This window comes from Hevea brasiliensis, chromosome 2 (assembly GCF_030052815.1).
Source record: "Hevea brasiliensis isolate MT/VB/25A 57/8 chromosome 2, ASM3005281v1, whole genome shotgun sequence".
Lineage (NCBI taxonomy): Eukaryota > Viridiplantae > Streptophyta > Magnoliopsida > Malpighiales > Euphorbiaceae > Hevea > Hevea brasiliensis.
The window spans coordinates 19,278,838-19,350,926 of record NC_079494.1 but is presented as its reverse complement, the minus strand read 5'-3'; the positions used below and the strand labels follow the sequence as shown (position 1 = coordinate 19,350,926).

At 34.2% G+C, this 72,089-nt stretch overlaps 1 protein-coding gene across 2 annotated transcripts; it reads left to right on the top strand.

Annotated features, from left to right (window-relative positions):
* Positions 1–25,284: 25,284 nt before the first annotated feature.
* Positions 25,285–40,900, top strand: LOC110664874 (autophagy-related protein 13a). Of its 2 annotated transcripts, XR_009143367.1 has the most exons (5): positions 25,285–25,798; positions 25,969–27,705; positions 27,815–27,996; positions 36,811–37,106; positions 40,349–40,493. XR_009143367.1 is itself a non-coding variant. In XM_058134885.1 (4 exons), the coding sequence occupies exons 2-4, from the start codon at positions 26,335–26,337 to the stop codon at positions 40,659–40,661; spliced, it is 1,866 nt and encodes a 621-aa protein (XP_057990868.1). In that variant the 5' UTR covers positions 25,288–25,798; positions 25,969–26,334; the 3' UTR covers positions 40,662–40,900. The 2 variants fall into 2 exon arrangements, 1 of the variants encoding a protein (XP_057990868.1); XM_058134885.1 differs by lacking the exon at positions 36,811–37,106 and having other exon boundaries at positions 25,288–25,798; positions 40,349–40,900.
* The last annotated feature ends 31,189 nt before the right edge of the window (positions 40,901–72,089 follow it).

Below are 72,089 nucleotides of genomic sequence, written 5' to 3'. Positions count from 1 at the left end.
AGGTCACTTGGACCTATTTTGAGTGAGTTATGGCCAAAAGACTGATTACTATTCATATGATCAAATTATAGGTTCACATTTTAGACAATCCGGATTTGGTCACTTTTTAGGTCATTTTCTAGGCAGAATTTAGGCATGACCTACACATGAAATTTGGTTCTTTATATGTCTAATTTTACCTCTAATTAGCCTCATACCAATTGGGATCACACAATTAGGGTTATAAGCTCAATTACATACTGCCCTTAAACACATTGGTCAAACACCAACCAAATGCACATTCACCTTGCTATAAGTTTATTTCTGGTACCCAATTCTAAATTGGTATTATACAATGACCATTCATCACATCACATTTTGATCACTTTGTGCAGAATATAACAATTCTCAATACACAAATTACAACTTTAATTCTCAAAGTTACATTCAACACAATATATATACATGAAATCACTTAATTATTACATATACTTCCCAACCATTACTTCACAGACACTGCCCTTAATTCATCAATACCATAATTCATCAAAGGAATTTGCGAAATCCAGCACTCTTCCATGGGATTCAATACTGTCAAAAATGGCAATTTGCCAGGGCTTCCAACATTTCTTTTCAAACCCCTAAATTCAATTGCTCAATTACACATACATGGAAATTAATTTGCTAGTACTTCAAATTAACTTAATCAACACTAATTTCCATCAATTAAACATAAGAAAAACTCAACATCTTTGACTCTCATAACTGTCAAAATTAAACAATTCAATAACTCAACAAATCCTTTAATTCTCTTCACCATTCAACTCACCTCAACCTAATAATCAAGTTTAATGGACATTGAAGTCAAAAGTCAACTCTAGGTGTCAAATGACCAAAATGCCCCTCTTCGAGTTGTATTTTCAATTTTTCGGTAACACTGATTTTTATCGATTTCTTGATTTTTTATTTTATTTATACTAATTCATTAATTTTTTTTTTGACATTTCTAATGTCAATTACATCTCTATAGGCCTTTAATTATGTCTCAAAAATTAATTATGAGGGTTTCTAGCGGCCCTGGGGTCAACAATTGCCTTCGCTGTAATTTTCCGGTGCGGTCACCCATCGCTACGGTGCCGGCTTGTTTAACCTAGTTTCATTTCCTCTCTTTTATTTTTCTGTACTTTTTCTTGTATTTTCTTTTGATTTATTTCATCATTTTATGCCTGTTTACTATCACTGAAATGCAGTTCTAGACATCCTGACTTGTCCGAACAGACATTAGGTCACCGGAGTAGCAGAATATATGGACTACGTAAAGTGAGGGTGTTACAAAATTTCTCTTCAAAACCCTAACTACATAATCTCAATTCCATGCAGCCACATGCAATTCAACTTATAATTTATATATACTCATCCAACAATATTAGTAGACAAGTTAAATCAAAAGAAATCATCAAAATCCCATCTTCCCTAAGGCTAGCCGAAATTCACTCTTCAATAGTCAAGCATAATTTCTTTAATTTCTCATATTATTTCTCTATATCTAAACTTAATTCAAGGAGTACATAGAAATTTCAAGCTAGTAAGAGGACTTACCTTAATAGAGATTTTAAATCTTCAAATTCCCTCAAAATTCCTTGTTCTTCTTACTTCTAATCTTCCACCCAAGGTCTAATTAGAGGCTTTTGTTGAAGTGGCTATAAAAATTATGGAGTAAAACTAGGGTTTAGGAGCTTTGAATTGGTCATCAATAGAGGAAGAAAGAAAATGGAAAGAGAGAGAGAGTGAGGAATTCGGCCACTAAGGAAGAAGAAACAAAAAAATTATTTTGATTTTTATGGAAATTTGTCCTCTTATGCTTAGAATTATCCATAACAAAAATTTATTTTAGTTTTAATTTTTAATTGTGTCATGGTAATGTCATTATGATGTCATAAATATAAATAAAATTTGAATTCTCATCTCTTTTCTTCTCCATACATCTTTCTTCATATTTTTAATTACTTTTCCATATTTTAATCTCTTACAATTTAATGGACATTTAAGTCAGGAGTAAATTGACCAAAATGCCCCTTATCGAGTTATAGTCCATCTTTTTCCATAATGCCCGATGAGTCCTAAGGTTCTGATTCACTTAATTGTGCTTGTTTTCTTTTTATTTCTTTGATTTTCCAATTCCCAGTAGTTTCGCAACTAACCCTTAACTAAGGATTTCATGGGGTCCCATACGAATTTAGGGTAGTCACTCATCATTGGGACCTTGGCTCATTTAACCTATTTGTACTTCATTACTCCTATTTTAATCCAACCCCATTTGATCTTTATCAGTTTTATTTATGACTCCTCTCTGTAATTTAATTATGGTTCTTGACATTCTAGCTGTCCGAACAGACCTTAGTCACCGGAATAGTAGAATGTACGGAATTATTCAAAGTGAGGGTGTTACATAGAGCATTAAGAAGGTAGATGCTAAAGGCAAGCTTTCAAAAGCGATACTTCTTAAAATGGAGCTGTAGACTTAGAGCTGTCAGAGCTGCCTCGAGTTCCTATCTTCTTGCTATAACTATTGGTCATCTGTTAGAGCAACTGTCCTTTTGATTTATGATTGTACTTTTATGGGATGTAGTAGAGTTTATTTCATGATAGTTATTTGACAGCTTTGCTGAACATTTGAGCAATGGATTAGCTTTTTATTTATATTAGTGGCCGACATGCCTAATTTTTACATAGCTATTTGTTAACTTTCTGTATGTGAATACATTGAAAATATTGCCATTTTTTCACTTTGTTTGTTTTAATGCTTGCAGGAATCTTTAAGAAAGTTGTGGGATCGGCTAGGTGAGGCCGCAGGTTTGGCCTCAGCTTTTTTTCTCTGATAGCTCCTACATTTCCCACTTAGTGGGAAAGTATTTCTTCAGGTACTTGCCATTGATTGCTTTTTTATGTGGGTCCCCTATAAGGCTAGCTAGCCAGTAAGTATTTTCCCTTAGTACCTGGTGCATTTGGAAAGGTCCTTCCTAGTTTAGAGACCACTTATCGAACCCTTTGTCCTTGGCATTAATAGGTAGTACAGTCTTTCAAACCAGGTTTACTCTTGAAAACTCTATCTTTAAATCTTTTTATTGTAAATCCTTGATACTTTCCTCTTTTGTGTGGCCATATAGTTGAAGGCTTGCATTTGAACTTCATCTAATTCTTTTGACTCCATAGCCATTATTTCTGTGTATTCACCTGGAGTTAAGTCATTTTGTCTTACAACCCAAAGTGAAGGAACCACTACCTCCATTGAAAGTATGGCATCATACCCATAATCTAGGGCAAAAGGGCTTAGCTTTGTTGAATCTTTCCTAGAGGTTCTATAAGCCCATAATGTCTCTGATAGTGTTAGGTGCCACTCCGTAGGGTTCTTATCTATCATCTTTTCCAAGATACTTGTTAAGGTTTCATTGGATGCTTCTACTTGTCCATTAGCTTGGGCATAATATGGAGTTAAAGTGAGTAGTTTTATACTATAGTCCTTTGCAAAGTCTCTCATATCTTGTCTAGTAAATATAGTTCTCTAGTCAATTATGATAATCTAAGGAATTCTGAACCTGTGGATGATATGTTCTTTGATGAAGTCAATCACATCCTTTTATTCTACTTTCTTTGCAGGTACTACTTCCACCCACTTAGTGAAGTAATCTATTATAATAATGATAAGTTGTGTCCCATTGAATATGCAGGGAAGATCACCCCAATGAGATCTATTGCCTAGCCTCTGAAAGCCAAGGTTTCAAGATGGCGTGCATTTCCTCTGGTGGTATTCTCTTGACCATACCATACTTCTGGCACTATTGGCATTCTTTAGCATAGATTATACAATCTTTTAGGATCTTCAGCCAATAATAGCCAAGTTTCCTAAGAAGCCATCTCATCTTCATACCTGCCTAGTGCGCCCTACAGATAGCTTCATGCACTTATTGCATCACTCTTAAAGCCTCAGGATAGCTAAGACACCTGAACAATAGGTCATCAAAGCCTTTTTGGAACAATTCTCCTTCAAGTAACAAGTAATTCAAAGCCTGTACTTTGATGCAGTGAAACACTTTAGCTAAAGAATTCTCTAAGTACTTTGTAAATAGGATCCTTTAGTCATTTATAACAACCAGGTTAGTATTAAATAAATTAACTGGTATACCTCTTTCCTCAATGGATGGATGTTTCCTTCTCCTGACCAAAAATCATCTTGTGGATGAGTTCCTAAGACATCTTTAAGCTAGAAGCTAATTAAGCCAATTCATTTGCTTTTCCAATTGACTTCTTTAGGCACATGTGTGAAAGATACTTCTCTAAAGCAATCTAGGAGCTATATTGTTGTTGCGAAATATAGAGTTAAGGAGAAACTACCACACTTATACTCCCCTGTTAGCTGCTTTATGACTAGTTATGAATCACCCATGATACGTACCTCCTTTGCTCCTAATTCTTTAAGAATCTCCAAGCTGATAATCAGTGCCTTATACTCAGCTTGGTTGTTAGTGCATTGGAATTCTAGATTAAAAAACACTTCCACCTTAGTTCATATAGGGGAAGTGATTACAATACTAGTGCCTACCGAAGCTTCTATACTGAAACCATTGAACCAGAAAGTCCATGGAACTTTCTCAGCACTGAAAATGTTTAAGTCCTACCTAGTTAGTTCCATTACCTCTAGGAAAGGATGATCTGCCAAAAAGTTTGCAAGCACTTGTTCTTTCACAACTACCTGAGGAAAGTAAATTAAAGTAAATTCTGATAGTGCCAGTAACCATTTCCTAATCTAACTAGTGATTAAGGGTTTAAATAGCACATATTTCATCCAGTCAGTTTGAGAAACAACGTACACTTTGGCTCCAATTAGGTAATGCCTCAATTTCATTCAAGAGAAATACAAGGTTAAATAAAGCTTCTTTATAGGAGAGCACTTGGTCTTTGTATTTATGGTACTTGGTTGAGATAATACACTACCTACTCATGCCCCATCTAGTTATCTTATGCTAGCAAATAGCCAATAGAGTCAGAAGTGACAGATAAATAGAGTTTCAGCTGATCACTTCCCTTGGGTGGAGCCAATATTGACAGCCTGGTAAGATAGTCCTTGATTTTATCAAAGGCCTACTAGTGCTTTTCCTCCCATCTAAACTCACTTTTCATGTCTAAGTTTCAAATGATAGGAAAACTCTTTTGTCTTTCTTGCAAGGTTAGAGATAAAACCTCCTCAAATAATTTCTATGTCCTAACAATCTCTGCAACTGTTTCTTAGATAGGGTGGTTTCGCTTCTTGAATCACCTTGGCTTTGTTTTGGTCGATCTCAATTCCTTTTTGATGCACCAAGAATCCAAGGAAGTTCTCAGCTTTAACCTCGAATGCACACTTGAGGGGATTAACTTTTAGTTGGTGTTGTCTTATCCTCTAGAAACTCTTCCTCAAGTGCTCTAAGTGGTCATCTGTTTTGACATTATTCAGGGTGCCTATCAGTGTGGCATGTAATTTGGCTTAATAGGCAATTTATGCTCAACCAAACTCCTCTGCAAGTCTAGCATCTCATAATAATTCCATGCAAAACAATCTTTATACTCATGTAAAAGTGAAATTATTTTCTGTTTTAAGTCACTCCTCAATAAAGAACTAATATAAGTGACCTGTGGCTCCTCTAGTGAGCTGAGATTGACCTCTTCTAAAGGATCCTGCACTCTAATTAGCACGTCATCCAATTTTGCAGGTGCAAGTTCCAAGTCCTAAAGCTGCATCTCCTTTGATCCATCTTCCTTTGGTTCCTCTTATAGATAACCTTAGCACCTTTGGCTTCCAAGATCTCCTTCACTTCTATCTTATCAAAAAGTTGCTTCATCTAAATTTTGCATATGGTAGCCGTAGCTACCACCATTTCTTTTTATGTATATTTGTTGTAACGCTCTCACTTTAAATAGTCCGTACATTCTACTGTTCCAGTGACTGACGTCAGACTAGATAGCCAGAATGTTTGGAACTATATTTAAACTAGAGTGAGGAGTCATAAATAACCCAAATAATGATAAGAAAAATTAAGAAAAATTTAAGAAATGAAATGCAAAGAAGTTAAATGAGCCGGAGTTACGGCGATGGGTAACCCTGACAGGAAGCGGCTGTGAAGACAGCTAGTGACCCAGACTAGTGGGAAAATCTTGTGAAATAATTTTTGGGACTCCAATGAAGAATTATTGAGGCTTAGATGACAATAGATACTAAGAAAAATACAAGAAAGATTAAATCAATCAATACATATAACTTTAGCTCAATAAGCAAAACAAAGAGCATTTTGGTCATTTCACCTTCAGAGATAATTTTTGATCAACTTGTCCATTTAAGTAAGTGAGTTATATGACATAAAATATGAATAACTATTGATGGAAATTTAACTAAAAATGATTAGAAAAGAAAGAAAAAAAAATGAAATTAAATCCTAATTATTACATAAGCCTTATGTTATGCAATAAAAATATCTTAGCCAATCAAAATTCAACAAGCATACTTGTAACATCCTCACTTTACATAGTCCGTATGTTTCACTGTTCCAATGGCTAATGTCTACCCTGGAAAGTCGAAATGTCTGGAACTACACTTAATTGACAGTGAGGAAGCATAAAATAATGAAATATGTGATGAGAAAAATTAAGGAAAAATAAAAGAGATAAAATGTGACTAAGTTAAACGAGCCGGACCCGTAGCGATGGGTGACCTCACCGGGAAGTTACGGCAATGACCGTTGACTAGCCTTGGACAGCGAAAAACTCAGGGAAATATTTTTGGGACCTAATTAAAGGTTTACTGAGGTATAATTGACATTGAAAATGTCAAAGAAAAGTTAGTAAGTTAGTATAAATGAAAATGAAAATTTAAGGAATCGGCGGTACAAGGAGTAAATCGGTAGTATCGAAAAATTCGAAATACAACTCGAAGAGAGCATTTTGGTCATTTGACACCTAAAGTTGACTTTTGACCTAAATGTTTATTAAAAATAAGTAGTATTAAATTTTTAAAATGCCATGGAAATAAGAAATTTTACAAGTAATGTAATTAGAGGACTTATGGGGGATTAATTGAAATGTTAATAAGATTTGATTATTATAATGTTAATTATACTTAGTGGACAATTAGTGGAACACTAAGTGGGACTATAAAATGCCAAAATTCTGTCCACTTCTACCTTCATCTTCCTCATCAGTTGATCTTGCTGAATCCATTTTCTCTCCATTGTCCTCCATGGCCGGCCACCCATGCAAAGCTCCAATCTTCACTTTCAAGCCATAATTTCTTGTAAGTCTCTTCATTAAAAGTGATCCTCACACCATGGGCAGTAGATAGGCAACAAAAAGAAAGGGATTTAATGAAGTTTTGTCAAGCTCAAGTTAAGGTTAGTGATAGTTTTTCATTCCTTGCTTCATTAAACTTTGTTTTAAGGTTGAGATGAGTTGAATGGTGAAGAAATTTGAAAAAATGGTTGAGTTATGGGGCTGTCCATTTTTGGCAGCTATGGAAGGTGAGTTTGCTTGAGTTTTTCCTACATGTAATTGATTGGAATTAGGATTGATTTGGTTAAATTGATGTATTAGCAACTTACTTCCCATGAATGTATATTGAGCACTTGAATTTAGGGGTTTGGAAAGTATATTTAAAAGCCTTAGCAAACTGCCATTTTTGATAGCCTTGAAGTGCATGGATTAGCACTTGATTTCAAGAATTAAATTGATGAATTATGATAATTATGATTTAAGGGCAGTGTATGTGAAGTGATAGTGGAATTGTATGTAAGAAATTAAGTGATTCATGTATATGTGTATGTAACACCCTCCCCGTAGCAACTCCGTACATTCTACTGTTCCGGTGACCGGTGTCGGTCCAGACAGCTAGAACGTCCGGAAAAATATTTAAACTAAAGTCGGGAATCATAATTAACTCAAATATTAATAAGAAAAATTTAGTAAAAATTTTTGAAATAAAATACAACCAAGTTAAACAAGCCGGTGCCCTAGCGATGGGTAATCAGAGGGAAGTTGCGGTTCTCGCAACGAGGAGCCCTAGACTCGGGGGAAAAATTATAAAATAATTTTTGGGACTCCAAAGAAGGGTTATTGAGGTTCCCATGGCATTAGAATGCCAAGAAAATACCTAGAAAAATTTTTCAATCGGTACAGACAATTTTGACCCGTTAAGCCAAACGGAGGGCATTTTGGTCATTTCGCCTTCAGAGGTGATTTTTGGCCGACTTGTCCAGTTGAGTAAATAATTAATATGACATAAAATATGAATAAACATTACTGGAAATTAAATTGAAACTTGATAGAAAAGAAAAGAAAGAAAAAGGAGCTAAATTGGGAATTATGATGTCATGCTTAGGTAATTAAAAGTGTATTGGCCAATCAAATTTAAGCAAGTCCATTAAAATGAAATAAAAATGGGTAATGAGGCAGAATTCTAGAAACCCAAAACCAGCTCCCTCTCTTCTTCTTCACGCCACCCACTCACCCTTACCCATTCCACCATTAACAACCTTTCATCCTTCATCTTTCTTAGCTTTCTTCCACTAAAAACCCTAATTACCAACACAAAAATTCATTCTATCATCTTGGTGATTATTGTGGGAGCAAAAAGAAAAGGAAACCAAGACTTTGAGGAAGGGAGAAAAGCTCCTAAGTGAGGTTAGTGCATATTAACTTCCTAATCTTGTTTACTTATTGAAATTTAGTTTGAATATGAATAAATAATTAAGAAATTGAAGAAACTCATGTGTGAAATTGAGAAGCAAATTTTGGCCAGCACTTATAGGATGAGGAATTGATGAGTTTTATTGGGCTAAAATCTAAATACAAGCTTAGATAATGACATATGAATGATTGATGACCTTAATTGGGATGTGTTGCATGATTCATGGATTGGAAGCTAGGGTTTTGGGGAGTGAAAATTGATTTGGCTTATGAAATTGTTAGAGGACATATTAATGGTCAATTAGTGACCATTTGAGGAGATTTGACCATAATATGGACTGAAAAATAGCATGGAAAAAGGGAATGACTATGCTGCCTATGGACAGCAGAAATGGACTGAAATTTCAGTCCAATTACACAGCCATAACTTTGGCTGTGTTAGTCCAATTGATGTTTGGCCAATTGGACATGAAACTAGGCTTATAATGGCACATTTTTGCTGAAGAAACTATGCCCAAAAGACCAAAGCAAGAGGACCAAAACTTGGCCCCAATCCGGACACACTGCAACAGCCCCTGCAGAATGACCAAATGAACAGTAACTGTTCATTTGGCCATAACTCACTATAGATTTGGTCAATTGACCTGAACGTTTTACAGCAACAAGTTAAGACATAGACAAACAACTTTCATGAAGAAACCTACCCCAAATTATGACCAGAACCTAACCCAAATGGCAGTCACGATCCATCGCTCAAACCTGCAACTCTGCAGATTTTGATTTGAGCAGTAATGTTTGGAGGACTATAACTCTCTCTAGAAAACTCGGATTTAGGCGATTCTTGAACCGATGGAAACCTAAGGCATAGTAGAACATTTCATATGAAGAAAGTTAGACCAAATTATGAACTTAACTTGGTCAAATTACTGACCAAAGTTGGACCAAAATCTGCCAAAACCCAAAAGTGCAGCATGAACAGTACATGTGAACAGTAAACTTATTTTGGCCATAACTTGAGCTACAAAACTCCAAATGGAGTGATTCAAAAAAAGAAATTCAACTAGACAAAATAAGGAACATTTTCTATGAAGGAAGTTTTGTCAAATTCCAACAGTAGATCGACCAATAGAACAGTGCAATTTCGGAGCACCAAAACCGAAAATTGGTAATTTTGCCAAAATGACCTAAGCTTTGAGAAAGTGACCAAAACCAACAAGTTTTAAATGCAAAATGTGGTACATTGGGAGTGTTAAAACCAATGCACCTATGATCTATGCAAAAGTCAACTTTTTGTTGACTATTGAAGTGAATAGTGACATAAAAACTTGAAATTCAAAAATTGAAGAATTCAAAAGTATCAAATGCCCTAGTAGGCCTAATGTGATTGGTTTGGATAGGTTGGCATGCCAATAGGGTTACGATAGCGATCTGCGTATGATGTATGGCTTCATTGCCATTCTGTGATGTGATAGTCTATGGCTATACTGATTATGATGTTTTACTTGGCTTTATGCCTTATTGCTTATATAGCTTATTAGCCATTCTGTTTGCACACCGGGAGACACATTGTGACCGATGGTGTGACGGCCCGAGGTACCTGGTACCCAGTGCTAGTTTACCCGTTTATCCAGTCCGGTCAACTTGTATAGGTTACTTGGGCATGGAAAAGTATAACTATAATTGAAATGATTGTTAAAGAAAATACGAAAATTAAATATCAGAAATGATTATGATAGAATACAAAGAAACTCAAGATCATGAAGAAAATAAATAAACAAAATGCATGAAGAAGTTAATATCATAAAACATAATTAGCCCTCGACTAAACATTAAGTTGGTAATTATTCAGTTCTTATGAACACAATGGCTAAGAAATTATGATTTTTATTTGCATATTATTTCTTTCTATTTTATTATTTGCACCACTAAGCTTTATGCTTAGCGTGTCGCTTTTGCAACGTGAGTGATCAAGATCTTGATCGAGAGCCGAGACCACGATTGGGTATGTACAACCTGCAGTTCTGCATAGTGTACGTGTAACCTCACAAACTCTGAAGCATTGGTAGGACACTAGGTGTCATTTTGGTATTTTGTAATTGATCTTATTTTCTCATGTGTAAATGAACTTATGAAATGTAATTTGATGCTCATGTAAATAATGAGAATTGTGTTTGTAAATGAAAAAGTGAATGTTTATCTGTGATATATATATGATTATCACATGAAATGAATGATTGAGAAATGAATGTGAACTGAAAAATATTGAGATTTTGATAAATGGAGTTGAGATGAATGAATAAGAATATAGGAAGTGTTTTTCACAGTTCAAGAAGCTATTTCTCCATTTTTAGCAGTACTCACGGATTTTCTTTAAAATTTTCGGAACCTTAAATAAATTATAATTTCGATAAATGGCTTAAATAAATTATATTTCACAAGTTATATTCAAAAGGAAGAATAAAAATGAATTAAGATAAAATAGAGTGCTCGGCACACTGAGTGGCATAACTTGCTCAGGCTACACTGTAGTCGGGTAAGGGGTGTCACAGTGTATGTTGAATTAAACTTTGAGAATTAAGGTTATAATATGTGCATGGAGCACTTGTGTATTCTACCCAAATTGACATAATTGAGTTATGATTAATGAGTATTAGAAGTGCCATGTATGCTTATTTGGAGTTTGGAAGAAGGAGGAGATGGAAATTGGGAATGCTTATTGCTTGCAGATTGAGTTTGTTGAAAATAGAATATAAATTAGGCCATAACTGACCTTGTGTGACCCCAATTGGTATGAAGCTAATTGGAGGTAAAATTAGACATATAATGAACTAACTTTCATGGAGAAGCCTTACTAAAAATCTATCTAAAAAGTGACTCAAAAAGTGACCTAATCCGGAATAGGTAACTTGGCAAATCCAGAATTTGACTATATGAACAATAGCTAGTATTTTGGCCATAACTCACTCAAAACAGGTCCAAATGACCTGAAATTTAGTTCATTGGAAAGCTTAGACATAGGGCTACAACTTTGGTAGAGACCACCAAGCCCAGAAATGCCATTAAGCAAGTCAAATTGATTGCCTAAGTTGGATTATAAAAACTGGCTGAATTAACTTTGACTTAAAAATGATCTAATAGTGCAATATAAGTACAACTTGACCAGCTATAGTAAAATGGCCATATCTTGGTCTACACAACTCCAAATGACCTGAAATTTATACCGATGGAAAGCTTAGACATAGGGCTACAACTTTGATGAAGATTATAGAACCCAAAAATGCCATTTACTAAGTCAAATAGCTTGCACAAGTTGAGGTATCAAAACTGTCTAGAACCATTGCAACCCAGAATTTGACTATATGAACAGTAGTCACTCATTTGATCATAACTCATTCAAAACAGGTCCAAATGACCTGAAATTTATATCAATAGAAAAATTAGACATAGTGCTACAACTCTTATGAAGACACCAAAGCCCAGAAATGACCAGAACTAAATCAAATTGATTGCCCAAGTTAGGATACCAAATCTGCCAGAATTGAACTTGACCTAAAAATGACCTAAAGTTGTATTGAAAATGCAATCTGTCCAGCTTTAGTAAATTGACCATATCTTGGTCTATACAACTCAGAATGACCTAAAATCTATGCCAAAAGTTCAATAAGACATAAAGCTATAAATTTTCTTTTTTGACCAGAAGTTAAAAACCAATGGAGACAGGGCATTTAGCTAGATCAATCTAGCATACTAAAACTGAAAAATTGACAATAATATGCAATGAAGCCTAGAAATAATTTGGCAATAAATGCCAACTTGTGAGAATTGTAAATTGCACTATACTGGCAGCATATTGAAATGCGAATTGTGACATGTTGATACTAGAATCAACCTATCCATGATGTATAAAAAGGTCAACATGTTCGTTGACTAATGAAAGGCATAAAGACGTATAAATCCTAAGAATAAAGAATTAAATATGTAACCTTGTAATATGCCCTAGTTTGCCTAGTTGACTAGTTTGGATAGGTTGGCATGCCAATAGGTTCTGACAGCTGTTCTGTAAATGGGTTTACGTCATATTGTGTTTTATGGCTTATTATGCCATACTATGATTTTAATAGCCTATGGCTATACGAATTGTGTTATTATACTCGGCTTAATGCCTGATTGATTATATGGCTTTTTAGCCCCATTGTTTGCATACCGAGAGATACTTTGTGACCGATGGTGTGACAGCCCGAGGTACTAGGTGCCCAGTGCTAGTTTATCCATTATTTACACACCGGGAGATACTTTGTGACCAATGGTATGACCGCCCTAGGTACTAGGTACCCAGAACTAGTATATCCGTTTATCCAGTCTGGTCAGTGTATGGGCTACACGGGCAGTCAATTAAAACATTATTTCATTCAGGCAGTTAAGTTAAGTACAAGGAAATTTCAGTCAATTAAATTAAGTATTGAATGAAATGAGTAAAAGAGATTAGCAATAGAAACATAACAAAAATATAATTTGCAGAACCATAAAGACTTAAAATATAATACAGCTAGAATAATTTGTATACTGGGTATTATTATGGAAAGGTTATAAACTTAGCACTTCCAAAGAGGATCAAACTAGTATATAAGATAGTTGATACTAAAAATACCATACCAAATTAAATTGATTCCTGAGTATCTGAATTACGATTTATTTCTTTCTTTATTTGTATATATATTATTTCATTGTTATATTATTGTAACACTAAGCAGAAATGCTTAGCGCGATAGAATTGTTTCATCGCGTAGGTATTGAAGGTAAAACCAGTAGACAATTGACTGAGATTTTTAGAGTCCAGATTTGCAGAAGTGTCAGAATTCAAAGTTGTCACCTCCTCAGCAATGCATCTAGATAGGGCTCACATTAAGCATACTATGTATTTTGTATATCTTAATTATTTCTTATGTTGTAATTAAAATTAAGAAATTGTATTGAATACGTATATGATGTAATCAATTTGCATAATATGTAGACTGTGATTTTATGTAATTAGTTGACAAATTATGTAAGATAATGAAATATAAGAATTCTGATATATGAGTTAAGTATCTGATCATGATGATTCTGATTGAGATTGAGTATGAGAAATTTTGAGACTGATTCTGAGTTGTGAATTTGAGTATATATATTGAAATTGTTTTTGGCAGGTTCAGAAGAACTGTTAGTCCAAATTACAGTCGGCACTCTTGTCACACTCGACCCTTCCGCAAAGCATAACATAATACCTAATGAATTATCAACTTCGTCTACTAATAACCCATTAAATACACTACAAGGGATTTTAAACCTTTTCTTACTTATTTTTATAGTGGTGAGCACTATTTACAGGTATTAAAAATTTTTTTAACTGAAGTGAAACCAAATAACACATTTGAAGAAATAATAATTTCTGTAAAAATTTTGCCAGAGTGCCATCTATATTTTGAATAAAATAGTTCTTCAAAAACCTGTAAAAAAGCACTTCCTATATTTTGTTCAATCCCCAAACTCCAATATTTAATCAACACAATAAGTTTCTCAACACTTGGCAACACAAATCCACAATAATTTTTTCAGTGTTTTCAAAACTGAGATAAAAGAAATATATTACAAATTTTACAAGCCAAAATAATTTACAAATTTAGTTTACAACTTTAATGTACAATTTTAATTTACAACTGCTCAAAACCAAGAACAATATATACATACAGTGAAAATACATTACAATACAAAATGTAAAATATGGTATACTCAATATACCCGATGATCTCTCAGTGTAGCACTAGCACCTTAATCACGCCTGTCGGTTGTCTACTGCGCGACAATGAAAAGCTATCGCTGAGCCAATGTCTCAGTGGTGCACAACATTAACCAAATACAACTTTAAATCACAAATCATAAGTCATATAAATAGTGGATACTTAAAACCATAGTTAAATTCAAAGACAGTGAATGTCATAAAGAATTTAAACTCCATTTCACAATATCACAATAAATATAAATAAATCACACACACACACACACAGCTTAATCATGTTGCTAAAGTTCAATTCATCCCAAAAGCCGATGGCTAGTGAGGAATTCAATTCATCCCAAAAGCCGATGGCTAGTGAGGAATAACATAGCTAGCTAGCAATAATATGAGTACTCATTCTATTCGTCCTCAACAGGCACACACCTCAACACTTCAGCTAGAGAGGGAATTCAAAGTCAATTCATCCCACTAGACAAGCTAGCCAAGAATTCAATCAATATATATGATAGTTGTGGTTTCAAACCATTTACAATGTTTTTCAAGCAATAAGTATCCATTAAATATCATTAAGACAATTTTTCACAATTTAAACAATAATAGACAATTTGTCATAATTCATTTCAATTGAAAATTCAAAAGAAGTAATTGTTGTACATAAACCTCTGATAAATGTCTCTTGGCTGTGACTCATTGTTTTCTTCCCTTTTCCTAAGTCTTTGCTAACTGAAACACACAATTTGAAGTGTTTCAGTACTCATTTAAACTGTCTCTAAGAATAAAGCTTAATAATTAACTTATTGAATTCTATTATTTCCTTAGTCAACCTAAGATGTTGACCCTCGATGCACTCTAGGTGAATTAGGTTTTAATGTTACCAATATGTCACATTTGTAGCCTTTTAGTATTGGTACATGTTACCAAATTTATTTCCAAGTATGTTGCATTTTATTGCAATTTGCCGGATTTCGGTATACTAATTTGACCTAACCAGATGACCTAGTTCCCTCAGTTTTTGGGTTTCGATCAAAACTACAAACTTGTAGATCTATGTCTTATTGCATGTGGGGCAAAATTTCAGGTCATTCTGACTTGTGTAGACCAAGATATGGTCAATTTACCAATGCTAGACAGAATGCACCAAAATGGTAACTTTAGGTCATTTTTAGGTCACTTTTGGTTTGACCAGTTTTTGTACCTGAATTGTGCAAGCTATTTGGCTTGGTTCTGGCCATTTCTGAGCTTTGGTGTCTTCATAAGAATTGTAGATATATGTCTCAACTATTCATGGTAAAAATTTCAGGACAATTGGACCTGTTTTGAGTGAGTTATGGCCAAAATACTAACTGCTGCCCAAATGGGCAATTTTCAGGTTTTCAAAGCACTAATCCGGATTTGGTTATTTTTCAAGTCACCTTCTAGGCAGAATTTTGGTAAGCTTCCTTCATGAAATTTGGCACATTTTGTGCCTAGTTTCACCTCCGATTGGTCTTATACCAATTGGAGCCACACACTTAAGGTTCTAAGCCAAAACATACACTGCCCTATTACAATTTGTTCATCATTTACCAATTACACATCCTATGCTTACCAAGTTCACTTTTTCATGCCAATTCTGGTTTGTACCATAACATTAACACATTTAGCAACACATTTTTGGTCATTTTGGCAGCTTGTAACCACTCTCAACATACACACTATAGTACATAATTTTTCAAGTCCAATTACAACAATTAACCACAAGACATACCTCATTTACATGTCCAAATTCAAACCAATATACACATATCCAAATTCAAACAATTATTCATATCCACATGCTGCCATCCATGACAACATAATTCAATAATATTTTATGAACTCAAACACTTCAATCTTCTTCATGAGGCTACCACAAATTTACACATATCCATCAATTGCCATTTTGACATTTTAAGCTTCCAAATCATACCTTGCACATGGAATTCAAGTACAACACAATCAAACATTTAAATCATCATTCAAACTACTATTTACATGCAAGAATAAGCTATTCTTATTGAGGTTCCATGGCTGCCAAAATCTACATTTCCACTAACTCATCAAACTTCAAAAATCCTTCCACAATTCAACTACCCACAACACTCATTCAAAGTTTAATGAAACAAGAATTAGAAATACATACTTACCACTTTTGAAATTCTTCAAAACCTCACCAAAACTTAACTTTCTTGCTGTCTATCTACTGCCCAAGTTGTATAGACAAACTTTAGTGAAGAAATCAAGTGGAAAAGGAGCTCACTTCATGCTTGCATGGAGGTTAAGAAGCTTTGGCCATGGTTGGCCGTCCATGGAGGTTTTGAGAAATTTTTCAATTCGGCAAGGTGAGTGAGGTTGAAGAAGATGAGTGAAGTGGCTGTCCATTTTATGTTTAATGGTCCACTTTAGTGGTGTTAGTGGAGCACTAATAGGATTAAAATAATTTTAATGTTAAACTTTCATAATTTAGTTTTTATCCCCCATTTCTTTAACTATTCTTATAATGTGTCACAATTTTATTTTTCATGACATTTTCCAAGTGTAATATCATTTATTTTTAATGGACATTTAGGTCAAAAGACAACTCGGGGTGTCAAATGACCACAATGCCCCTGCTCGGATTGCATTTTCGATTTTTCGATAACACCGAGTTTTGTCATTTTCTCAATTTCTCATTTTTCTTTGTACTAATTAATTAAATTTTCTTTGATATTTTTAATGATATTTATACTTCAATAAGTCTTTAATTATGTCTTAAAAATATTTTTCAGGGTTCCCCGCGGTCCAGGGCTAGTCAATGGTCCACGCCGCAACTTCCCGGTTCGGTCACCCATCGCTATGGTTCTTGGCTCGTTTAACTTGGTTACATTTCATTGCTATTATTTTTTCTTTGTTTTTATTGTATTTTCTTTTCTTGTATTTCATTATTTTATGTCTTTTCACCCATATCTAAGTGTAGTTATAGGCATCCTAGCTGTCCGGACAACATTGGTCACCAGAACAGTAGAACGCACTACTGAACATAGGGGTGTTACAACTCTACCGGATTGTCGTTAAAATTTTTGAAATTTTCAAATTAGTTAAATTTTAATAAAAGTAAAAATAGCCTAAAACTTAGATAAAGTTTTTGAATAAATAAATCAAGAATTGTAATGAAATCAGATAAGATCAGGTGCTCTGACACTCCGTGTAACACACCTTGCTCGGCTACACTCTAGATAGGTGAGGGGGTGTTACAATACTTAAAACACATTAAAAAGAATTTAAAAAGTCAAAAATTGGAAAAAGAAAATATGCTTTTCTTCTCCTTTTTCCTTGGCCTAACCCATTCTCTCTCCTCCTTCCATTGTTTCTTCTTCATTTAACCTTGCTAATCCTTGATTTCTCACCCCAAAATCCATAAATTTCTTCACTGGAACTTGTCTTCTACCCTTACTAAGGTGTTTGGCTACCAAGAAAAGCCAAGAAAGTGAAGGATTGGGAAGTTGGGAACCTTGCTTCAAGAGGTTAGTGCCACTTTTCTTTATCTCTCCTTATATTCTTTGTTAGGACATTAAATTAAGTTAGGAATTGTAAAATTTGAACCAAATTATGCATGTTAGAGCACTTTCAAATTTTTGGCAGCCATGATGTAAGTTAGCGTTAGGTGAAATTTCAATTAAATTCAAGTGATTAGTGATGAACTTGATAAGTATATCCAACTTAGCATCTCAAATTGTGTATGTGAGAGTGAATTGGAACTTTGGAAATTAAGGTTGAGGCAAAAATTAGGGTTTTGCAAATTTGACGGTGAATTGATGTTCTAATGGTCAATTAGTGACCATTTGGCATAGTTTGACCATAAAGTGAAGTTTGTTGTGGCATTAGATTATGAATTGGTGTGCTACCCTTTTGTGCTAAAAATTCTAGACTTGAGTCCAGTGGGTTTGGGTAGCCATAACTTGGCTTGTGTAGTTTCAATTGGTATAAAGCCAATTGGAGGTGAAACTAGGGACATAATGCCACATTTTTTATGAAGAGTCCCTACCTAGAAAACTAAATTAAGATGAACTAAAATTTGCCTAAATCTGGGCAACCAAAATTCTGGACTTGGAAAATGACCAAATAAACAGTATTTGTTCAATTGGCCATAGCTTTGTGTAGAGAAATCCAAATGATCTGATTTTTAAACCCATGAAAAGCTTAGATAATGTAGAACAACTTTTATGGTGAATAGAAACCCAAATTATGACCATAACCAATTCAAATTATTAGCCAAAGTTAGGACACCAAAACTGCCAGAACTAATTTTATCTAGAAAATCTGGGAATGGACCAATCCGGCCAGTTATGGTAAAAATACCATAACTTAAGCTACAAAGCTCCAAATGGAGTGATTCAAAAAGAGAAGTAAAGTAGACACATTAAGGAACAACTTTGATGAAGAAGGTTTAGCTAAATTCTCACTGTAGATTGGTCTAATGGAATAGTAAACCTAAGTAACCAAATCTGAAAATTTGAAATAACTTCCAATGAGTTTTGAATTAAAATTGGCAACCCATGCCAATGTATGTAAAACCCAAAATGTGATATTTTAGTGCAATTTGAATTTTCCTACCTATTAATTATGAAAAAGTCGATAATTTTGCATGAATAGTCAGGTAAATAGTAACTACCAAACCTCAAATGCAAAGAATTAAACAATTAAATTTGTAATATGCTCTAGTATGCCTAGTATGACTGGTTTGGATGCCAATAGGGTTCCGATAGCAGTACTGCATATGGCTTCATGCCATTTCGTGATTTATGGCATATAGTGTCATTTTGTGATATTATGGCTTTTAGCCATTTTGATATACTTGATATACTTGGCCTTGTGCCCAATGGTTATTATGACTTATTAGCCGTTCTGTTGGATACCTGGTAGATACTTTGTGACTGATGTTGTGATGGCTCGAGGTACTTATTACCCAGTGTCAGTTTACCTGTTTATCCAGTCCATTCAATTGCTATCACATGGTGTTACATGTCACCCTGTGAAATGACCAAAATGCCCCTGTGTCTTAATTTTGAGTTCTCAATCCAAAATAATTATTTCTCTTCTTCTAATCAATTTATATCAGATATAAATTAATTAATTAATCTCTATTAATTAACTTCTCATTAATTAAATTCATATTTAAGCACTTTAAATATAAATTTAACTTATACTATACATCCAATAATCTAGATTTGATTTCAAGCCATGCTAGGAACTTTGCAATCTAATTGCAAACCAAACCTATTTAATTAATCAATTAAACTCTTTAATTAATTAATTAAATCATAATTAATTTGGTGATTACTTGTGTGTGTGTGTGACTTGCTAGGCTTATCACTAATTGGCAATGAGACATTATATGAACTCGGATAATATTATGAATAATTGTCAAAAATTTAGTCTGCATAAAATAATACTATGATTTCTGCATATTTAATTATTTTAGTTTATTTCTATTTTGTATTGGCACCACTAAGCTGTATTGCTTAGCACGTCACTTTTTGCCATGCATAGATACTAGAAACACAAATAGAGAGCCCAGCAGACCTCAGACTGGGTGAGATTTCAGATTCTGCATTGAGTTCGATGTCACCTCCACTACAGTGCATATTGGGTAGGACGCTCCATAAAAGATTTAATATTTTGTATTTTGTGTTAGATATTTATCTTATTATGTAAATTATGGACTTATGTAACTATTTGTAATTATGTAAATTAATGGAGTTTAGTATTTCATTTCTGAATGAGTACCATTTTGATTATGTATGAAATGTATGAATGAAGATTTGAGTTTAAAATATTGAAATAAGAATTTAAATTGAGAAAAGTTATACATATTTGAAATTATTGTTTAGATTTTTAACTGGTGAAAAGCGTCAAAATTATGAATAAATTAGGGGAAACTCCGTTAGTTTCTCCGGTCAATAAATTGACTCTGAATAAATAAAATAAAATGTAATTACTAAGAAATGAAATAAGATAAGTTAAGGTGCTCCAGCACCGAGTGTGACATGCATTGCTTGGCTATACTGTAGATGGGTAAGGGACACATTTGTCATTTATCATAGAGCTCTTCTATGATGAGCTCTGTCATCGGCCACTTATAAGGCACGATTGCAAGTGAGGTGTTGGTTTTCTTAGTTGAACTTCCCATCTCCACCTTCTGTATTCCTTCTGCAAGGGTGGTGAGCTTGGAGGATTTTGCACAGAAGATATGACCTCCTTCAGGGAAGTTACAAATGATGCCCCTCGAGCCTTCTAGTGAGGTTTCTTTTTCAAAAACTAAATAGGACTTATGTCAATGTCATAATATTGAGCTTCTACCGCATTAGAATGAGACATAAATAGCTTAGCATTCGCCCATACAACTTTTACATCATTTCCTTTCCAAAATAATAAAAACTAGCAAAGTGATGATGGAATACACCAGTTTGCATGTATCCAATCTCTCCCTAAAAGTGCTTGATAATTTGTAGTAAAATGTACTACAAAGAAAGCGGTAGTGGAAGACTTACTATCCTCATTTACCTCTACTGGCAAAACTCCTAGAGTCTTAGATATCCCCCTAGTGAATGCAGACATTGAGACATCAGTGGTGCTGACATCCTCCTCTGACGTCCCCAGTGCTAGGAACATTTTGAGTAGCATTATGTTTACTATTGACCCATTATTAATGAGTACCCTGGAGGTAGGTTGGCCATTAAGGTGAGCCATGATATATAGGAGTCGTAGATGTTTGGTCATCCTATTTGAAGGTTTGTCAATCACTATCTTCTTCGGCTCCTCTCTTTTAGTGCACTGGATGGTAACCCCATTACACACCTCAATATCTGAAGGATTTGTTGTTTCCTACATCTCCTTGAGTACCTCGACCACTACTTTCTGAAAAGTAGTAGGCAAAATCAAACAAGCAATATTATAGTCAATAGGTAGAGCTTTGCTTTTTTTCTTTTGAATGAGCACCTCCTCTGAACTTTTTATTGACTCTGAGTCTTCTATTACTTTTCTGTTGAACTTACTCCTTGGTAAGGGTTATTCTTTTTGCTCTTCTTTCTGTCTTCTTTTAATAGCCCTTTGCCTTTGAAGCCTCCTCTTTTGTGCACGGGTTAGCGATTATGGAAATTTAGGATGACATAATAATTGCCACTATTTGTTTGGTTTAACCAAGAGTAGTGCCATGAACCTAGGTTGACTAATATGAAACTTCACTATAGGTTCTATAGGTGTGACATGTTCAATCTTTCTGAGGAAATGACCTGATTGGTAGCTAGTTCCCCCGTTGCGTTTCTAGTAGGACCCTTTACATATTTCCTTTGAAAACCTTTCAGGTGGTGGATTAGAGTATGCCTGCCTCCTAGATGGCCCTCTAGGATTTCAAATAGAATCCCATATGTTGAGAACTTGTGACGCGAACCTTTATATCTTTTAACCACCTTGGTTTGAACTTATAATTTTCTCAGTTCATTGATGACTCCTTAGAGGTTCATAGTGGCTGTATTAATAGATGCCATCGGAGGAAATGGGTCTTCATCGATCAGAATGGACACTTTCTTCTCAGGGAATCTCACTACACCCTTCTTGAGGTGATCCTAGATCACTCCCTCAAGGGCCCAATAATTATTAGTGTTACGATTCCAGGAATCCTGATACTTACAAAAATCTCTCCCTCTCATCTCCTCCTTGGTTGGAAGCTTATGATTAGGAGGGAGATTAATTAACTTCTTTTTTAGTAAGAAATCAAATATCTCCTAAGTCTTACTGGTATCAAAAGCATATTAGGGAGGTATAGCTGAGGTTGTTTGAGTTTTCCTCTAATGAGCCATCATAGTTTAGGCACCTAAAACAAGACATACATAAGTACTGGTGGTAACCAAATTAGCCATACATAATGAGTTTATGATTATTTACCTCCTGATAATATGGACCCATAACCGTTCTCTTCCTATGTGATTCCTTCATTAGTAATTCTTCATACTCAGCAACTTTAACAGCCAATTCGTGGAAGTCTCTAACCTCCATTCCTTGGAACTTCTTCTAAAGTTTGATATTTAGCCTCTATTGAGCCATCATAACATATTCGATTTCAGGAAGAAAAAATTTGCACCCATTCATCTTCTTTTTAAACTGCACAATGAAAGCATCTGTCGACTCTCCACTCTTCTGGGTCATTTGGAAAGCTCAAGTACACATACCATAGGTTCAGCCCGAAAAAATTAAGTGTGGAACAACCTCTCTATCTCCTGCTAAGAAAAAATAGAATTTCTCGAAAGAGTTGAATATCAGGTGAAAGCGGCTCCAATAAGTGTATTGGAAATAGCCTTAATTTGTAACTGGCAAAGTTCTTATAATTTGTCAAATCTCCACATTGAATTGTGAATCTTGCTATATGCTTCCAAGTTGACTGTTATTCTCTCCTAAAAAAACATTAAACTTAGGAATATGATAACCTCTCGGGTATGGGTTCTCCCTATCAATAGCATTAGGATATGGTTTGTGGAACTCTGGATGGCCAACTCGTCTAAGGCTCGGCCCATACAGTTCTTGAACGACATTCTTAACTGCGTTCATGTTCACCTACAAAGCGATTGGGACTGTTGAAACTTGGACCATAGGTGCCAACACTTGAGGCACTGGTGCAGTTGTTTGTGACACCTGTGCCATGGGAATATTGGTTCCTTTGTGACTATTGCCCCTCAAGCTAAAGGTCACCTGGGGCGTAAGCACAATTGAGGCACTAGAGTAGTATGAGAACTTGCGATTGCCTTTGCATCATAAGTACTCGAATGCATTACATGATTAGTGCTTTCAATAATCTAGGCATAAGCACTTGCTTTGCCACTAGGATGGCTAACTTGCATCGATGCCCTGGATTGGCTTGCCACTTACTCATCTCTCCTGTGGGGTGGCTTGTACCTTTCTTCAATTTGAACTCGGCCTCCATTAGTATTGGCTTAACGAGTTCATGGCAAAGACTACCCTTTGATTTCATTGGTGCTCCTGGATGCCAAATCAAATTCCTCTAGCCTAGAAACCTAACCATCAAGAAGTAACACAAAAATTGGAATGTTATATTTCATATAAATAAATTTTCTCCAATTGATGATATTTCTCCACCCACAAATTGATGCCCTTTATCAAAGCATTTTGATGGTTGATGCTAGTTTTTCCATATCAAAAATGTTATTACTTGTTCCACCTTGCTTCTGGATTAGATCAGCAAGCAAGGTAAGGAAAACCTTTATTGCATCTAGAATCTGGACTTCTTCTCTTTGCAATGGTCACCTTCTGAAGCGTTCCACAATGAGTGGAACCTACACGTTTGGACAAATTGTAATAAGACTTCCCTTTGTGTCCTGAGATCCAGTGGTTTCTTTGCTTATGGTTTTCAGAGGTATGATATTGCCTGCAAAAAAAAAAAATTGTAGAATCTAAAATGAGACCTTGGTCTTATTGGGCGTGTCAAAAATTATTTGGTAGGGAAACAATTTGGCTGGCTAACAGCTTAGGAAATGCTGGCATACTAAATATTGAGTGTATCAACTGTGCGCTTTTTGATTTCTATTAAATGATTGCAGTAACTTGATTAAACTAAATGCAGTTTTATTAAAATCTCACTCAGATCAAACAGTAAAGTAAATGAAAATTTTATTGATTGCTGGAAAGTTGAGTACAACACTTGGAAATTAAATATAAGGCTTTAAAAATTAAAAAGATAAAATAATATGAATAGATTACTGGAGTATGTTGTTATTGTTGTTTGTTGAATTGGTTGGGACTTTGAATATTGTACTGCAAATTTTATTTATAGTCACAATGGAACATTTTAGAATTAGCACTACCTCTTGTTCACACATCCAAGCAGTTACACAGATATCCACAATCGCGTCAACTACTAGTACACGATCGCGTCAACTACTAGTAATCTCCTCTTCAACAACTAACTTCCACAATAACTGAATAACTTCTCTCACCAATTAATTAGCTTTCTCTAATGAATATTTAATAACTACCAAAACAATTCATAACTTCTATTTTAGGCCTTTTAATTGAATTAATATAATAAAATTAATTAAATTAATTTTACAAAAAATTAATTTAATTAATCAAAGCCTAAAAATAATTAATGAACTGATTAATTTATTTGGAGGCGTAATTTTTACTATCTCTATGCGCAGTAAAAGTACATCTTCATAACAACTTTTTTTCTTTTTCTATTTTAAATTATTTTTTTTAAAGTGTTATTATGCCCTTAATACACATAATTTTTATTTTAAAATTATTATTATTATTATTATTATTATTATTATTATTATTATTATTATACTAAACAAGGGTGTAATTTTATTATGCATAAATACAGTAAAATATATACAAAATAAATGGAATTGATTTAAATGATTTTAATAATTATTAATGGATAATAATTTTATTTACAAAATTTTAGTATAATCTTTTATAAATATAGTCTTGATATAAATATTTTTATAGTTATTAATCATATTAATTTGATAAATATAAAAAATAATAATACATATGGTTAGACTCTAACCCTTTATTTAAATTGAAAAAAATAAAAAAGAAAAAAATGTGATTTCTCAAATTTTCTTTGTTAAATGATAAATAAATAACAAAAATAGAAAAAAAAGAAAAATTACAAATTTTCAATTCCTTTCATTAATTTAATATTTTTCTCTCAATTAAAATAAAATTAAGGAAAATAAAGAAAATGAGATACTATTTATATTTGTATTAAAATTACATATATATGAATAAAATAATTCTATTAAAAGAGAAATTCCATTTCTCCTCTATCCATCTATATCTAAATTATAATAAAAAAAAATTGATTTTACTTCTTTCTTTCCCCTTTCTCCTCTTCAATTTCTTCTCATTTCGCCTACCTAAGGAAGAAAACTTGTTATTTTACTGTGTGGGCAAAGATATAAGGCCTAACTCAATGGCCGGTAGACAAAAATACAACAAAAACGATGATCGATTGCTGATATGAGAGTCTAAAATATTTATTACCGAGTAATCATACATTATAGGGGGGCAGAGAGAGAGAGAGGAAGTTTTGGGTATGAGATCAATGGAAGAGTGGAGCAGCTTTTTTTGTTGTTATCTTTTGATGCTAAAACTGGACGGAATTCGTTCTACTGATGCACAAGAAATTAGAGTCGCTTTGTCCTCCACGCTATACTTTAGCTGGAGTTGATGATGTGTTTAATCCTTTTACGTCTCTCTTTCGCTTGGCTTGCAATTGCAAACCCCTGAATTCAGTAGCTTCATCGTTTCTTCTTTTCTGTAAGTCTTTTTTTGGGTTCTTTCTATTTTATGTATTGGTGCGCCATTGATATATTTTCTTCTCTTCTTTTCTTTTCTTTTTTTTGACGTTTTATTGTCTTTTATGATGATTTCACATACGTCTGGTTGATCTCTTATTTTGTGATTGAGCCCAATGCTTTTGACTGCAGAATTCAGGTTCTGGGTTTTAGATCATCTAATGCCTATCAAGCTTTGATTTCTCGATCTGGAAATTGTTTATTTTGGTCTCTAATTTTGATTTTACTTTGGGGCTGCCTCTTTCAAGGCTTCTGCGGCTACACGATCCCCATTTCCGAGATTGATTAAAAGGACCTTCTGTTATTTGCCTGTTTATGCCTTGGCTTTTTTATTATCCTGCCATATCTATAGTTGCTTTTTCATCCAAAGAATCTTTCAAAATTCATCACTTGGCTTATGACTAACCTAAGGAAGAGAGCAGCTTTGTCTGTGCTGGATTGATCATCATGTAATGGATCAGAATTTGTAGCTTCAGAGGTCTTCTCTGTATTAGAACAATGGATTTGCACAACAATTCTCATCCCGAATCTGGAAGATTGGAACAAATTATTTCCCAGTTTCTGTTGAAGAGCTTGCATATTATTTTGGACTCTAGAATTCCTTCTCTTCATCCGCATGATCGTAGTGGTGATTTTCAATCCAGTTCTCGGGTGAGAAAGAGTGACAAATGGTTCAATTTAGTTCTAGGAGATCGTCCAGCAGCCTTAGATAACTTGAATTTTTGGCAAAGAAATGTAATGGACCCCATGATAATTGACATAATACTTGTTCGCCGGGGGACTACCTCTTCATCAGTGGACGATCTATACTCTTCTATGGCTGATAGGACACCTATTGAGACAGTTATGGAAAGGTGGATAGTTCAGTATAACACCCAACGGGTTATGGCTCCCCAAACTGGGGAAAGTTCTGCCTCTTGCAAGAAGATATATAAGAAGTCAACCATACTTCTCCGTTCCCTTTATTCGCAATTGAGGCTTCTACCGGCTCATCGGATCTTTCGGCAGCTAAGCTCTTCTAGTCAAACTTATAATTTTGATATAATTTACAAGGTTTCTTCATTTTGTGAACCTTTCTCTTGGTCAGAGGAGGAAATGATGAAAGAATATAGTTTTATGCCTGTAGAGGCCCTTCCTGGCCACCTTTCTTTATCTGTGACTTTCCGTCCATCACTATCTGATTTTAACCTTGAGCCTTTGGCAACATTCCCACCCAAGATTATAACAGATTATGTTGGTAGCCCTACCACTGACCCTCTGAGGTCTTTTCCTTCTTCAGATAGGGGAGATCGTGCTACATCCTTTCCACTGAAGGGAATACGGCCGCTTATTTCTACTCCTTTTCAACGCCCACATAGCTGGACAAGTGGCTTTCACAGAGCTGCCCCTTTTATGGCAAACCAATCCCTTGGTGGATCTCCTCCTGCATACCGAACATCTCCCATGCCATATAATTTTCCACATACTCCATCAGGTACTTATGGTCACAGAATACAAAGCTGTAGACCACCAACTCACCAAAGGGCTACTGGTAATGATGAGTATGAGCTTTCACCTCCATTCTCACCATCTATGTCTCCTTCCACTCCGACATACTTCTCCAGTGGTAGTCCTTTGCAAACTCGTATTACTTCAGAAACTGCCCCTGTAACTATCCCCTTTCCAAAGTCAGGTAGAAGTTCTAGATACCTTTCTCCAAACTTTTCTGACCCAAGTAAAAATTCACTTCCACCTTTATCTCCTAAAAGCACGAGACATGATCCTTCATCACAGGAGTCTCCATCTGGAATCCGTTCAATTAGGAAACCAGAAGCTTTAAGGGCTGGAGAGTTAAACTCTGGCATAGCGAGTCATTATTCTGGTCACAAGGTAGCCTTTGTTTCTTTCTGCTTTTTTATGGTTTTTGTATCTCAACTTATAAACTTCATCTATCTCATTTATGTGCTGGTTGATAAGGTCAATTTGTAATTTTCTTTAGATTCTCAAAGATGGCAAAGATGATTCTGGACGCTTCTCTGGACTGTTATCTTCTAGTGGCTCACCACATATTGGATTTTCAAGAAGTTCTAGTAGATTATCTTTCCAAGATGACCTAGATGATGGTGACTTCTCATGTCCTTTTGATGTTGATGATGTTGATACTTCAGATTCACCTAACAGGTACTTCAGTTTCCCTCATTTTTCTATGTGCCAATGCAGGTATAACTTGTTTGCTTGCCTCACTGTAAAAAAATCGTTGATTGACTAAGTGCGTAGTATTGATGTCGATGTCAGCATGTTCTTCAAGACATTGCCTGTGTGATCATCTCTTCTGCATTGATTTCATGTTTCTATTTGAATTTATTGCTTATTTGCTTGCCACTGGGTTATTATATTGCCTGGATAACTTCTGTCGCCTGGGCTAAGCTCTAGTGGTTGCGATGGTAGGGATTAGGGAAGAAATCATAAGTTTTAAGCCATAATGCTCCCTTGTACCATATGGGTAAACAACAAAAAGGGGTAAACAACAAGATTACATGGGAACCTCTCTTGAACGATACTACCATCAGCATGCTGATTTTTTTTTATTATTATTACTATTATTTTTAATGGGTCACCATTCAAATTTCTTGTACTTTCAGTATAACATTGTATTTGAAATCATTTTCTACTAGTTAAAACCATTCAAAAATATCTTTCAAATTTTAAAATATTTGTTTTCTCTCATTCTTGTTGCATAATATTTGTTTTCTATCTTTCTTGTTGCATTATATGTGTCCATTAGGTTAAGCTTTTGATGAGTAGTAGTTAGTTGTTGGACAATGAGCCGCTATAAGTATTTGGTAGCTACCACTAGATTCGATGTGTTGTTTCATATTGATGTAGAACCAATAGAACAAATGGGGAAGAGAAACAAATTCTCAATTTTTTTAATTATGTAATCAATTGTCAATCATCGAAAAGGTCTGCCAAAATTCCTTGAAATTTATAGTAGAATAATTTATCCTACTAAATCCCTAAAAAAAAAAAAAAACAAAAAAACACTAAGGAAGCGTTAATCAATTGTCAATCATAGAAAAGGTCTACCAAAAATACCTTGAAATTTATAGTACAATAATTAATCCTACTAAATCCTAAAAAAAAAAAAAAATACTAAGGAAGTGTTTGGTACAAGATTAAAAAAAATTTGAAGGTTAAGTGTTACTCTTATAATTCTTAAATGAGTAATTATTAAGGGCTAAAAAATAATTAATCATGTAACAATTAATGATATTTTGTAGAAAAAAAAAATTAAAGTGTCTTATTAGCATTTTTTAAGCCTTATTAACCTAGTCCTCCAAAGTTAACATTTATTTTAATATCACTTGTGGAGGTAAGTCCCACATCTGCAATATACAAGAAAATTAAAGAGCATATAAGTGTTAGCATACCAAACCAAAATGGCTTTTTGGTAATGGGCAGTCCAATTTCAAGCCTAGTTCAGCGTGTAGCTTGACACTTTGATATTCATGCTCATTGATCCATAATTTTCAACAAAACGAAGACCTTAATGCTTTTCTTCATGTCTTTGCGAACATTCTACAATTGAAAAGCTATTCAAATCAGTAGAAGCAAAATAATCAGATAAATTTTCAATTTCCCTTGTCTTCTCAACAGTATATCTTTCTTCTTTCCCTAGGATCAAATCCTCTAAACTTTTGTTGCTCATTTTATTACCTTCTTTCTCTGTAATAGGTTCCTCAGTTTTCTCCAACTCAGTCTTATCTTCTTGAATTTCAATAAGTAAAGGCTCAACAATCAAAATTTTGGATTTTTCAGGTTGCTCTTCTTGTTACTCATTATGAAATTCTTGCCTTGCATCATTTTGAGTTGAAACCATATCTTCAAGAACTCTTAATATCATATCTAGCTTAGATGAAACTAATGTATTTGAGAGATATTTTTGTATTTTTCATATGTTTATGGCTTTGTACATATGCCTATTTATATACAAGATTTCTACCTTTATAAGGAAACCTAATTTAATGGAAACTAATACAAATAAGAAACAAGATATACATAAGGAGAAAGAAATAATAATCCCTTTAATGTAAGGATTGAGATTCCAACACTCTTCTTCAAGTTGGTTCATGTATATTACACATGCCCAACTTACAAACTAGAGGATGAAATATTTTGTTGCTAAGTCTCTTGGTGAATACATTGGCTAACTGATCTTTAGAAGTCACATGAGAGACTCAACAATCCATCTACAATTTTCTCCTTTATGAAATGTCTGTCAATTTCTATATGTTTGGTTCGATCATGCTATACTGGATTTTAGACAATACTAATAGCAGCTTTGTTATCACAAAACAAGTATAAACTATTTGTTTTTGATAGTTTCAGTTCTTCTATTAACTTTCATAACCACAACGTTTCACATACACCTTGAGTAATGGCTCTATATTTAGCTTCTGCACTGGATCTAGCAGCCACACTTTGTTTCTTACTTCTCTAAGCGACCAAGTTACTACCAATAAAGATACAATAACCCGTTGTTGCCGTTCTATCATTAAGAGATCAAGTCCAATCTGCATTTGTAAAGGCCTTTATTTAAATATGTCTATGCTTTGAGAAAAGAAGTCCTCTCCTAGGGACAGATTTCAAATATCTTAGAATGCGAAAAATAGCTTCTAAATGAGATTCACGAGGATTATACATATATTGACTTATCAGACTTACTGCAAAGGCTATATCTGATCTAGTGTGTGAAAGATGGATCAATCTGCTAACTAATCTCTGATATCTCTCTAAATCCACTAAATCCCCAACTCTAGCTTGCAATCTATGATTTGCCTCAATGGGAGACTCTGCTGGTTTACAGTCCAACATACCTGTTTCTTCCAAAAGATCTAATATGTACTTGCTCTGAGAAATAAAGATCCATTTATCTGATCTAACAACCACTATTCTAAGAAAGTACTTCAATTTTCCCAAGTCCTTAATCTTAAACTCCTGTGCTAGAAGTTGCTTCAGATTTGCAATTTTCTCCTCATCATCTCCTATCACTACTATATCATCCACATAAATAATAAGTAATGTGATCTTACCTCTACAATATTTTATAAATAAAGCGTGATCAGCGTTACTTTGACAGAAGTCAAAAGAGATCATAGCCTTGTTGAATCTGTCAAATCATGCCCTAGGACACTGCTTTAGGCCATACAATTTCAATCTGCAAACCTTTCCTTTAGTTTTTTCATCATCAAATCCTGGAGGTATTTCCATATACACTTCTTTCTCCAAGTTTCCATGCCAAAAAAGCATTCTTGACATTGAATTGCTATAAATTCCAATCAAGATTTGCTACACAAGACCATAAAATCTTGATGGTGTTCATATTTGCAACTGGGACAAAAGTCTTCGGATAATCAACTCCTTATATCTGTATGAATCCCTTCGCTACCAGTCTGGCTTTTGTTAGGGTTAAGGAACCCTAACAGAGAATTATAAGAGAAGTAGAGAAAATTAGAAAAGAGAGAGAGAGAATAGAGAGATAGTTGAGAGAGAATTGAGAATTATTATTTCTGTGGTAATTCTTGAATGGATCTACAGATTAGCTTGTTGAGAATTTATATCTCAATTCAGTAACTACTTTCTCTAAAGTCAAACATAGCAGTTACCAATTCTCACTGAGAATCAGTTATACACTTTAGCTCCTTTCCGCCAATATTCCCTTCCTATTACTATTATACTTTCTTCTATAGTGTGTAACAAGATTCTTCCTTCAAAGACTTTCTTGTCCCCAAGAAAGTGGCTGTTCTGAAATTGAGCAGTTGATAAAACTTCTATTCTCCCGGTGGCATCCTCTTGAGCAATTGAAACCACTTGATAAGTCCTTGTTCCACCTTCCGATCTCCCCGAAACCACTGTCCGTAATACCTTCTCAGGAAAAACTACAAACTGATCTTCTTGCAGAATAGGCAATTCAGAAATTGAAGTGATCCCCTTACCAATCCTTCTTTTCAACATTGAAACATGAAAAACGGGATGAATTGTAGAAGAAGATGGCAATTGTAACTTGTAAGCCACCTTGCTCATTCTAGCAATTACTTGAAATGGCCCATAAAACTTAGCAGATAATTTCAAATTCTGCCTCAGTGCCACTGAGGTTTGCCTATAAGGTTGCAATATCAGATATACCCAATCTCCAATAGAAAATTCCCTTTCAGATCTGCCCTTGTTAGCTTGCTGCTTCATCCTATTCTGAGCCTGTTGTAAATTGGCCCGGAGAAGAGAACTAAGCTGCTGTCTGTCATGGATGAAGGTATCTACAGCTCCTACCTTCACACCATCAAAAGGAAACATAGGCAAGAATTGAGGGGCATACCCATATAGAGCCTCAAAAGGTGACATTCTGATGGCACTATGGAATGAAGAATTATACTACCACTCTGCTAGGGATAACCAGTCCACCCATGTTGCAGGTTTCAAGTGAACCATACATCTTAAATAGGCTTCAATACACTGATTCACCGTTTCAGTTTGACAATCTGATTGAGGGTGATAAGCTGAACTCATAGCCAATTTAACCCCCAAACACTTGAATAATTCCTGCCAGAATAGACTTGTGAAGACTTTATCTCTGTCTGAAGTAATTACTTGAGGAACCCCATGAAGTTTAAAGACAGTATCCAGAAAAACATGAGCTACTGATGCTGCTGTATAAGGATGGGACAGAGAGATAAAGTGTGCCACCTTTGTCAATCTACAAACTACTACCAGAATAGTGTCTTTACCTCTTGACTTTGGGAGACCCTCAATAAAATCCATAGAAATTTCTTGCCAAGCTTGGGAAGGAATGGGAAGAGGCTGTAACTTCCCTGGATAAGGGCATGTTTCACCCTTACATTTTGCACATACATCACAAGACTTTACCCATTCCATCACTTCTTTCAACATACCAGGCCAAAAGAAATACCTCTTCAATCTCAAATAAGTGACATTAACCCCTAAATGGCCTCCCATAGCAGAATTGTGATAAGTTTGCAATAAGGTATGCTTCAAAGTTGTAGAATTCCCTACATATAGCCTATGGTTGTAATATAGGACACCATTCTTCAACTGATAACCTGCAACAGCATTATGGTCCAAAGAGAGCTTCTGAATTAACTCTCTAACTTTATCATCCCCTTCATAACTTTCCACCAATTGCTGCATCCAAGAAGGAACTACCACAGATTGAATAACACAAGAATGAAAATCTGCAGGCCTCCTTGACAATGCATCTGCCACTTTATTTTCAATTCCCTTCTTATACAGTATCTTATAGTTTAACCCCAACAATTTAGAAATACCCTTCTGCTGCAAATTAGTATGTAACCTCTGCTCAAGTAAGTATTTTATACTTTCATGATCAGTTTTAATAAAGAACTGACCCTGTTCTAGGTAATGTCTCCATTTACTCACTGCAAGAGTGATAGCTAGCAATTCCTTCTCATACACAGATAGAGCCTCACTCTTAGGCCTAAAAGCCTTAGAAATGAAGGCAATAGGATGCCCTTGCTGTTGCAACACTGCTCCCATTCCCCAATTACTAGCATCTGTCTCAATTACAAATGGCTTAGAAAAATCTGGCAGAGCTAAAATCGAGTCAGAGACATTAATTCCCTAAGCTTCTCAAAAGCCTTTTGAGCAATAGCATTCCAGTGAAATGAATCCTTCTTTAATAGATCAGTTAGAGGCTGACAAATAACCCCATAATTTTTGATAAATTTCCTATAATAGCCTGTAAGTCCCAAAAAACTCCTGAGATCGTTGACTGAAATAGGAACAGGCCAGTTTACCATAGCAGCAATCTTTTTTGGATCAGTAACAACCCCCTGTCTTGAGATGATATGCCCAAGATATTCAATTTCAGTTTGCCCAAAGAAACATTTAGATTGTTTAGCAAAAAGATGTTGGGCCTGTAGCACCTCAACACTTGTCCCAAATGCTCCAAATGACTCTCCATATCCCTACTATAAACCAAGATATCATCAAAAAATACCAGTACAAATTTCCTTAAGAAAGGTTGGAAAATGTGATTCATTAAGGCCTGAAATGTAGCAGGGGCATTAGTGAGCCCAAAAGGCATCACTTTAAATTCAAAATGCCCATGGTGTGTCCTAAAAGCAGTCTTACGAGTATCATCCACCTTCATCCTTATTTGATGGTAACCAGCCCTCAAATCTATCTTAGAAAAGATCACAGCCCCATGCAATTCATCTAGCAAATCATCAATAATAGGGATTGGAAACTTATCCTTAACTGTCAAGTCATTAAGTCTCCCATAGTCAACACAAAATCTCCATGTCCCATCTTTCTTCTTCACTAAAAGAACAGGAGAAGAATAGGGGCTAGTGCTAGGTTGAATGATGGAAGAGGAGAGCATATCTTTTATCAATGTTTCAATCTCTGTCTTCTGGTAATGGGGGTATTTGTAAGGCCTAATATTAACAGGCTGAGCATCATGCTTTAGAGGAATAGCATGATTGTGACTTCTAAAAGGTGGTAACCCTTGAGGCTCTTCAAAAATGCTGCTATATTTCTGGAGTAATTGTTGCAGTCTCTTATCACACCCAAAATTGGAAGTAGCTTATAGCAAGGAGTGGTCAGAATACATAACACAGAACAAAGGAGTCTGAAAATCCTTACTATCTTTCCTCAATATATTGGCAGAATACCAAAGCCCAGACTGCAGCTTACCCTCTCCAATGCCATGCAAAACTATTGATTTTCCTTCCACAGTAATAGTAATTGTTGATGCCTCAAAGTCAAATAGTACTTGATTATGCTTCTTTAACCAATCCACTCCTAATATCATATCAAAACCCCCTAATTCCAGAATCTTCAAATCAAAATTAAACTCATTATTGTCTATTTTCCATTTAAATTGCTGACATTGTAAATCACACCCTAACTTCCTCCCATCTGCCACTGTAATAGCAGTGTATGGTGTTGAAACCAACTCCAATTTCAATTCTTTAGCTATTCTTTTGTCAAGGAAACTGGTGGTACTACCACTGTCAATTAATATCACCAATTACCTGTTTTTATGAAGCCCCAACATCCTTATTGTATCAATGCCATGACTACCTTCCACTGCATGAACTGACAGAGTATTGTCTTCCATATTTTCCCTTTCCTCCATCTCCATTCCTGCTTCAAACCACTCCTCTTCACCTCCATCATCATCCTTCTCCACGGAACAAATTGCATTTAATGATTTCTGCTTACATTGATGCCCTGGAAAATACTTGTCCCCACATCTGTAACATGGTTTAGGCTGATTCTTAACAGGATTTGAAAAAGAATTTATTGGTTTATATACTGAAGATAAAGTAGAAACAGGCAGTGGATAGGGTGAGTTGGTACTGGACTGAGTTTTAATTGTTGTAGGGTTGGGTTTGTCAAAATTTGGTCTTGGAGGATTTTGATAGGTCTGATATGGCTTGGCATACTGGTTTGGGTAATTAGTCTGATATGGAGTTAAAGGGACAGTAGATTGGCTTCTAAAAGGTTTGGAAAAATTGCTTGTATTCTTAGGCTTTTTACTGACTTCCAACACTTGTTCTTGAAGCCTAGCTACTTCTATAGCCTGAGATAAGGAAATAGACTTCATCATTCTAACAACCAACCTAATTTCATCCTTTAAACCCCCATAAAAGCAGACATAAAATAAGATTCACCTAATTCAGGCATTAATCTCTCAATTCTTATTCTTAATTCCTCAAATTCATCTTGATATTCCTCTAAAGATCCCTCCTGCCTCAGTTTCATAAAACCCTCTACTAAATCCTCTAGCCCTTCATTCCCAAATCTGTTGCAAATTCCTTTCTCAAATTCTTCCCAAGAATGTACTCCACCCCTATTCCAATTATGGAACCATGCATCAGCCCTATCCACCAAAAACAGGCTCGCTATTGGTACCTTTTGATCAATAGGAACCTTATAGATCTCAAAATATTTTTCACACCTTCTCAACCAAGCCCTAGGTTCTTTCCCATCAAAAGTAACCAACTCTATCTTGGGCAAAATCTGTGGCATACCTTCCATAAAAGAAAATTTTCCAAGGTTATTAGGGTTACCTATATTCTGTAAATTCTGGATCCTTGTAGGGTTAGGTAATAAACCCATCCCATTTCCCAAAACTGACTGAAATTCAACATTTTCAGATCTACTTCCGCCTTCCCCAGAATTACTAACTTCCTTACTCCTTCCAGCACTCATGTAGGCTCGCAATTCCTCCAAGATAACATTCTGACCCTCAGTTTTTTTCATCATATCTTCTTTAAATTCCTTCAGATCTCCAGCAGTTCTAACTTCCTTACTCCTTCCAGCACTCATGTAGGCTCGCAATTCCTCCAAGATAACATTCTGACCCTCAGTTTTTTTCATCATATCTTCTTTAAATTCCTTCAGATCTCCAGCAGTTCTTGAAGCCACTTCTTACAGATTCCGAGAAACTTCTTACAGATTCCGAGAAACTTCTTGCAAATTCCTCACTTGTTCTTCTAGCTCAGCAATCTTCACCATCTCTGGACTCACTACAACTGATCTAGTCATATTTCTGACTTCCAGGAACCAATTACCCACTGATTCTTGGATCTGATAGCTCTGATACCAAATGTTAGGGTTAAGGAACCCTAACAGAGAATTATAAGAGAAGTAGAGAAAATTAGAGAAGAGAGAGAGAGAATAGAGAGATAGTTGAGAGAGAATTGAGAATTATTATTTCTGTGGTAATTCTTGAATGGATCTACAAATTATCTTGTTGAGAATTTATATCTCAATTCAGTAATTACTTTCTCTAAAGTCAAACATAGCAGTTACCAATTCTGTTACAGAATCAGTTATACACTCTAGCTCCTTTCCTGCCAATATTCCCCTTCCTATTACTATTATACTTTTTTCTATAGTATGTAACAGCTTTGTATCTCTCAATTGAGCCATCTGCTTTGTGCTTCACAGTGAACACCCACTTGCATCCAACGGGTTTTTTTCCATCAGGGAGTGTAACCAGATCCCATGTTTCATTATTTGCTAAAGGCTTCGTCTCCTCAACTATAGCAGTATTCCATTTTGGATCAAGACATACTTCCTTCCAAACTTGTGATATAGAAACAGAAGAAACAGACAAGACAAAAGCTGTATAGGAAGGCGACAAGGAGTCATAGGAAATAAAATTAGAAATAGGATGCTCTTTTGAGTCTTCTTCAATGTCTTCATTCCCTGCCATTTTCTTCAATTGCAGGATGTTCAGACAGGTTAAGTTGCTTTTCTCTTATTTCTTAATTGTTGACTTTTATCTTTTTCAGTATCATAATTGTTCTATGTAAAGGTTGTAGGAACAATTGTCAATATATTTTTCGTCTTAATATCATTTAAGAACCATATTATGGAGTTCTAATAGAAAACTACAATACTGCTGGACAATATTATAATGTGCACAACGTGTGGGATTTTAGTGTTTTTGGAAATAAAAGGTGTTAAAACTGGGGCAGAGAACAAAAGGTGAGATTATGCAGATAGTATCTGTGAACAAAATTTTTATCATTAATTTCTATATTATCTTATGGTGTAACAAAGGCCTCTTATAATTCATACTTAGAAGAGTAATTGAACGAAGTCTCATCAGTAAAGGATTGCAAAATTTGTAAAAAAAAAAAAAATTATTCTTTATTTCCATCTCACAATTATTTAGAAGGATCCTTTCATTTTAATAAATCACAATGTTTTGCTTGTAGTTCTAATGGAAATCTACAATACTGCTGGATAATATTATATTGTGCACAACGTGTGGGATTTTAGTGTTTTCAGAAATAAAAGGTGTTAAAAACTGGGGCAGAGAACGAAAGGTGAGATTATGCAGATAGTATCTGTGAACAAAATTTTTATCATTAATTTCTATATTACCTTATGGTGTAACAAAGGCCTCTTAGAAGTCATACTTAGAAGAGTAATTGAACGAAGTCTCATCAGTAAAGGATTGCAAAACTTGTAAAAAAAAAAAAATTATTTATTTCCATCTCACAATTATTTAGAAGGATCCTTTCATTTTAATAAATCACAATGTTTTGCTTGGTTTGGCCAACTGTATGACAGCATAAACCTCAACATCCTAACGGAATCAAAAGGATTGGTGGAAATTGAGAATTTGTTAGAGGTCAAAATACTGATCTTGCAAAAGCAAAAAATTGGTGTGCCAAGGAGGTAGAGGCCAGATCTAAATAAACTAAATGAAAACAAATGTCAGTAGGATTGACTACATTCATAATGAATCATCTATTAACTATGAATAAAATCTGAAAATTGTAAAACATCCATGCATATTTGTGTTTTCTTTATTTTTTATATTATTTTAATTTTTAATTAGTAATGCTAAAACTTAATTAGCTAAGCATCTAAGCATTAAGCCAAACCGCATAAAAGGCAATTTTTTTTTCATGGATAACCCTTGGACCATTTACTTTGTTTCTTAATGTCCTCATTTCATATTGTCCATCTATGTTACATAGGAGAATTTGGACTGTCAAAGTTCTGGAGTGTTTTCATGCAAATCCTTTTGTGATCTTCTTATTTGACCTTCTATCAAAACATTTTCTTTGGAAAATCATACTTGAAGGCTGAAGCTAAGGGTATGATGAAGTCTAGTCCAGTCAATATAGTGTATTACTCAAATTTGTATCAGCTCAAAGACTTGAGTTTTGAAACTGAACTCAGCTTGAAGCCAATTGGATTTTATGTTTTAATCTCAAGTTGAAATCAATTTGACTTGATCATCATTAAAATGTAAAATTTCTAGCTAATCTCAAATTAAAACTCTAATAAACTTAAGTGAGCATTAATAAGGGTTCTGTATTTATGTAGATGGGTTAAAATGATAAATAACATAAAATTTTATTTAAATAGTGTATCATATAAAAATGAAATACTTAATTAGGCAAATGACCTACTTGATTATTATAATCCTCAAACTTGGCTACGAGAAGTCAAATTGAATTTGAATATTTTGTTAGTCAAATTGAATTTGAATATTTTGTTAGTCAAATCCATTGTTATACTTCTACTTGAAGGGCATTCAGGATCAGTACTTTTATCTGTTTTGATTTCTCAATAGGTTAAGCATCAGTAACTTATTAAAGAAATGCTTTTTGGCATTAAAGTTGTACCTGTCCAATTGTCAAAAAACAATAATTTCCCTCATTTTTATTGAGGCTTTTCCTGATGTATTTACCAAGAGTTGTCTGTTATTGATGTTGACCTTTTGTCTTTTGCTTTTAATATAATTCAGAGGATAATGCCTTGATATTATCTTAGTCATATTTCATCCTGTTTTCTCTGTCTTCTATAAATGAATTATTCCTTTATTGAAAGTGTAAAATATAACAAAAGGACAAAGAAACTTGTAGGATGCAAAGAATAAAAATTATAAATTTTAATTAACAAAAAAGTTTCTTACAATTAATTTGTTGCATTCTGTTGAAACTTTATTATTTGTTGTTTTCTGTAATATTATGCAGTTATGAATCTTATGATGCATACAAAGTCTATCTCATTTGGTTCTTATGATTTTGTTGTTTTAATTCCTCAAGTCCTCATCATATAGTCATTCATCTCTAGATTGTTATAATTTATTTATTGTCATCAACCTCCCACACTTCTCTTCTCATCTTGGCTGTTATTTCTCTAGGAACAAACTTACAAATGCCAGATAGATACTTGAATTTTGTGATGTATTATGCTGTAGTCTATTGGTCCTTGAAGTTGGGCTTTATAGACATCTATGGGTCAAGAATCAATAGGATTTATCGAGAGGGAATGCCCAAAAAATGTTACTTGATGAATTTCATTTGTAATTTGTTTAATCCTGCAAAGGCACTTAAGGATAATATTGGTCTGTAGGATTTCATGGCTTAGGTCTACCAGATTATCTTGAACTGGTGATGTTAAAATAAATACGGCTGTTTAACTGTTGCGCATGCACAAACAAATATTAACTCAAAGTCAAGGATATGGGTCCTGTAAAATCGTTTCCTTGTTTGTGTGATTTCAGTTGCCTTAAAGTGCATCAATTCCACTAATTAAGCAAATTACCTTTGTGGGATTCTTGATTCTGTCCTTCTCAACAGGCCTGCAGCCATTGTTTCTGAAATAGGACATTATGGATTCTATTTAAGTTCATTTTGTCGGTGCTTAATTGCTAATAGTTCTTCAGTGGCAACATGCAGTGCTAGAATTATGATTTTGCAGGTTGTTACTACTAATAATTTCTTAACTGGATTCAAATCTTTCGATATAGTTCTTTCATGGGCATGGGCTCGAATTTAATGTATTGTTTTCCTTTGCCTTTTCACTTCCAACCTACTTAAGCCATATACTTTTGTGCATTTCCCCCTTGATACCTGTTAATCAAGCTGTATCTTTCCTCACATTTTTTACTTTCTGTTTATTTTTCTTATTATTCTACTTCTTCACCTTCTTCTGACTTTTTGTTTCGGATGTGCAGTCAGAAACTTGATGGGAAAAAGAATTTAGAGTCTACTCCACATTCGTTACTAATGGGCAAACAATCTCAAGATGCTGCTGTTGGTGTTCTTGTGCACATGCTGAGAACTGCACTTCCTCTACAACAAGATCCAAGTTGTTACTCGTCTCATTCTTTGAGGACTGACCTAGATGAAGGGGTTGCTACTGCCTCTGGGTTCTTTATGCCTCGGAAAACAGCAGATGCATTGGAAGAGCTTAGGAGTTACAGAGAAATGAAAGACCTGCTACTTTCTAAGAGTGGAACTCGGGTGGCTAGTAAAGAAGAAGCTTAACTACTAATACTTTGATGGGTTATTATAGATGATAGAAATTGTCCCAATCTGCACTATTTACCATAGCATCTGACGCTTTTGTGAAGATAGATATAACAAGTTATGTACGTATCATGTTTGTTAGCCATTATAGATACCTGAAAGAAAAACAAAGTAGAAAACATCTTGAATGAACAAAAAACATCCTGAATGTGCAAATCCATATGGTGCTGGATTCAGTTACAGATGCATTATTGAAACTGCTGCTTGGTGTTGCATGAATTATATACAATGTTTTACGAACTGAACTGAACTGAATGTTCGGTTCCACTGGTTCAATCAATGGTAATGGTGAATATTACGATAAGTAAATTGCGAAGATAGCCTGAATGGGCTTTGATATTTGTTGCTATTGCCCTTGTTCTGTGTTGCCGTTTCGGCTTAATAGATTGTCCTTTTAGTCTTTTCCCATTCACTTTCACCGTTGGCTTGTTCGAGCATTTGTTCTTGCCTAGCTGGTGCAAGTCATGCAAAATATCATCTTCTGTTTTATTTGAGTCTGATGGTTGGTATTGAAAATTTTCAAACTGGATCGATTTTTCCCTTGCTGGTATCTACTTGTGTTGCTGTTGTTTTTTCATTCTCATTTTCTTTGTTTTTTTGCTTTGTGTTTGCATTGTTTTATATCGCTAATCTTTATGCTTTGTTTTGCTGCCCTATCAATTTTTTTAGCTTTTGCTTTTTTGCTTTCTTCTTGGTTTATTGTGTAATTGCATTATTTTTGCTGTTTATATTTGTTATAAATTCTTTTCATGCAAATATGGGTATGGGGGACAAATTAATTGGCTATTGCGAGGAGGATTAAATGTAGCTCAGGCTCTTCAGGTTCCTAGGGCGGCTCATTTATTTATTTATTTTAATTGGACCAAGCGCTTGAATCTATGTAGTTCTAGATCAGTTTTAATTGTTTTGGCAATTTGTATTTGACATTTATTGTTAGCTCTGGGAATGACGGTGAGTTCCATGGATGTTACTGTTAGAAAATAAATTAATCAATGAGATTTAGTTTATTAGTATTGAAATCATAGACAAGACTGAAATTTAAGTCTGAATCAGAAACAAATATAAAAATAAATAAATAAATGCAAGTATTGGTGCGATTGCTCCGTGGAATAAACTTCGGTCTATACAATCAAGCAAAGATAATCTATTTCTTAAAAAAAAAAAAATGCCAAATCTAGCATGACTCTCCATTATAGCAGCCCATAAATTAAACTCAAAACGATGCCAAATCCATGTAGACTGTTTTTGCATTAGGAAAAATAACTTGATCATCGAAGGATATAATTGATGTTGGACTAAAACCACCCCATAATCAGGGGTGGAGGGAGGGGACTCCCATGGCAAATATATATCTGTATATAATTTAATTTTAATTAAGTTTAAACTATTATTTTATAGCAAAATACTTCTAAAAAAATAATATAATTATTTGTACTAAAAATAATTATGTTAATTCATTAATTATTTTTAGACTTATGATTAATTAAGTTTTTTTTACAATTAATTTAATTAATTTTATTTTATTAATTTAATTATCAGACTTGCATAAATGTTTATTAATTTTTTTGGTAGTTAAAGTGTTTGTACCACAATAATGTTTTTACAGGAAACATAAAGATAATTATAGGTTGAAAGTTTACTAAGTAATGGGAAGTTGAGAAGTTATCTGCTACAGGAAGTTATCAGCCGCAAAAGAAGTTAGAAACATTTGTAGGTGACGATAACTGCCAAGACATGCAGGACGTGGGAAGTGTAAGTTCCAAAGTTTTCCAAATTCTCTCAAGTGAAACTATATAAAAGGAGAGCTGTGTTATGGGAAAAACCCAAACCAACCAACAACTAAATCAATCAACTCAACCAGACTCTAATAGTCTTTTATCCTTTATTTTACTATCAATTTCAATTTCCAAGCCTTATTATTTAATTTACTTCACCTTTGTAATCACTTTCCAGCAATCAATGCAAGCCTTCATTTTATTTTTGGTTCAGTTTTACAATGTGATTTGATCAGCTGTATTCAATGTAATGAAGTTCCCACAATTGTCTGTTCTAGAAGTCAGAGTGCACATAGGTGATACACTCAGTATTCGGCATGTTTGCAATTTCTAAGCTATTAGCCAGCTGAGATTGTTTTTTAGGAAATAGTTTTTGGCACACTTAGTGGAACACAAGTTCTCATTTTAACAACACAAACACACTTCATCAACATCATCATTTCATTCATCATCATGAATCATCATCATCAAAATCAATCAAAGTCAAAAAAGAAAAGAAGAAAACAATGGAAAGGATGGAGGGAGGGAGGGGATGGAATTCATATTGGTCACATTGGTGGTATTCTTGAAAAAATGGAAAAGAACAAACAATTCCAAAAAAAAAGAAATTCCAATTCCAAAGCAAACAAAGAGTGCAAGAAGGGATTAGTTTGTGAATGATTTTAGCAATTAGCAGCAAAGCAAAAGAAATCAAGCATCATCAATGCCTTAATAATGAAATGATGGCATGAATTTAAAAAATAAAAAAAGTTTTTTTTTTTTTTTTTTTTTTTAAAAAAAAAAAAATTCAACATTCCATATTTTGCATTACTCCCTGATAGCTAAGTTTTCAGGCCAGAGGAATATGATTTGACATTGCAGGAGGAAAGACCAAGTACTAGGGGGCCCTCAAACCACAAACTGATTTGATGATTGATGTGGTCAAAATGAAAAAATGATGAAACTCTTTAGATTCTTTAGATTCTTAGTAACACTAACCACTGACTTTTTTTTTTTTATGATGTGATGGCAAGTTGTAAGTTTCCGCTTGCCTTTGCCTGCCAAGTGTAGTGTAGACACCACTCTCTCTAGGGGGGGGGGGCAGTGGGAATTAACATATCTAGTGTGTGTATATATCTACAACTACACTACGACCCTCAAGAACTAGACCTATGGGTAGGGGTTTTAGAGTTCGATCGCCATCAAGTGAACATGGATAAGGTTAGGGATGCCGTGCAGGAGCTAAATTGGTCGGGCTTAGACAATCAGCCACCTTAAGTTTCACAAGCCTTACTTTGATATTGACAATAAGAACCCATACGCAAGTCATTATTGTATTCCTAATTTTAGTCTATTTTTGGGTGAGGATGGGCAATCAACTTTGGAGTGCATAGCGAGATTCACAATTCAATGTGAGGAGTTGGTGAACTATGAAAACTTCATTAGTTGCAAACTGAGGTTATTTCCAAATTCACTTACCAGAGTTAACTTCACCTGGTATTCTACCCTTCTAAGAAATTCTGTTTTTTCTTAGCAGAAAATGGAGAGGTTATTCCACACTCAATTCTTTCAGGCTGAACCTGAGGTATGTGTAGTCAAGCTTTCTAGGATGACTTAGAGAGGTGCAGAATTGGCAGATGCTTTCATTGCTAAATTCAAGAAGATGACGAATAGGTATAAGGTGTTCTTACCTAAAACATAGTATATCAAAATGGCCCACAAGGGCTAGATATCAAGTTTCGAAAGAAGTTCCAAGGGATGGAATTCAGGGACTTCTATGAACATGCTGCTGAAGTAGCCAAATATGAGGAGTTACTGATGGAAGAGTCACACCGAAAGAGGACGACTATGGGCATATATGACCAGGAAGTAAATAATTATGAACTCACTGTGGCTGACTTGGTTACCACTGGTACTTGTGTATTCTTGCTTTAAGTATCTCAAACAAGATGACTCCTCAGAGGAAGACTTAGTGAACTAGAATCACAACTCCTTAGCATGCCTTCAACACCAACAAGACTGAGGCGATATTTAATTTTCTGTTAAAATAGAAGTTTATCAATCTCCCTATTGACCACAAGCTTCTAACCAAAGAAGAGATGACTAGGAGAGACTACAACAAATTGTAGACCCTTTTTTTTATAACCTTGTGGACATGTGCATTGAGGCCGTTAGGAACCTAATAATGAAAAAATTATATGACTATGAGATATATTTAGAGGCATTAAAAATAGATAATCATATGTATGACACGTTTTTAGGAGAACATAATTTTGAAGAGTATAACAAATGTTTAATTAAATTTAAATGAATTTTATTTTTTGTTTAAATTTAATTTTGAGAATTTGTTTTATTAAAAAACCTTATTGAGCTCTCTAAGGCCTATAAGGCCCATAGGATATTTTGATTAAATAAATAAAACCCATAATTCTTTTTTTTTAATCTATCTTTAAAGGAAAATAAAAATTAAATAGGAAGTTTCCTCTTTAAGACTTCTTAAATCTTTCTATTTAAGGATTACATATATCACACCCTATCCCTTGTAAGGCATGACATATTTCTGTAGCATATCTAATGAATTACCGAACTACACCTACAGATGACTCATTAAATATACTACAAGGGATTTTAAACAAAATATAATATTTTATTTTTACTTTTATATTGCGAAAAATTGCATGGTGATGGTTAAAACTTTAGCAAAACCCAAAATTTATAACATGTTGAAATCATAAAATAAATCATGTAAAAGATTTCCTTCAATCCATTTCACAAACATAATAAATTCAATTATATTTTAAGTAGACATTCATTGGAGGAAATAGACTTAATATTATAACAATTACATTTACATAAGTCTCGAAAGGAAATACAAATATTTATAAACTCAAAATGTTATAGCAATGTAATGTTTTTTAATATAAACTGCTCAATGTCCGTAGATCCATACATATAGCTACAAAATGCATCAGAAAAAAATTTCAGGGGTATACCTACTATATATACCCTCAGTCAATATAAAATGCTACTTCCAAGTCTCTCACTCGGCAGCCTTCTCCTTTCCCTTACCTGTGACAGCATAAATAAGCTATCGCTGAGTATATCACTCAGTGGTGCACAACTAATAACTTTAAAATTTAAAATAAAGCACAACTTGTCAAAACATAATAAATCATATTTTCTATAAGCATGAAAACATCATAATAGTTCTAAGTCCATAAGAACCATTTATTGAAATCACCTTTCAAATGAGAAATCATACTTTACAAATCACAATTTATAAAGCATAAGTGTTGTCAATATCAACACACAGTTTAGACTATGACACAAAATTTCATGATCAATGCCGTATTGTACACCATGATAAAGCAATCTCAACCTCACTAACCGTTATTAATGAGAGAAGGGCTAGCTAGCTAATGAGTACTCCTTAAGTCTCACCTCACTAACCATTATTAATGGGGAACATAATTATAATCAAATATCAAACCCCAAGTAGCCATTACTACTGGGGAGTTCCGAAAGGGACTGTCATGCTAACTGTGATTTCAAAACAATTTTAAAAAGTTTTCCACCCAACAATCACGTTTGTAAACCAATAAACACATTCAAATCATCATAAAACCCATATAGAGGTGGCAACTGTAACACCCCTAATTGTATAGCCTGGTATATTTCACTGTTTTGGTGACCGGTGTCGGTCCGGACAATTAAGGGGATTAGAACCATACTTAAGACAACTAGAGAAGCCATAAACACAAATAATTAGTAATATTCAATTAGTTAATTATAAATAAGAAAAACAGAACATAAGAGGTTAAACGAGCCGAGAGTCACAGCGATGGGTGACCTCCTCGGGAACGACTGCGAAGTCGTTTTAAACTCAAATTTCGAACCGTAAAATGTGACGCTGCGGTCCTTAGGACCCTTATGAACACAGTGGAAAAGAGAAAATCACGAAAAAGAACTGTTAAGCCAGTCAAATAATTAGGTCAGGGAGCCGAAAGAAATATGGAATTATTTGCAAACCGAGATGAACCGGCGAGGGGATGAAAATAGACATAAAATGAACAGCCGAAAGAAATATGCTGCTGGTAGCATGACCAAGTCAACTTTGAAGGACCAAAAATGAAATTTTACAAGTCCAATTGATATGGCACCAATTGGGGATGAAAATAGACATAAAATGACACAATTTTCATTTAGGAACCATGCTCAAAAAGTGACCAAAACCTAGTGAACAAATTGACCAAAGTTGGATAAATGCAGTCTGCCACTGTACAAACTGACCAAATGAACAGTGCTTGTTCATTTGGTCATAACTCGAGCTAAGCAGGTCCAAATGACCTGAAATTTTACCAGTGGTTATATGAGATATAGATCTAAAACTTTTATGAAGAACAAAAGTCCAAATTCTGCCAGCAACCAAGCCATTTGGCCACCCCAAGTTGGTGACCCAAAACTGTCAGCACCAAAATTTGCCCAGAAAATCTGGGTTGTGTCTAATCCGGCAGCCATGGTTCAAATGACCATAACTTAAGCTACAAAACTCCAATTGGGGTGATCCAAAAATGAGAATAAACTTAAGACAATAAGGAACATTTTCTATGAAGGAAGTTTTGTCAAATTCCAACAGTAGATTGACCAATGGAACAGTGCAATTAGGGACACCAAAACTGAAAATTTGACAATTTTGCCAAAAGGACTTAAGCTTTGAGAAAATGACCAAAACCAACAAATTTAATGACCAAAATGTGGTATGTGGGTGAAGTTGGAGTTCCCATACCTATTAAGCCTTAAAAAGTCAACAATTTGACTTAAATAGTGTAGTAAATAGTAACCCGAAACACAAAAACTTCGAGAACGTCGAAATTAGCACATTAAAGCTAGGTAAAAATGAAGTGAAATTTATTTTTGGATTTATGCTAAGTTATGGTACTGAAACACTGTGAAATTGTGTGTTTCAGCTGAAAAAGACTTGGAAGCTCTGAGAGACTGAGTCGAGGCCTAGAGGCGACTCACGTCAGGTTTGTGCACAGTAATTGTTGTTTAAATATATGATTCTTGAAAATTTGATTTTTCTTGAGTTAATTACGAATTGTGTTGCCACTTATGATTGTGAATATGACTTTGAAAATTTACCAAATTTCCAATAAATTATTTGAATAAATTGTTTTGAATTGATTTTATGTTCACACATAGCATGACAGTATCACATTATTCCTCCTCCATTTATGGGGTTGAGATCGTTTATTTTCCTCCCTCTCTGGCTTGCCAGTTGAGGTTGAGACCGGATGAGAACTCATTAACTAGTTAGCCACCTCCCTCATTGATTTCGATTAATGGGTTGTAGATTGCTTTGTCGTGGTGTACAACACGGCATTGATCGAAAATTTTGTGTCATGGCTTAAGTGTATAAGATTTTGGCAACACTGTGTTTAATAAATTATTTGACTAAATGGTGTTATTATGAGCTTTGATATTTGTGAAATGTGATTGAGAAGTATTCAAATTGTGTTTCATCAATGAACGGTTTATGTATTGCATTTTAAATTTTTATTGTGCACCACTGAGTATTTTATACTCAGCGATAACTTATTTTGCTGTCGCAGATAAGAGCAAGGAGAAAGTAGCAGAGTGAGCTGCTATTGAATTGAGGCCTCCACTGATCTTTTTGTACGGGTATTATTTTATACCCTTGTAGTTAATTTTGATGTAAATATATTAATGTTGTATGTATCAATGTAAGTTGAGCAGTTGTAAGTAAATTGTAATCATATTATTTTTGGATTTCCTTCTGTAAATTAATAACTGTACATGTGAATTTCATATATTATGCCTTGTGAATGGAGTTGTTAAATATTTTGAGATGATAAATTTTGATTTGGATTGTGGAATTACTTTGAAGTGATTTGAATTGAGTTGATTGAGATTTATTGGAGGATGGGAGTTGTGGAAAATTTTTAGAAGTGTTTTTCTTTAGGTATTTGAAGAACGATTTTCTCCAAGTACAAACGGAACTCTGTCAAAATTTTTATAAAATTTGCGGCAAAATTAAAATGGACAAAATTTTTTTCTAGTATTTAAACTTTGAATAAATGGCTTTTAATTCTCACTAAAATGCTCACCACTTCCAAAATGTAAGAAAATTGTTTTAAAATCCCTTGTAGGGTACTTAATGAGTTATCGGTAGATGAAGTTCGGTAGTTCATTAAGTATTCTACGGGATCATGTTATGCCTTACAGAGGGGTAAGGTGTGACAGCAACACCCAAATTTCTCAAATGCAAGAGAAAAACCATATCTCAATCAAATTAAACTCATTCAAAGCAAATCCATTCAATTAAACTCATTCCAATCAATTTATAAGTTTAAAAACAAGAAAAAAGGTTAGTTATGAACAAACCTCCAATGAACTCCTTTCTCTTTACTTACTTTTCCTTGTCTATCCCAACCTCTTTTTCTAATGAAAATACACAAGTAGAATGTCTCAATATTCATCTTAACTATTGCCAAAAACTCATTTCATAAATGTCTAATGCCTCCCTAAGTTAGATTGGCAAATTTCAAAGTGTTTGGAACTTTGGACAGCTTAGTGTCTAAATCTTTGAACCCAAATTTTTACCTAGTTCCAATCATAATTTGATTAAGTATTATGAAAATTGTTCCTATAGGTCTTAAATTTATTTTTCTTTTTGAATCACCTAATTTAGAGTTGTGTAGCTCAAGTTATGACCAAAAAAGTTGTTACTGTTCACGTGAGCAGATTCTGGTAGATTTGGTAACTTAAATTTTCCTAGTAATTTGATTGAGTTAAGTCCACAATTTGGCCTTAAGTTCCCCATATGAAATGTTCTACTATGTTTTAGGTTTCCATCAATTCAAGAATCACCTAAATTGGAGTTTTCTAAAGAGAGTTATGACAATGCAAATTTTACTATTTACATGGTCCAAATTCTGCAGATTCAGGTTCTGGCAGATTTGTTGACTTAAATTCGCTTAGCAATTTTATTGAGTTAAGTTCATAATTTGGCCTTGAGTTCTTCATATGAAATGTTCTTCTATGTTTAAGGTTTCCATCGGTTCAAGAATCATTTAATTTGGAGTTTTCTAGAGAGAGTTATGTTAATGCAAAATTTACCGTTCATGTGATCACCACTGCAGATTCTAGAATTCCACCTCCAGATTCAAGTCTCATTTAAGGTAGCTTATGTTCATTTTTGGGGCAGGATATCTTCATGAAAATTTTAACCCTATGTCTTAAGTTTCATTTCCAATTGGTTTCACACCAATTGGAGTTATGTAGCTCAACTTATGGCAGTCTAAACATGCTGGACTCAGGTTTAGAATTTTCTGCCCTAAGGTTCAATTGTCACCTCCCTAATTACTTCCACTAATCAACATCAAATCACATTTAAGTCACCCCAAATGATCATAATTAAACATTAATAAATCCATAACACTTCATAGCACAAAAACTCCCAAATTTTCTTCAAACCCTCAAATTCCCAACTTCACAATTCATGCAATTCCATAATATTTATTTCACCAATCACGTACACTTCATCAATTCAACATAAATTCTCAACTAAATATGTCAAATGATCATAATTAGGTATTATAACCCTCAATTATATAACATAAAATATAAGCCCTAATTATACATAAACCCTAGTTTGTAATTTTTCCAATTTATGCAATTCCCATGTAATTCTACTACCCTAAACATGTATACCACTTCAATTGAACTTAAATTCATCATCAATTTAACTAAACACATCAAACCCTAAGTTTTCCCCAAATTAGCCAAAATCACACCTATTTATACATACATGATTCTCACGCTTTCTCATGTAATTTTTATCAAAATCTAACTTGATTCAAAAAATAGTATGACAAATTGAGTAAGAAAAGAAACTTACCTCAAGTGTCCAACTTCTAATCTTCAATTTTCCTTCCAAATTTCTTATTCTTCTTGCTTCAATCCCTTAATCAAAGGTCACTTTGGTGTTTTCTACCATTTAGATTGAGAACCCATGGATGAAAGGTAGGAAATCAAGAGTGGAGGGAGGTTACAAATGAGAGAAATCAAGAAAAGAGAGAGAGAGAGAGAGGATGGGGAGAGGGTGGCGGCACAATGGGGAGAGAGAGAGGAAATTGTCTTTTTGATTTTTAGTGTAATTGTCTCCTTTATATATTTATCCCAAAATTTAATTTATTTTAATTAATAATTTTAATTTGTGTCATAAATGTAATTAAACTTAAATTTTATTTCTTTTCTTTTCTTTTCTTTTTATACTCTAATTTTTTTCTCAAAAATTTTCCTCATAATTCAATACATTATTTTCATTTAATTTAATTGACATTTTGGTAAAAAAATCAACTCTTGAAGTGAATTGACCAAAATACCCCTCATCGGGTCATTTGGTTCTCAAGATGTCTTTGAGCAGTACTAGTCACAGACCCAAAAAAAAAAAATGGTACTATTCAGAGATCGGAGGTTCGGGGTGTTACAACATAAACTTCCTATAGAATGTTTTGACCTAAACCCTACAAATACCTTACAGAAAGAAGAAAAAAAGAGAGAGGGAAGGGAGAAGACAACAACATAACACAAAAAAAAAAAAACTCCCACTCCATCTCTCCAATTCAATAAGCTTTTCTCATCTCACTCCTTCTTTCTTCTTCTTGCTTTTTTCTTTTTTCTTCAACAAACCTTGAAGATTTCTCGGCACATATTCTTGTTTCTGTCACTTCATTTTTAATTAATTTTTTGTGTACTTATGTTTATGTAAAAATTGTATAAAAATTATATTTATAATTTTCATGAAATTATGATAATTTTAGCCTTAAGAATCATAAAAAAATCTATTTAATTAAGTTACGGCTATCCAAAATTAAGGTGTCAGCATATTATGATTTGCAGTGCAGTCGAATTTTAAGATTCATATCCCCCTCAATTCTTCATCTTTTTCTTCGATTCCAGGGTCTAAAATTAAATTCAAGATTTTGTCTAACTTTTTCCATTACTTTCACAAAAAAATCTTTTGTATTTTGAGAGATATGATGTTTTAAAAAAGTAGTGTAAATCTATCATTGTTAAAAGTTTTGATTTTTGTAAATTATTTGGTAATGATTTTGACTAAGTAATTAATTTTATAATTTAATATGAAGTTTGATCTTGCTCTTGAAATGTTGCTGTAATTTTATACTTGTATAGATATTTTTAGAAATTCAAATATAAAGACATAGTGAATCTGCCAAATTTGAAAATTTCCTTTTATTTATATTTTTTTTGTTCAAGTATCAAATTATATCTTGATATAATTTTAATGATTTATATGATGTGATATGATGTTATGAAGTATTAAAATTAGATTAGATGGACCCTTGGTCATTTATAGTTTTGACCTATTAAATGCCCATATTGTAAGCGATTAAATTTTTAATTGTAATGCTTATTTTATTTTAAAAAATAAATTGTTAAGCAGCCCTAAGTTAAGTACCAAAAAGAGCAATATTTGCGTGCAGCTTAGTAGAGCTTAATGGAAGTAAGACAAAGATTAACATGCCATATTAAAAGAGAATGCCATTCTTTAAGGGTAGCTTGTCTCAGTAGCAACTGCAATGATTAAAAGATAAATATCCCTTAAACTTTCTTAAAATAATATTTTTATATATAATATGTAGTAATAATAGGATTTACTTGATAAATATTAAAATCGATTTTATTTGTATCTTTAACCCATTTTTGATGAAATTTAATTAAACAAATATTAGGTAAATTAAAATTAAAATTAAATCTTGTTTGTATAAAAAAACTAACTTTGGCATGTAAAATAAATGTAATTAAATATTTAGTAAGAAATAAAATAAATTATCATATTAGAAATAAATATTTTTTTAGGATGTAATTGCTTGAGCCTTTATGTATCTTTTAGAATAAATCGCATCATGTACATAATTTATTTAGTTTAATTATCTTTAGGGTAACTTGGTAATAAGTTAATTAAAAACTTAAAGTTGTTTGTAAATTGAATTTGTTCATAAATTAAATTATCAATAATAAATTAATTTTACTCATTTGGTAAATTTCACTTAATTTACTTCAATAACCCCATAAGTAGGGAGTACTTGTGCAAGAAATTTGTTTGTAAATAATAACCCCTGTTTGAATTACTTGCATGTGTAGGTTTAAAAATTGCATTTTTAGGTAAGAAGTATGATAAAGGAATAATAAACAAGACTTTTAGAAACATTAGTAGAGAACTGGCACTTGAATTAATGAGGTTAGACCAGGCATAAGGGGTGCCTAACACCTTCCCCTCACATACCCATTATCTTGAACCTAAACATTGGGTTATGGTGATAACGGTTGTGAAATCTCTACAAGGAGTAAGTTACCATCCATGACCTGATCAGAAAATTGAGTGCATCAATCAAGTCCCTTTGGTTGTCCCTTAGGAAATTGATGCCTCAATCAGATGTTCCTCAAAAGAAACAGTGAATATGTCTCGATTATTACCCAGATAACGACTCCTGTCTATCTATGCCTATGTGGCATAAATCCTTAGTACCGTAGTAGTGTTATGGGAAGATGGTACTTACTAGTATACTTGATTCTATTACGATTGTATAAATTACATGTCTAGCAAATGCTATCTAAGGAGGTGATACTTAAGTGAGACTGATGTGACTCTACCATCTTTCCTGGGCATTACCTAGTGCATTTTATGCAATCTTAGTAGATGATCTTTTGCCTCACACTACAAAAATACCATAACTCCTAAAATCACAACACGGATAACTGCTGGGCCCTTAGGAGAGTGATCTAGGATCGCATGAATAAAGGTGTCTTCAAATTCTCAAAGGAGAAGGAATGCTAATTGATAGGGACCCATTCCTTTCTCTGGCATCTGTCAACATAACTATTTGGATCTTCAGGGCATTATCAATAATTTGAGGAAACTGCAGGTTCAAACTGAGGTGGTCAGGAGATCTAAATGCCCTCTACATATGTAGTCAGCATATGAGATTCTCCTTAGAGTTGCCAAAGGGCCACCAAGGAGACTAGCATATTATGATCCACCATCTAGGAGATTTCTAAGGAAGATGTACAAGGATCCTTTAAGAAACCTAGTAGGGTAACTGGTCACCAGCTATGCCACTTCCCTAAGAAAATTGAACCTATTGCCCTTGCTAAACTTATGGTGAAATTTCAGAGAAGTAAACCTAATTTTATGGCACCGCCCCAAGTTAAACCAAGTAGAAAATGGTAATTGGTGCACCATCCCAAGTTTCCATAGCCACCAACCTGTACACAGAAGAAAAGGTTTCAAAGGCAAAAGACTATAGAAAGGAGATAGAAAGAAGTAAAGAAAGATTAGCCTTTGTAGAAGAGCAAGTTCAATAGAAAAGTAACAAAAGACTCAAAGTTAGTGGGAAGCTAAAAAAAGGTTCCCAATCAAGAGAAGGAAGGTAAAAATTTACCTGTTCATTATAGTATTACCTATTTTGTTTTGTCTGTTACTTTTTAAAAAGTGGTGGTGGAGGACTCAAGGAACTAAAGGGAGCATAAGCTAATCTTTTATAGGCTGAGGTGTGTAATGATATTACCATTTAATGCTCTAAACTAGGGGAACTAAAGAAAATAATGATCTAAAAACCTTTTGAAAGGATAACCAAGCACCTACGACCCTTGTACATCATGATCTAGCTCAATGGTCAACCTACCTCCAGTGTGCTTATTGATAATGGATCGATAGTGAGCATAATGCCACTTAGGATGTTGTTAGCAGTTGGGGAAACTAGAAGAGGATCTCATTACAATTGATGTCTCAGTGTTTCCATTCATTGAGGAGATATCCGGGACCCTTAGTGTTCTACCAGTAGAAGTAACTATGGGTAGTAAGTCTTTTACTACTATTTTCTTTGTAATGAAAACTATCAAGCACTTTTAGGGAGGGACTGGATAGAATTAGTGCATTCCTTTTTCACTTCATTAGTTTTTGTTGCTTTGGAAAGGGAATGATGTGGAAGTTGTTTGGGCAGATGCCAAGCCATTTGTGGCTCATTTAGATGCAGTAGAGGCCTAATACTATTATGTAGACAGGAGCCCTATTTAGCTCCATAAAAAGAAGCCTAACTAGAGGGCTCAAGGGACATTGGTTCACAACTCCCCTAGAGAAAGCAGTGCAGGTATACGCAAAGTCCATAATAGCTTCCAAGCTTACCTCCCATGGAGATAAGAAATAGGAGAAAGAGCTAGAAGAACCAACAGAGGAAGTTGACAGTTCACTTATAATTGTGACTTACAAGTGGCTGATGGCCTACCCCATTGTTGAAGAGCTCTATGATGAGTAGCAGACATATACAGGAAGAATTGGTAATAACTACATTTGCAGCAACTCCATGGCAGAATGGAAGTAGAGGAGGCCTTAGAAGTTGAAGGGGTCGAGGTCATCTATGAGGAAGAGCCAAAGGAGGATGGATTAAATGAGATATAGTTCCAAGACCGTGAGCCTACCCTTAGAAAATTAAATGATATGCTGACTGGAGTATAAGATCCTCTTAAGGAAGTTAACCTCACTCACTTGAGGAACCATGGGTGACATACATTAGTTCTTTGTTGAGGAGTGATTTAAAGTAAGAAATGGTTTCAGTTTTGCATGAATACAATGACTACTTTGCCTAGAATTATCATGAGATACCAATATTACAGAAGAGCTTGGTGGAACATTGGCTGCCCATTAAGTCATAGTATAAGCCACACTGTTAAGCACCCAGAAGAATATCAAGGCAAGTAATCCTAAAGGTAAAGAAAGAAATTGAGAAATTGTTGAAGGCTGGTTTCATAAAACACTCAGAAGAATGTCAATGGCCTTGTAATATTGTACCTATTGATAAGAAAAATGGAAAGTTGAATGTGTGTAATGATTTTAGGGACTTGAACACCACAACTCCAAAGGACATGTATGTAATGCCAATAATAAATGTGCTTGTTGATGTTATCGCAAAGAATGAATTGTTATCCTTCTTTAACAATTTCTTAGGATACAACCAAATCCTTATTACACCAGAGGATTTGTCTAAGACCATCTCCAGATGCCCTGGTTCCATTGGGACCTTTGAATGGCTGGTAATGTCTTTTGGCTTGAAGAATGCCATTGCTATATACCAAAGGGCCATAAATGTAATACTCCATGAAATGCTGGGACATTTCATAAAGGTGTACATCGATGACATAGTAGTGAAGTCCCAAAAGGCTGATGACCACTCGGAACATTTGAGGAAGTGTTTCTAGAGGATGAGACAACATTGGCTAATCATTAAGTGTGCATTTAGAGTTAAAGTTAGGACATCTTGGGATTCTTAGGGCATTAGAGAGGAACATAGGTTGGTCAAAATAAGATCAGAGCCATTCAAGAAGCCAAATTGCTCTATACTAAGAAATAATTACAGAGATTCCTAGGGCAAGTAAATTATTTGAGAAGATTTATTTCCAACCTTATAGGAAAAGCGAAAGAATTTTCTAGCCTTTTGAAACTCAGGCAAGAGAGTTAGCTCAAATGGGAAGAGAAGCACTAGTAAGCCTTTGACATAATTAAATAATACCTCTCTAGGCTATTGATGTTGGCTCCTGCTAAGGGATATAATTGACTAAAGCTCTATCTATTTGCTACTTTTAACTCTATCGATTGTCTACCAACATAAGATAACCAGATGGGTTAGAAGCAGGACGTTTACTATCTAAGATAAAATCTCATAAACACAGAGACTAGGTACTCTCTAATAGATAAACTTTGTTTAGCCTTATACTTTTCTTGTATAAAGTTGAAGCACTATCTGATAGGATCCATAGTATATGTTGTTTCATAGACTAACTTGATGAAATACATGTTATCTAAACCATTAATTACTAGTCAAATTAGGAAATTGCTGTTAGCTCTGTCATAATTTAATTTAATCTATTTTCCTCAGAAAGCTATGAAAGGATAGGTGCTTGCGGATTTCATGGCAAACCAACCTTGCTTAGAGGTGGTGGAACCAATGGGACAGGACTTGGATATCTTCAGTGCTATAGAAGTTTCTTGGAATCATTGGTTCGATGGTGCCAATATAGAGACATTAGTAGGTGCCGGGACCTGAAAGAACTAATACAACTAACTTTCAATTTAGAATTCCAATGCACTAAAAAATAAGTTGAGTATGAAGCATTGATTATCGGTATGGAGATTCTAAAAGAATTAGGAACAGAGGAAGTGCACATCATGGGTGACTCATAACTAGCCATCAAGTAGTTGACAAGGGAACATAAGTGTGGCAACTTCCCTTTAGTCCCATACTTTGCCCCAGCAGTGCAACTCTTGGATTGCTTCGGAGAAGTGTTTTCCACACATGTTATAGGGAGGCCAATTGGGAAGCAATTGAGTTGGCCCAGTTAGCATCAGGTTTAAAGATGTCCTAGGAACTGACTCATAGAATGATCTTAATCAGAAAGAGGAAACACACGTCCTTTGAGGAGAGAAGTATACTAATTGATTTGTTTAACACTAACTTAATTGTTACTGATGACTTGCAAAGAAGGTGGAGAAAAGAGACATCATTGACTTCATCAAGGAAAATATCATCCACAAGTTCGAAATCCCTTAAAATATTACAATTAACCAAGAAACTATGTTCATTGGGCAGGACATGAGGGACATTACAAAGGATTATGGTATAAAATTGCTCACCTTAACTCCATATTATGCGTAAGTAAATAGATAGGTAGAGGCATCCAATAATTCTAATAGGTATCATGGAGAAATTGACAAGAATCTAAAGGAGTGACACTTGCTACTATTAGAGACTTTATGGGCTTACATAACTTCCAACAAGGATGCAACACAATTGAGCCTTTTTGGCTTAACCTATGGGCATGATGTCATTCTTCTAATGGAGGTGGTGGTTCCTTCGCTTCTAGTTGCCAGACAAAATGACTTGATACCAGACAAGTAACACTAGCTATGGTCATGGAGTTGGAAGACTTAGATGAAGTTTGAATGCAAGCCTTTAATCATATGGCTGCACAGAAGAAAAAACTATCAGGGATCTAAAATAAGAAGATCCGAAGATAGTCTTTCTAGGAAGGTGGCTTAGTTTGGAAGACTGTGTTACTCATTGGAGCTAAAGATAGGGAATTTGGCAAATGGTCTCCGAATTGGGAAGGACACTTCCAGGTGCTTTGGGTACTGAAAGAAAATGCTTATTAGCTAGCTAGCCTCTCAGGGAATTCGCATAAGAAGGCAATTAACAATAACTACCTAGAGAAATTCTTTCTCACTATGTAGGAAATGCAAGAGCAGTCAAAGAAGGATAGATAAGGCTTTGTCTACAGCCTCACATAGTCGACCCCACAGATTTTTCTAATTTCCTGCAAATAAATGGAAGAAGCAAAAGTCTACATGTGACTAAATTTTCAATGTATTAACATGCAAAAAAAATAAACATTTATGTAACAAAAGTAGGCTTATCAGACACTATCATAAATAAAGAGTCAATCCATAGCTTAATGTTTATAAAAAAATATTAAATATTGTCATATATACTATACTACATCCCATGAAAGTACTATTATAAAACAAAGTCAAATCTAAATCAGGCTGAGTATAGCTGCTCTAATGGCCGACCAACTATCACGGTAAGAAGATAAAAACTTGATGTAGCTCTCATGACTATGAACCTGGAGCTTAATTTGAGAACCAAGGCCTTTAAAAACTTACCCTTAGTATCATTCTTCTTAACATCCTATGCTTAGTTAATAAGCATCACCCATTCTTAATCTAATAATAAGGTGTTTTTGTCCTTAACTTAGGCAATCTTTGCCTTAACATAATTGGCCTCTCACATAAGAGTTTGCCTTATCAACCAGTAGACCAAGACTAGCCATTGAGCCATAAACTTTTAAATATTGTTGTTTAGTGACTCAACTTCCTTCTTCTAATTCTCATGTTTTGAAAGCAGGTCAAACAATAGAGCTTTGAAATCCTCAAATTGGCTAGAAGACTCAGAAGCAGTTAAACTGGAGAGAGAAGATAAAATCATGCCGTACTGGTCCGTTAAAAGGTTGTTAATTGCCAAAGAAAATAAGAGCCTTAATCTATCCTTGTTTATACTAGTAGCTAGAGCAGAAGGATAAAAGGAGAGTTGGAAGAGTCGATAATGATGTCAGTAAGGAAGGAAAGGTCCAGAGCTAACATAGGATCGTAAATGGTCTGAACAGTAATTAGTGGATATGCATGATTAGTTAGAGTAGCTAGTTTGGTAGTAGCATTAGGCTTAATAGTTGATATTATGGTAAATGTAGATGCAAGATCAACAAAATTAGATACGACTTGGGTATCTATTACCTACATGAAGGGAAAGATTAGTATGATAGCATAATTACTGCTATAAGAATAAGAGTAGGAAAAGATCAAACCTCATGAACAAAAGTAAGCAGTGTATCGTCTAAAGATTCATCATCGCCCTTCTACTCTATAACCTCAATATCATCTCTTTAGTTAAGGGTAGGTGCAACTACTCTCTCACCTTCATTAGAGGTTGCATCCTATGAAAGGGAGATATCTATGGTAAAAGTACCCTCAGGGTTAGAAAAGTCAGCTCGACCAGAGTGAAAAGCATTAAGTATCTCAACATGACTCGTACCAAAGGTCTTAGAACCTTCATCTTCAGAATAATATGTCCTGAATACCTAGGAGGGATACATGCTGGAATTTCTCAGGTCTTGAGTAGGTGGTTATGAGTCTTGGATATTGGGCTTGAATTTCTTCACTGGTGCCTTTACATTCTTAGCAAAAGGATGGGTAGGCTATGAAAGAACCACTTTTTGTTTCCTAGTAGGGTTTAGTAGCAATGATAATGCATGTATGAGGTAAGATATATATAAAAAATAAGTGTCAAACCCAAAATGTAATAAAAAAAAAATGGGCAAAGACAAATGATGAATTTACCTAATGGCATCTATGTCAAAAGGCCTTTTAAAATTGGTGGGCACATTAGGTGTGGAAGGTAAATGTAGTGGAAGTAGGTGAAGAGATTAGACATAACTAAGATGTCTCATAGAGCCTGGAGTTGTTCTAGGTATAAAGGCCACAACAATTCTTCAAGGCCATTTTGTAATTCATGAAACTTAAAAACAAAGCTCGTAAACTAAGATATAGGGACTTTACCAGATAGGTGTAGAATCACACTTTTCACCTTAATCCGAGTAACTAAGATCGCCACATGTTGGTCCTCTGATTCATCCACACGAACTCAGTAATCAAGACGTCCAATAATTTGAATCACAACCCTTGAAGTGCCTTCTCCTTTTTATTGAGCAAGTAGCACAAAAGGGCTTTGGTTATTTTTATTTTTCTAGGGTATTTGAAGAAATAATTTCTTCAATTTCTAATTCAAGAGTTATAACTTCCAATATCTTTAGAATCAGTTTAAGAAGAAAGCTCAAGGTTCATCAGTGGAGGTTTAAGAGAAAGATAGAAGAAGATGAAGTTGGAAATCTCTATCTCTTAAATCTTTCTCCCCACTTCAGGGATTCTTATTTTTACTCTTGATTCTCATAAATCATGATTGACACCTAGCATAGTGTATTTTGACTACCCAGCTATTGATAAATGAAATTTATACCATTCCTTTGAACCTTGATCATACATGCCAAGCACCAAAGACTCTCCATTACAAAGTCTTAATCCTAGCTGGGGCCATGGTGCATATTAAACCCTAATTGCTTTGGATCATATGTCCTCATTCAAATTATAATTCTTGATTAATAACTCTTTCCATTAAAAATTCTTTTCTAACTATGTCTATCTATTATAGCCAGGAACTTTGTTTATCAAGAACAACTTAGATAACATAGGACTTTATCCCATATTTACTTGGGTAATGATCCCATCTCGACTAAACATCTATCTCCATATACAGTTAGTCAAGCCAGCACACTCCTGTATACTTATACATAGTACAAGTATGTAAGTAATATCAAACTCAAACCACCTACATATGAGATAACCAGCCATCTCAGGTTAAGGGACTATATGCACTATTATGATCTAAGTGATAATATATTAACAAGAGTAAACTCCATGTATATGTCATCTATACGTCACTGGTTCGACCTACTTATCTTATAAGGGGTCCACTATATTTGTCTTGACATTGTATTGTGAGATGGCATGAGACTTACCATTCCACTTTTATTAGTATCTCATACTAATCCATGGAAAAAAAAAAAATGAACAATTTCATAAGCCAAATAAAACCATTTTATTTAACTACATTATGTACTCGTGTTCTCAACTCTTTAAGAATGAAACTTTCAACAAGAAACTAATGCGCTTGTTTAATTAAAACATAAACAATATAAGTTAAATTAAACATTAATGCTATTTGTTAGGAATTAGGTTTAAAATACACAACACAAAGGTATTACACTATGGCATATCACTAACAATCTTCCACTTGTACTAGAGTCAATAACTACAATTTACAGTACTCATCTTCAAAAGATGATTGTCTAACTATTATCAATCTATAGCTTAAGTGAATGGATCAGCTAGGTTACTAGTTAATGGTACCCTCTACACTTCTTCCAACTAGTTTTCTGATTAAACGATTTAGCCTTTTTAGTTGTTTAGATTTCATATGACACTTAGTCCTTCTACCTAAGCTAAGGCACTATTTTTATCACAGTTAAGAGAAATTGATGACATAATCAAAGGAACTATTTTAAGTTCCATAAGGAACTTTTGAATCAAATCAACCTATTTGTAATATCACATATAGCACAATATGTAGGTTTAGTAATAGAATCCATAGTTGCTATTTCCATGGAATTTTTCTAATCAAATATTCAACCATCACAAGTAGACAAAAAAACCTTTAGATAGATAGTCTATACATACATTTGAGTAAAAGTTAGAATCTGTAAACTCTATTAGCTATAAATTACTTTCTCCTTTTATCAAGATTAATATCCCAAATGCTTCCAAAATATTCAGGAATAATCTTGACATATACCTAATGTTCCAAAACTAAATGTGATTGGCATTTGCTAGTTACTAATAACATATATAATATCGTATTTTCTACACAACTTAGCATACTTTGCTTTTTTCTTTAGGAATTTTAAAAGACTTTCCTTAAGAAAGTTGGATATTATGCCTCTTAGACAATGATCCTCTTGGAATCCCAACATGTTGAACCCTTCCAACATCTTTTCCAATTACTAACCCATAGGAGAGTTCTATCATCCATATTTGCTTTATATCTATAGATGCAAAAATAAGAACATAGGTTTCCTTCCTGAAGTCATCTAAGGAGAAAGATTTAGACAACTAAACTTTACAATTGCTAGTACACTAATGGTCATTTCCTATTAATGATATGTCATCTATTGGTTTTTAGAAAATTAGATATACAGTGGTCCTAAAGTTATGAGAATGTCTTTTGTGTAAATATGCTTTTAGTTGTTGGATTAAAATATTAAGAGTAATAATCTGTTTGTTCTAGACTTTAATATGATTATTTGAAATTTGTTTGCTTTCACTATCATCAATCTCTAACTTGGAGATGAGGGGGAGATAGTATTTGTGGTATACACTTTTGTCTATTGAGTTTTTGCTGTTTGCGTGTTGATGAAATCTCAGGGTCCATTTTACTTGTTTTTAAACTCATATTCTTCCAGTGTTGATATCACTCGTTTCCTAACATAATTCAAAAGGGAAAAGCGATTGTGATTAAATTTATTGTTAGTTCTATAATATATAGAAACTTGGTTTGAGTTAATTTATGAATTGAGGGTCATTGATTTGTTGTTATTAAGATATCTACTGTTGTGTTGTGATACTTAAGCATATAAACCGTGTTCTTGAAATTGTAACATGGTCCCTTTTGCAATTTACTGGAGCCTAAAGGTGCTAATGGAGGAAAGTGTGTGTGTGTGTCTATATATATATATATATATATATATATATATATATATATATATATATATATACACACACACTAATGATGGGACCCATTAAATTGTTATTGATTTATTAAAATTATTTAAGTCAAATAAAATTTCTCTATAAAATAATTTTTGCAGGTAGTTAAAGGAGTGCACCTTAAACTACTTAAATAGGGAGACACCCCTTAAATTAATAAAAATTAATGTATATATATATATATATATATATATATATATATATATATATATATATATATATATAACATCATTCTTTAGGGGTTAAAGGGTACTCTTAAACTACTCAAATAGGGGACATACCTTTTTTTTACAATTTTTTTATTAAACAAAAAAAAAGTCACTTAATCCATTTTCATCTTAATAATCTTATAGTTTTCCTTCATGTCATCCAATAGAATAGCTTTTATAAAAATTAGTTTACATTTTTGGTGAGATTTTTCTATTCATTGTGCTTTTAGTGTTTAATTTTATGAAAAATGAAATAAAGTAAATGGTTGTCTAAAAGGAGTAGCAATTTTTTTTATTCAGTTTCGTTTCAGTCAAGTTAAAGCCTTAGCTGAAACTTGAGTCAATCTCTAGTTGAACCTCTTTAATTGTTATGATGTTTGTGTTTAGAGAAAACGTATGAATGAATATGCAGGTCACAATGTCAATTTTATGCAGGTTGTGTTTTTTTGAAAATTGAAAAATATTTAATTTTTAGGGAAAACTTTGCCGAATTTTCAATAAATTTGTAAGTAAAACATATATATTTGATTTGTATTAAGACTCTTTTTGTTATGTTTAATTTACAAATAATAAAATATATATGTATATTTTTTTGGTTTAATTAAATTACTAAATGTTAAGATTTATGGTTAATTTTTGTCGGTGATGAGACTTTGATTTTGTTAGGTGGGGTACCCATTAATGGTTCAAACTCTTTGGGCATTAATTGACACATTCTTTTAATTGGGATACTGGTTAAAAAGCATGGAATATCTTAGTCTGTATTAATTTAATTTCGTTTCTATAATTGTTGAAGGACGTTTAATTTTTGGATAATAAAGTGTATGGCTGCTAAATAATTGAACTAACAAAAGTGTGCAATTTTGTTATTATAATTATGTTTAACAAAATTATTAAATAATAAATATGTCATTAACATGTTGATTTATCGAATTAATAAAAATTAAGATTGTGGTTGATTAGTGCCAATGACGAGACTCTGATTTTTTTAGTGGGGTTCCTACTTATAAGTTAAACTCTTTATGTATTAATTTATACATTCATTTTAATTGGAGTACGAGTTTAAAAAAATGGAAGTCTTGACTTGTATTAATTCAGTTTTTTTTTTTATAATTATTAAATCATGTTTAACTTGTTGATAATAAAATAGACATTTTTTTAAATTAAAATTTTGTTGAATTAATAAAAACTAAGATTGTGGTTAACTAGTAGTAATGAGGAAACTTTAATCTTATTAAGTAGAGTACCTGTTAATAGGTCAAACTCTTTAGACATTAATTAACACGTTCCTTTTAATTAGGGTATTGATTAAAATAAATAAAAATCTTGGTCTAAGTTAATTCAATGTATTAATTATAATTCTTAAATTTAATAAAAATCAAAATTTCATTATTCATTCTTCTAAAATGGCTTTCACCTTTGGCAACATGGTCCAATCTTCAAAATTCATCCCTTTTAATTTTTAAGCAAAATTTAACTTTTAGCTAGCAACTCAATGTAAACTTTTATTTTAATTTTATTTTTTTTTCAACTCATTTTTTAATTTTAGCAAATTTAATTTTCTGTAAGAGATTCTAGATCCAATTTACTTTTCTGCAAAATTACCTATGTGGTCTTCTTTAAAATATTTCTGAATTATAAGTCATTCTTATCAAAATTCACCAATTGTCAAATTTGAAAGCCTCTCTTTTTTGCATTCTTATACTTTTTATATGAAAATAATATAAAAAAAAATTGGCTATTCTTATTTAAAATTTTTAAAAATATAAAAAAAATCAGCTACTCTTTTTTAAAATTATTTAAAAATGAAATAAAATAAAATAGAGTCAAAATTCACTTTTAGGGTTATTTGATTTACTTTTGTATTTCACTTACCCTAATAGTGAGACATTTATGTGTTTCTATATTTACGTATTTTCTTTGTTTCAAATTAAATACAAAGAACCAATATCACAATTTAAACTCCTTTTCAAAATTATTGATATTATGTAACTTCCTTACTTTATGTAGTCCGTACATTCTACTATTCTGGTAACTAACGTCTGTTCGGACAGTCAGAATATTTAGAACCAGACTTAAACTAAAGTAAGGAGCCATAAATAACCAAAATAATGACTAAGAAAAATTAAAAAGAAATTAAAGAAATAAAATGCAAAGAGGTTAAATGAGTCGAAGCTTCGGCGATGGGTGACCCTAATGGGAAGTGACTGTGAATATATTTGTTAATCCCAGACCCATAGGGAAACTCTATGAAATAATTATTTGAGACTCAATTAGAGAATTAATGAGGTTTAATGACAACAAAGTGTCATGGGAATGCAAGAAAAATTATGTTGATCGATAAAGGTAATTAGGATGCAATGAACACTATGAAGAGCATTTTGGTCATTTCACCATCAGAGTTGATTTTTGACCAACATATCCATTTAATTAAATGAGAATTATGTAATAAAATATGAATAAATATTGATAAAAATTTTATTAGAAATGAGTAAAAGAAAGAAGAAAAGAAAATAAAAAAATGAAATGAAATTTTTAATTATGACATGTGCATGATGTCATAATGATGCAATTAAAATCTCTACCCAATTAAAATTTGACAAATACTATAAAAGAATAAAAAGGAAACTAAATGAAATAAAAACTAGTCATCTTCCTCCTCTCCCACAAGTTGGCCGAACTACTCTTCTATCACCCATCCACCATTGTTAACTTCTCAAGCTTGATTTTCTCTTCACTTTTCACCATAAAAACCCTAGTCCCCAACACAAAAATTTCATATTTTCTCTTGGAGGAGTGATTAGTAGCAAAAAGAAGTAGAAAAAGTAAAGGTTTGGCAAGCTTGGAAATCCTTCAATTTAAGGTTAGTGCAAATTTTACTTTCTCTGTTCTTTGATTTTTGAAATTAAGCTCAAATATGTTACAATTGATTGAAAAATTGAAGAAATTAGTGCACCATGAAAACCCTAAATTTTCTGTCAACCTTGCAGTAGTGAGGAATTGATGTGTTTGATGAATTAAAACATGTTTATGAGTATTGAAGAATGCAAATATGTGATTTGTAATGGAAGTTGGGTGGTTGACATGAATTGGGATATGACCAATTAGGGTTTTATGAGAATTTGGGGATTTTGTGCTTTGAAGTCTAATTGGTGTTATTAAGGTCAATTAGTGACCATTTGATGTGGTTTGACCTTAAAATAGAGTTGGTTTTGGAATTGAAATGCTCAAAGGAGAAGTACTCCTTTGTGCTGGAATTCTAGACTTTGAGTCCAGTAGCTTTGAGCAGCCATAAGTAGATTTGTGTAGCTTTAATTGGTGCAAGGCTAATTGAAGGTGAAACTAGGGACATAATGCCACACTTTTCATGAAGAGACCCTACCCAGAGACCCAACACAAAGTGACTTAAAATTGACTTGAATTCGGGTAACCATATGCCAGACCTGAAAAAATGACCATATAAACAGTAAATGTTCAAATGGCCATAACTTATTCTAGGAAGGTCAGAATGATCTGATTCTTAAACCATTGGAAAGGTTAGACATAGTAGAACTTTTTTCATGAAGAACATAAATCCTAATTCTAACCTTAACCTAGTCAAATTGCTAATTAAATTTAGCTCAATAAAACTACCATAATAAAAACTGCCCAGAAAATTCTGGACATTAACTAACCCGACCAGTTATGGTAAAAATGCCACAACTTGGGCTAAAAAACTCCAAATGGAGTGATTCAAAAAGGAAATTAATGTTAAGACCTTAAGGAACAACTTTGATGAAGAGAGGTTGGCCAAATTTCCATTGTAGATTGGCCTAATGAAATCGTGAACTTAGGTTACAAAAACTGAAAATTTTGAAATGCTCCTAGGAGGACTTGAATTGTGGTTGGCAAATAATGCCAACAACTTTATAAACCAAAATGTGGTATGAACATGAATTTGGAACTTGTGTTCCTATTATTTATGAAATAATCAAAATTTAGTATGAATAGTATTATGAATAGTAACCACAATGACACAAAATGTAAAGGACCAATACCTAAGATGCTAATATGCCCATGTATGCTTAGTTATGATTGGTTTGGATAGGTTGGTATGTCAATAGGGTTCTGACTTGCAGTACTGCTTATGGCTCCGTGCCATTTTATGATTTATAGCTCTTATTACCATTTTGTGATTTATGACTTTTAGGCATTTTGTTACTCTTTGATGCATGAGGCTTTATGCTTGATTGATACTAAGGCCCTTTAGCCATTCTATTGCACACCTGGCAGACACTATGTGATCGATGGTGTGATGGCCCGTGGTACTTGATACCCAGTGCTAGTTTACTCGTTTATCTAGTTCAGTCAACTCGTATAGGTTACTTGGGCATTAAAGTAAGTCCTAAAAATTTACTAATAAATAATGAATATAAAAACCATTAAATTATATATATTACAAATAGTTATCAAAAATACATTATGTGTGGAAAAATAGTATAATTTCCTTATTTTTAATTGTTTAGTTTATTTTTATATTATATTTGTACCACTAAGCATTATGCTTAGCACATCGGTTTTTGCCACGCGTAGGTACTGGAGACCAGGAGAGAAAGCCTAGTAGACCTTAGACTGAGATTTTGGGGGTTCAGATCTGCATTTGAGTTCAGTGTCACCATCTCTACAGTGCATTTTGGTAGGACTTGCTAGGCTTTATTAGTGATTTGTATTTTGCATCCAGATATTAAATTTTGTCATGTAAATTATGAATTCATGTAATTATTTATAAATTATGTAAATTGATGAAATTTGTGTATTTCATTTATGAAATTGAGTGTGAACGGTACTATGGATTTGGATTGAGAATTGAGATGAAATGGTTGTTTGAAAAATATGAGATGATGTTTGCGATTGTGAAAAATTTATATGTTTGAAATTATTGTTGAAATTTTAAACAGGTGGTAAATCGTCAACTTGTTAATAAATTATGGAAAACTCCGTCGGTTTCTCCACTCAAATAAATAAACTTAAATTAACAAAATTTAATTTAATTACCAAAAAATGTAATAAGATAAGATAAGATGCTCCGTCACAGAATGTAGCCCGCCTTTCTCGGCTGCACTGTAAACGGGTAAGGGGTGTTACATTTAGTGGTATCAGAGCACGATTTAGGCATTTTTGGACCTAGATAGAGAGCATACCATGCATTGCATTTGTAAGAGTTGAGGTGATACTAATGCAGATCTGTTTGTCTTTTGTTATTTTTGGTTAGGATATGGATCCGGCATTGCAGAAAGCCTTTGAGGAAGAGGTGGAGAGTCATGCTCCACCCATGGCTGAAGCTGGAAGCAGGGGGGGACCTGCTCCACCAGTGCAAGAGGTACCTGCACCGCCTCAATAGGCTTTATTTCAATAAATGATAGAGTTTTTTAGACAAATGACTAGAGTTATTCCACAACCTCAGTAGCCACCCCAGAAGTCCCATTTAGAGAAACTCAGAAAATAAGGGGTTGTGGATTTTATAGGTAAGAAAGAAGATGACCATGTGGCAGCTGAACATTGGCTGGAAAGAACAGAAAGGGTCCTTCAGCAGCTCCACTGCACTCCAGAGCAGAACTTGGAGAGAGCTATGTTCCCACTTCAGGAGGATGCTTATCAAAGGTGGGACACAGTATCAAGAGAGGTACAACCAGTTCAAATAACCTGTGATTTCTTCCTTGCTGAGTTCAGGAAGAATTACATAAGCAATGTGTATCTGGAGGAAAGAAGGAGAGAATTCATCAGCTTGAGGCAGAGACAGTTATCAGTGGCAGAATATAAACGAGAATTCATGAGATTGAGATAGTCCCTATTGAAGTAGACCAATGTAAGAGATTTAAAGAGGGCCTGAATGGCAATATTAAGTTGCTTATCACAGCCTTGAGAATCACAGACTTTGCACAGTTGGTTGAGGCTGCACTGAAGGTTGAAAGGGTTAGAATTAATGAGCAGTACAGAAAAGATAGGCAGCAAAAAAGGGGTCAGGGTCAAACTAGTTCCTTCTCTGCACCTAGTAAAAAATTCAAAGGCCCCCAAGCTCAGGGCCAAAGCCAGACATAGAGTTAGGGCTAGTCACAGAGGCCCAGATCTCAATTTACACCTAGGATAGGCCAGCCCACTCCATCAGTGGGCAGCTCTCCAGGGACGGTGTTCAGGGGACTAGCCCCAGCAGTTTCTGCTGCATGCCCACACTGTCATAAGTGGCACAGAGGTGAGAATTAGCAACTGACTGGGGGATGTTTCCAGTGTGGGTCTACTGAGCATCAAGTGAGAGATTGCCCACGGAGGAATGTTGCAGCTACTCCAGTACAAGCAGATAGACCTGCCCCTACAGCTCAGAGCGGTAGGAAGCATGGTAAGACAAAGGCAGTCGGGAGTTCACAGAGGCTTGCATCAGAAACAGTTGAGAGGCTTGAGGTAAGGACACCAGTCAGTGTGACACTCATTACCCATCTACAGTGTAGCCAAGCAAGATATGCCACACAGTGTGCCGGAGCACCAAATCATATTTCCATTATAATTTATCCTTTTTAATTCATTTATTTATAATTTTGATTAATATGAATTTTTCGCAAATTTTATAAAAAAATCGGTAGAGTTCCAGTTGTAAATTGGAAAAAAAGTTCTTCTAAATCTGTTAAAAACACTTCCAATATAATCATATTATCAATCTCAGTCAACCACCAACACATTTCCACAATTTCTCAAATGATTTCAATATTTCAAAATTCAATTCATTTCATGTCATATTCAACTCAATAAGAAATACTCAAATTTATTACTAAACATAATTTATAGATAATTACATCAAAATATAATTACATGAGTTTATAATATACATGACAAAATAAAGGTCTAATTACACAAGTTTACAAAATACAAAATATCAAAAGTAGCCTAATGTCCTACCAAGGCACTGCAAATGTGAGGTGACTTTGGACTCTGTGTGCAAATCTGAATGTTCACCAGGTCTGAGGTCTGCTGGACTCCCCAGCTATGTCTCCAGTGCCTACGCGTGGCAAAAGCGACGCGCTAAGCAATTCTGCTTAATGGTGATAATGTAAAATAAAATAACTAAAATAACATAAATATGCAGAATGTATGTTTACATTTTAGGTAGACTTAATTTCTGGCATTTATTGCAGTATTATTCGATTAAAATTTGATAAGATTTATTTTCATTGCTCGAGTAACCCATACTAGTTGACTGGACTGGATAAATGGGTAAACTGGCACTGGGTACCAAGTACCTCTGACCATCACACCATCGGTCACATTGTGTCTCCTGGTGTGCAACAGAACAACTAATAAGCTGTAATAATCATCAGGGATAAAACTCAAGTATAACAACTCAATCAACATAGGCAAAGGCTATTATAACACAGAAATGGCACATGAGGCCATAAAACACAGAATAACATAAAGCCATATGCAAAACTGCTAACAGAACCCTATTGGCATGCCAACCTATCCAAACCAATCTTGCTAGGTGTACTAGGGCATGTTACACTCTTAAATTGTACAATTCTTGAAATTTAAGTTTAGGTGTTACTATTCATTTCATTAATCAACAAAAATATTGACTTTTGCATAGACAATAGGTACATTGGTTTTAATACTCCCAACATACCATATTTTGCATTCTAAAATTGTTGGTATTGGTTACCAATACCATTTCTAAGCTTAGTGTTAGTTGTTCAAAATTTTCAGATTTTAAGCCTTGTGTTTACTGTTCCATTTGTCATTTTTACCGCAGGAATTTGGCAAAGTTTTCAACATGAAAGTTGTTCCTTATTGTGTCTAGTTGCATTTCCTTTTTTGAATCACTCCATTTGGAGTTTTGTAGCTCAAGTTATGGCCTAAATACCATGACTGGCCGGATTGCCAACTTCCCAGATTTTTTGGACTAACCAAATCTATAGTGTTTTATATAGTGACTGCAGGTCACCTTTTGAACATGTTATGGTCAAAATTTGGGTTAGGTTTCTTCATGAAAGTTGTAGGTCTACGTCTCAGCTATTTGATGGTAAAATTTCAGGTCAATTGGACCTTTCTACACTGAGTTATGACCAAATGAATAAACACTATTTATTTAGTCATTTTGCCCAGGCAGAATGCAGGTCACCCGGATTAGGGCAATCTTTAAGTCAACTTGGTTTGGTTTTCTGGGCATGGTTTCTTCACCAAAGTTGTGCCATTATGTGTTTAGTTTCATGTCCAATTGGCCTTGCACCAATTGAACCTCTACAACTCCAGTTATTGTCGACACCATATTTTGGCCGATCCCCAAAATCAATAAATTTCGAAACTGATCCCCAGCACTAAGTCTCCCTGCCAATTACATTTCCGATCTCTCTTTACCAAACAATCATATTTCCGATCTCTCCTCAAAAGGAATCAAATCAATACTGAGTCCCCATGTCATTTAAAGCCTTGCCGATCTCTCAAACCAATTGTCAAATCTCCTGAATAGTCAATTACATTCCCGATCTCTCTTGTCAGATGAAACTGAACCAACACTAGATCTTCATTTTAAAAGTTTAGGAATAATCAAGTTAAGGTTCCAATCCGGTTTAATGGTGATCCCGATCTTATGTGCTCAAGCCAAATTTCCAATTTTAATCAAGTACCGTTTAGCGTTGGTTCCCTGCCGATCTCATGCTTATTGTGTTTTCCGACCTCTTACACTTAGATTAATAATCACCTTTAGTTGTTTTAATATGCTCAGACAATCAAGTGCTTAAGTAATTTAGAGATTTTCCGATCACATCCATTCACTGAACAAAAAGGGAATTTCATTTCATATTAAAGTTTGTACAAGTCATTCGGCTGGAGGATCACCCCCAGCCTGATCCACATTTTGCTCACTTCCTCTCTCACTCTCAGCCTCCTCCTCGCTATCCTCACCCTCGTCCTGGGGAGCCAGATCTACCATCCAAGAGAAGTCCTCCTCGGGGTACCGCTTCTTGAGCTCGGTCAGGAGATCCCTGTGAGCATTCACGTAAGTACCGGCCTCCCTTGTCACTATATCTTCTTCTTTCGCTTTGAGCTCCTCAGTGAGGTGAGCAACTTCATTGGCCCAGAGCGCCTGAACTTCTTCAAGGATACGAGTTCGCTCGGCCAGAACATGAGCTTGCTCGGCTAGCTTATCTTCATAGAACTTCATCCGCCCCTCAATTTCAGATATGTAGTTCTGAGCAGATGAGAGTTGGATCGGAGGGAAGTCACTTCATGACCCATATTCTAGACCTCCTTACCCAGGCGGTGAGCCTTCTCTCGGACGATGTGCTGATTCACCAAGCACTCCACGTTCAAGCTCATGGATCGAGTTAGGATGTCATCGAGATTGTCCAAGGATAGCCTGTCCCGATCC

Bases quoted from the DNA above. Each gene is read 5' to 3' on its own strand.
- LOC110664874 (XM_058134885.1), top strand. From the start codon at position 26,335: ATGGATTTGCACAACAATTCTCATCCCGAATCTGGAAGATTGGAACAA. The intron at 27,706-27,814 runs GTAGCCTTTGTT...AATTTTCTTTAG, and splicing joins GTCATTATTCTGGTCACAAG to ATTCTCAAAGATGGCAAAGA. The intron at 27,997-40,348 runs GTACTTCAGTTT...TCGGATGTGCAG, and splicing joins ACTTCAGATTCACCTAACAG to TCAGAAACTTGATGGGAAAA.